Source organism: Triticum aestivum, chromosome 4A, assembly GCF_018294505.1.
Source record: "Triticum aestivum cultivar Chinese Spring chromosome 4A, IWGSC CS RefSeq v2.1, whole genome shotgun sequence".
Lineage (NCBI taxonomy): Eukaryota > Viridiplantae > Streptophyta > Magnoliopsida > Poales > Poaceae > Triticum > Triticum aestivum.
Window position 1 is genome coordinate 573,926,922 of NC_057803.1, and position 71,740 is coordinate 573,998,661.

The 71,740-nt window shown below is 45.4% G+C and overlaps 3 protein-coding genes and 1 long non-coding RNA gene across 5 annotated transcripts; 3 read left to right on the forward strand and 1 right to left on the reverse strand.

Annotated features, from left to right (window-relative positions):
- The first annotated feature begins 13,620 nt into the window (after window positions 1–13,620).
- Window positions 13,621–17,464, forward strand: LOC123087068 (protein NRT1/ PTR FAMILY 8.3). The gene is made up of 5 exons (XM_044508968.1): window positions 13,621–14,004; window positions 14,859–14,964; window positions 15,043–15,260; window positions 15,626–16,182; window positions 16,398–17,464. Exons 1-5 carry the CDS (start codon window positions 13,951–13,953, stop codon window positions 17,218–17,220), a joined length of 1,758 nt encoding a protein of 585 aa, XP_044364903.1. The 5' UTR covers window positions 13,621–13,950; the 3' UTR covers window positions 17,221–17,464.
- A 1,123-nt stretch (window positions 17,465–18,587) lies between these two features.
- Window positions 18,588–20,783, forward strand: LOC123083929 (probable protein kinase At2g41970). Its single transcript, XM_044505788.1, has 4 exons — window positions 18,588–18,757; window positions 19,156–19,937; window positions 20,055–20,141; window positions 20,376–20,783. The coding sequence occupies exons 1-4, from the start codon at window positions 18,676–18,678 to the stop codon at window positions 20,493–20,495; spliced, it is 1,071 nt and encodes a 356-aa protein (XP_044361723.1). The 5' UTR covers window positions 18,588–18,675; the 3' UTR covers window positions 20,496–20,783.
- Window positions 20,784–32,503: 11,720 nt separating this feature from the next.
- Window positions 32,504–40,159, forward strand: LOC100873141 (phytochrome A type 3). 2 transcript variants are annotated; one of them, XM_044508969.1, is made up of 6 exons: window positions 32,504–32,769; window positions 34,384–36,504; window positions 36,727–37,543; window positions 37,914–38,210; window positions 38,316–38,568; window positions 39,848–40,159. In XM_044508969.1, exons 2-5 carry the CDS (start codon window positions 34,443–34,445, stop codon window positions 38,530–38,532), a joined length of 3,393 nt encoding a protein of 1,130 aa, XP_044364904.1. In that variant the 5' UTR covers window positions 32,504–32,769; window positions 34,384–34,442; the 3' UTR covers window positions 38,533–38,568; window positions 39,848–40,159. The 2 variants fall into 2 exon arrangements, with proteins under 2 accessions (XP_044364904.1, XP_044364905.1); XM_044508970.1 differs by having other exon boundaries at window positions 32,528–32,769; window positions 34,387–36,504.
- Window positions 40,160–40,468: 309 nt separating this feature from the next.
- On the reverse strand, window positions 40,469–41,762 carry LOC123087070 (uncharacterized). Its single transcript, XR_006441222.1, has 3 exons — window positions 41,629–41,762; window positions 40,855–41,556; window positions 40,469–40,764 (listed from the first exon to the last, which is right to left on the reverse strand). It is a non-coding gene; the product is annotated as an uncharacterized lncRNA (long non-coding RNA).
- Window positions 41,763–71,740: the final 29,978 nt, after the last annotated feature.

A 71,740-nucleotide genomic window follows, 5' to 3' on the forward strand; every position in this document is an offset into this window, starting at 1 on the left:
GAGGAGGCGAACGAGTACGAGAGGAGGACGGAGGCAGCTCGCCTCCAAGCTGCAGCTCGTCAGGCAGTAGCTGTCGCATCTTAGTATGACCCCAACTACAACTTTGGATTTCCACTAGGCCAACCATGGCCATAGACCAACTTAGGCGAAAAGCCTAAGCTTGGGGGAGTACGTATTTCTCACCGACATTACATTCATGTTCACACACTCATGCCCGTTGTCGGTGCTCATACTTTTTCATTGTATCATCCATGTTAGTTTATTTTCTGTTTTAAGCTTTCTTCTTGTGTGTTTGATAAACCTTAATAAAACCAAAAAATTATTTGTAGCTTTGAGCTAGTTTACTTTCCATGCATGTAGTAGTAGTAATTAAAAGAAAACTCAAAAAGATTTCTCGTTCTTCTTTTGCTTGTTGGGAGCTTTCCCGTGTAAATAGTTTTATTTCTTTTCTTTTCTTTGGGAGTCGAGAGGAGAAGACCACGATGAAAATGTTGAGTGGCTCTCATATGCATTATTGTAGATCTAACAAAGAATCCATATTACCTTGTTTTCTCCCTTGAATTGAATGCTTGCAGATTCCAGCTTAGTCCAATGCACATGCACTATTATTATTGTCCACATCATTCGGTTGTGCAAGTGAAATATGATGAACTGATTGAGATGAGAGAAGCTGGTATGAACTCGACCTCTCTTGTTTTTGTAAATGTGATTAGTTCATCGTTCCTGATTCAGCCTATTATGAATGAAACATGTTTGCAATGATAATTAGAGATTATAGTTGCTTATGCCATGCTTAATTAGCTAGGAGTTTATAATGGTTTACCTTGCGTGCCAACATGCTATTAAAATGGTTGTGATGTGGTATGATGGGATGGTATCCTCCTTTGAACGATTCGAGTGGCTTGACTTGGCACATGTCATGCATGTAGTTGAAACAAAAACCAATATAGCCTTCACGATATTTATGTTCATGGTGAATTATATCCTACTCATGCTTGCATTCAGTGTTGATTAATTTTAATGCATGTTCATGACTGTTGTCGCTCTCTAGCTGGTCGCTTCCCAGTCTCTTCCTAGCCTTCACTTGTACTAAGCAGGAATACTGCTTGTGCATCCAACTCCATAAACCCCAAAAGTTATTCCATATGAGTCCACCATACCTAGCTATATGCGGTATCTACCTGCCGTTCCTAGTAAATTTGTATGTCCCAAACTCTAAACCTTCAAATAAAAACTTTGTTTTATGCTCGAATAGCTCACGTATCAACTAGGGATGTATGTATCTTTCATGCTAGGCGGGTTATTCTCAATAGGAGTGGACTCCGCTCCTCACTCACGAGAAAATGGCTGGTCACCGGGATGTCCAGTCCCATGCTCAAATCAAATCAAAATAATTGCAAACATAACTCCCCCAGGATTGTTGTTAGTTGGAGGCACCCGTTGTTTCAAACAAGCCATGGATTGATGTTTCTTGGTGGAGGGAGAGTATAAACTTTACCATTCTGTTTGGGAACCGCCTATAATGTGTGTAGCATGGAAGATATCGAGATCTTTCGGTTGTTATGTTGATAATGAAAGTATACCGCTCAAAATATTATTCATCTCTATTTCAAAACCGAGCTCTGGCACCTCTACAAATCCCTGCTTCCCTCTGCGAAGGGCCTATCTATTTACTTTTATGCTAAGTCATCATCCTCTTATTAAAAAGCACCAGTTGAAGAGCACCGCTGTCATTTGCATTCATTACTATTAATTTACATTGAGTATGACTTGATTGGATCTTTTTTACCATGAATTACAATTTCCACTCAGCACTTGATCTTTAAAGGTGCTCTGCATTTATGTTTTACGGTCTCAGAAAGGGCTAGCGAGATACCATCTTGTTATATCATATCATGATTGTTTTGAAAAAGTGTTGTCATCCGAGATTTATTATTATTGCTCGCTAGTTGATCATGCCATTGATATGAGTAAACATGAGACCTAAGTGTTATTGTGAATATGGTTAGTTCATAATCTTTGCTGAAAACTTGAATGCTGGCTTTACATATTTGCAACAACAAGAGCAAACAGAGTTTGTAAAAGTTTTTCTTTATCACTTTCAGTTTGTCAACTGAATTGCTTGAGGACAAGCAAAGGTTTAAGCTTGGGGGAGTTGATACGTCTCCAACGTATCTACTTTTCCAAATGCTTTTGCCCTTGTTTTGGACTCTAACTTGCATGATTTAAATGGAACTAACCCGGACTGGCGTTGTTTTCAGCAGAATTGCCATGGTGTTATTTTTGTGCAGAAATAAAAGTTCTTGGAATGAGCTGAAAATCAACGGAGAATATTTTTGGAATATATAAAAAATACCGGCGAAAGAATCAAGGCCAGGGGGCCCACACCCTATCCACGAGGAAGGGGGGCGCGCCCCCTGCCTCGTGGGCCCCCTGATGCTCCACCGACGTCCATCCTGACTCCATATATTCATGTTCAGGGAGAAAAAAATAAGAGAGAATGATTCATCGCATTTTATGATATGGAGCCGTCGCCAAGCCCTAAACTCTCTCGGAAGGGTTGATCTGGAGTCGGTTCGGGGCTCCGGAGAGGGGAATCCGTCGCCATCATCATCAACAACCTTCCTCCATCACCAATTTCATGATGCTCACCGCCGTGCGTGAGTAATTCCATCATAGGCTTGCTGGACGATGATGGGTTGGGTGATATTTATCATGTAATCGAGTTAGTTTTGTTAGGGTTTGATCCCTAGTATCCATTATGTTCTGAGATTGATGTTGCTATGACTTTGCTATGCTTAATGCTTGTCGTTAGGGCCCAAGTGCCATGATTTCAGATCTGAACCTATTGTGTTTTCATGAATATATGTGAGTTCTTGATCCTATCTTGCAAGTCTATAGTCACCTATTATGTGTTATGATCCATTAACCCAGAAGTGACAATAATCAGGATACTTACCGGTGATGACATGTTGGGTTTCGTAGTAATTTCAAAAAATTTCCTACGCACACGCAAGATCATGGTGATGCAAAGCAACGAGAGGGGAGAGTGTTGTCTACGTACCCTCGCAGACCGACTGCGGAAGCGTTGACACAACGTAGAGGAAGTAGTCGTACGTCTTCATGATCCAACCGATCAAGCACCGAAACTACGGCACCTCCGAGTTCGAGCACACGTTCAGCTCGATGACGATCCCCGGACTCCGATCCAGCAAAGTGTCGGGGAAGAGTTCCGTCAGCACGACGGCGTGGTGACGATCTTGATGCACTACAGCAGCAGGGCTTCGCCTAAACTCCGCTACAGTATTATCGAGGAATATGGTGGCTGGGGCACCGCACACGACTAAGGAATAGATCACGTGGATCAACTTGTGTGTTCTGGGGTGCCTCTGCATCAGTATATAAAGGACTAGAGGGGGGAGGCTGGCCGGCCAAGGTGTGGCGCGCCAGGAGAGTCCTACTCCCTCTGGGAGTAGGATTCCACCCCCCCATCCTAGTTGGAATAGGATTCGCGGAGGGGGAAAAGAGAGAGAGGGGGCCGGCCACCTCTCCTAGTCCTAATAGGACTAGGGGAAGGGGGAGGCGCGCAGCCCATGTAGGGCTGCCTCTTCTCTTTTCCACTAAGGCCCATCATGGCCCATTTAGCTCCCGGGGGGTTCCGGTAACCCTCTCGCTACTCCGGTAAAATCCCGATTTCACCCGGAACACTTCTGATGTCCAAATATAGGCTTCCAATATATCAATCTTTATGTCTCGACCATTTCGAGACTCCTCGTCATGTCCGTGATCACATCCGGGACTCCAAACAACCTTCGGTACATCAAAATGCATAAAATCATAATATAACTGTCATCGTAACCTTAAGCGTGCGGACCCTACGGGTTCGAGAACAATGTAGACATGACCGAGACACGTCTCCGGTCAATAACCAATAGCGGGACCTGGATGCCCATATTGGCTCCTAAATATTCTACGAAGATTTTTATCGGTCAAACCGCATAACAACATACGTTGTTCCCTTTGTCATCGGTATGTTACTTGCCCGAGATTCGATCGTCGGTATCCAATACCTAGTTCAATCTTGTTACCGGCAAGTCTCTTTACTCGTTCTGTAATACATCATCCCGCAACTAACTCATTAGTTGCAATGCTTGCAAGGCTTATGTGATGTGCATTACCGAGAGGGCCCAGAGATACCTCTCCGACAATCGGAGTGACAAAACCTAATCTCGAAATACGCCAACCCAACATGTACCTTTGGAGACACCTGTAGTACTCCTTTATAATCACCCAGTTATGTTGTGACATTTGGTAGTACCCAAAGTGTTCCTCCGGTAAACGGGAGTTGCATAATCTCATAGTTACAAGAACATGTATAAGTCATGAAGAAAGCAATAACAACATACTAAACGATCGGGTGCTAAGCTAATGGAATGGGTCATGTCAATCAGATCATTCTCTTAATGATGTGATCCCGTTAATCAAATAACAACTCATTGTTCATGGTTAGGAAACATAACCATCTTTGATTAACGAGCTAGTCAAGTAGAGGCATACTAGTGACACTTTGTTTATCTATGTATTCACACATGTATTATGTTTTCGGTTAATACAATTCTAGCATGAATAATAAACCTTTATCATGATTATAAGGAAATAAATAATTACTTTATTATTGCCTCTAGGGCATATTGTCTTCAGTCTCCCACTTGCACTAGAGTCAATAATCTAGATTACACCGTAATGATTCTAACACCCATGGAGCCTTGGTGCTGATCATGTTTTGCTCGTGGTAGAGGCTTAGTCAACGGGTCTGCAACATTCAGATCCGTATGTATCTTGCAAATCTCTATGTCCCCCACCTGGACTAGATCCCGGATGGAATTGAAGCGTCTCTTGATGTGCTTGGTCCTCTTGTGAAATCTGGATTCCTTTGCCAAGGCAATTGCACCAGTATTGTCACAAAAGATTTTCATTGGACCCGATGCACTAGGTATGACACCTAGATCGGATATGAAATCCTTCATCCAGACTCCTTCGTTCACTGCTTCCGAAGCAGCTATGTACTCCGCTCCACATGTAGATCCCGCTACGATGCTTTGTTTAGAACTGCACCAACTGACAGCTCCACCGTTTAATGTAAACACGTATCCGGTTTGCGATTTTAGAATCGTCCGGATCAGTGTCAAAGCTTGCATCAACGTAACCATTTACGACGAGCTCTTTGTCACCTTCATATACGAGAAACATATCCTTAGTCCTTTTCAGGTATTTCAGGATGTTCTTGACCGCTGTCCAGTGATCCACTCCTGGATTACTTTGGTACCTCCCTGCTAGACTTATAGCAAGGCACACATCAGGTCTGGTACACAGCATTGCATACATGATAGATCCTATAGCTGATGCATAGGGAACATCTTTCATATTCTCTCTATCTTCTGCAGTGGTCGGGCATTGAGTCTTACTCAATTTCACACCTTGTAACACAGGCAAGAATCCTTTCTTTGCTTGATTCATTTTGAACTTCTTCAAAATTTTGTCAAGGTATGTTGTTTGTGAAAGTCCAATTAAGCGTTTTGATCTATCTCTATAGATCTTTATGCCTAATATGTAAGCAGCTTCACCGAGGTCTTTCATTGAAAAACTCTTATTCAAGTATCCCTTTATGCTATCCAGAAATTCTATATCATTTCCAGTTAGTAATATGTCATCCACATATAATATCAAAAATGCTACAGAGCTCCCACTCACTTTCTTGTAAATACAGGCTTCTCCGAAAGTCTGTATAAAACCAAATGCTTTGATCACATTATCAAAACGTTTATTCCAACTCCGAGAGGCTTGCACCAGTCCATAAATGGATCGCTGGAGCTTGCACACTTTGTTAGCTCCTTTTGGATCGACAAAACCTTCTGGTTGCATCATATACAACTCTTCTTCCAGAAATCCATTCAGGAATGCAGTTTTGACATCCATTTGCCAAATTTCATAATCATAAAATGCGGCAATTGCTAACATGATTCGGACGGACTTAAGCATCGCTACGGGTGAGAAGGTCTCATCGTAGTCAATCCCTTGAACTTGCCAAAAACCTTTCGCGACAAGTCGAGCTTTGTAGACAGTAACATTACCATCAGTGTCAGTCTTCTTCTTGAAGATCCATTTATTCTCAATTGCTTGCCGATCATCGGGCAAGTCAACCAAAGTCCATACTTTGTTCTCATACATGGATCCCATCTTAGATTTCATGGCTTCAAGCCACTTTGCGGAATCTGGGCTCACCATCGCTTCTTCATAGTTCGTAGGTTCATCATGATCTAGTAGCATGATTTCCATAACAGGATTACCGTACCACTCTGGCGCGGATCTTACTCTGGTTGATCTACGAAGTTCAGTAGTATCTTGATCTGAAGTTTGATGACCATCATCATTAGCTTCCTCACTTATTGGTGTAGGTGTCGCAGAAACAGTTTTCTATGATGTACTACTTTCCAATAAAGGAGCAGGTACAGTTACCTCGTCAAGTTCTACTTTCCTCCCACTCACTTCTTTCGAGAGAAACTCCTTCTCTAGAAAGGATCCATTCTTAGCAACGAATGTCTTGCCTTCGGATCTGTGATAGAAGGTGTACCCAACAGTCTCCTTTGGGTATCCTATGAAGACACATTTCTCCGATTTGGGTTCGAGCTTATCAGGTTCAAGCTTTTTCACATAAGCATCGCAGCCCCAAATTTTAAGAAACGACAACTTTGGTTTCTTGCCAAACCACAGTTCATAAGGCGTCGTCTCAACGGATTTTGATGGTGCCCTATTTAACGTGAATGCGGCCGTCTCTAAGGCATAACCCCAAAACGATAGCGGTAAATCAGTAAGAGACATCATAGATTGCACCATATCTAGTAAAGTACAATTACGACGTTCGGACACACCATTACGCTGTGGTGTTCCGGGTGGCGTGAGTTGCGTAACTATTCCACAATTTTTCAAATGTACACCAAACTCGTAACTCAAATATTCTCCTCCACGATCAGATCGTAGAAACTTTATTTTCTTGTTACGATGATTTTCAACTTCACTCTGAAATTCTTTGAACTTTTCAAATGTTTCAGACTTATGTTTCATTAAGTAGATATACCCATATCTGCTTAAGTCATCTGTGAAGGTGAGAAAATAATGATATCCGCCACGAGCCTCAATATTCATCGGACCACATACATCGGTATGTATGATTTCCAACAAATCTGTTGCTCTCTCCATAGTACCGGAGAACGGTGTTTTAGTCATCTTGCCCATGAGGCACGGTTCGCAAGTACCAAGTGATTCATAATCAAGTGGTTCCAAAAGTCCATCAGTATGGAGTTTCTTCATGCGCTTTACACCGATATGACCTAAACGACAGTGCCACAAATAAGTTGCACTTTCATTATCAACTCTGCATCTTTTGGCTTCAACATTATGAATATGTGTATCACTACTATCGAGATTCATCAAAAATAGACCACTCTTCAAAGGTGCATGACCATAAAAGATATTACTCATATAAATAGAACAACCATTATTCTCTGATTTAAATGAATAACCGTCTCGCATCAAACAAGATCCAGATATAATGTTCATGCTCAACGCTGGCACCAAATAACAATTATTTAGGTCTAATATTAATCCCGAAGGTAGATGTAGAGGTAGCGTGCCGACCGCGATCACATCGACTTTGGAACCGTTTCCCACGCGCATCGTCACCTCGTCCTTTGCCAGTGCCCGCTTATTCCGTAGTCCCTGTTTCGAGTTGCAAATATTAGCAACAGAACCAGTATCAAATACCCAGGTGCTACTGCGAGCTCTAGTAAGGTACACATCAATAACATGTATATCACATATACCTTTGTTCACCTTGCCATCCTTCTTATCCGCCAAATACTTGGGGCAGTTCCGCTTCCAGTGACCAGTCTGCTTGCAGTAGAAGCACTCAGTTTCAGGCTTAGGTCCAGACTTGGGTTTCTTCTCCTGAGCAGCAACTTGCTTGCTGTTCTTCTTGAAGTTCCCCTTCTTCTTCCCTTTGCCCTTTTTCTTGAAACTAGTGGTCTTGTTAACCATCAACACTTGATGCTCCTTCTTGATTTCTACCTCCGCAGCTTTCAGCATTGCGAAGAGCTCGGGAATAGTCTTGTTCATCCCTTGCATATTATAGTTCATCACGAAGCTCTTGTAGCTTGGTGGCAGTGATTGGAGAATTCTGTCAATGACGCAATCATCTGGAAGATTAACTCCCAATTGAATCAAGTGATTATTATACCCAGACATTTTGAGTATATGCTCACTGACAGAACTGTTCTCCTCCATCTTGCAGCTATAGAACTTATTGGAGACTTCATATCTCTCAATCCGGGCATTTGCTTGAAATATTAACTTCAACTCCTGGAACATCTCATATGCTCCATGACGTTCAAAACGTCGTTGAAGTCCCGATTCTAAGCCGTAAAGCATGGCACACTGAACTATCGAGTAGTCATCAGCTTTGCTCTGCCAGACGTTCATAACATCTGGTGTTGCTCCAGCAGCAGGCCTGGCACCCAGCGGTGCTTCCAGGACGTAATTCTTCTGAGCAGCAATGAGGATAATCCTCAAGTTACGGACCCAGTCCGTATAATTGCTACCATCATCTTTCAACTTTGCTTTCTCAAGGAACGCATTAAAATTCAACGGAACAACAGCACGAGCCATCTATCTACAATCAACATAAACAAGCAAGATACTATCAGGTACTAAGTTCATGATAAGTTTAAGTTCAATTAATCAAATTACTTAAGAACTCCCACTTAGATAGACATCCCTCTAATCTTCTAAGTGATTACGTGATCCAAATCAACTAAACCATAACCGATCATCACGTGAGATGGAGTAGTTTTCAATGGTGAACATCGTTATGTTGATCATATCTACTATATGATTCATGCTCGACCTTTCGGTCTCCGTGTTCCAAGGCCATATCTGCATATGCTAGGCTCGTCAAGTTTAACCTGAGTATTCTGCGTGTGCAAAACTGGCTTGCACCCGTTGTAGATGGACGTAGAGCTTATCACACCCGATCATCACGTGGTGTCTGGGCACGACGAACTTTGGCAACGGTGCATACTCAGGGAGAACACTTCTTGATAATTTAGTGAGAGATCATCTTATAATGCTACCGTCAATCAAAGCAAGATAAGATGCATAAGGATAAACATCTCATGCAATCAATATAAGTGATATGATATGGACATCATCATCTTGTGTTTGTGATCTCCATCTCCGAAGCACCGTTATGATCACCATCGTCACCGGCGCGACACCTTGATCTCCATCGTAGCATCGTTGTCGTCTCGCCAATCTTATGCTTCCACGACTATCACTACCGTTTAGTAATAAAGTAAAGCATTACATCGCGATTGCATTGCATACAATAAAGCGACAACCATATGGCTCCTGCCAGTTGCCGATAACTCGGTTACAAAACATGATCATCTCATACAATAAAATTCAGCATCATGCCTTGACCATATCACATCACAACATGCCCTGCAAAAACAAGTTAGACGTCCTCTACTTTGTTGTTGCAAGTTTTACGTGGCTGCTACGGGCTTAAGCAAGAACCAATCTCACCTACGCATCAAAACCACAACGATAGTTTGTCAAATAGACTCCGTTTTAACCTTCGCAAGGACCGGGCGTAGCCACACTTGGTTCAACTAAAGTTGGAGAGACAGTCGCCCGCAAGCCACCTGTGTGCAAAGCACGTCGGGGGAACCGGTCTCGCGTAAGCGTACGCGTAATGTTGGTCCGGGTCGTCTCGTCCAACAATACCGCCGAACCAAGTATGACATGCTGGTAGGCAGTATGACTTATATCGCCCACAACTCACTTGTGTTCTACTCGTGCAAATAACATCAAACCATAAAACCTAGGCTCGGATGCCACTGTTGGGTTTCGTAGTAATTTCAAAAAAATTCCTACGCACACGCAAGATCATGGTGATGCAAAGCAACAAGAGGGGAGAGTGTTGTCTACGTACCCTCGCAGACCGACTGCGGAAGCGTTGACACAACATAGAGGAAGTAGTCGTACGTCTTCACGATCCAACCGATCAAGCACCGAAACTACGACACCTCCGAGTTCGAGCACACGTTCAGCTCGATGACGATCCCCGGACTCCGATCCAGCAAAGTGTCGGGGAAGAGTTCCGTCAGCACGATGGCGTGGTGACGATCTTGATGCACTACAGCAGCAGGGCTTCGCCTAAACTCCGCTACAGTATTATCGAGGAATATGGTGGCTGGGGCACCGCACACGGCTAAGGAATAGATCACGTGGATCAACTTGTGTGTTCTGGGATGCCTCTGCCTCAGTATATAAAGGACTAGAGGGGGGAGGCTGGCCGGCCAAGGTGTGGCGCGCCAGGAGAGTCCTACTCCCTCTGGGAGTAGGATTCCCCCCCCCCCCAATCCTAGTTGGAATAGGATTCGCGGAGGGGGAAAAGAGAGAGAGGGGGCCGGCCACCTCTCCTAGTCCTAATAGGACTAGGGGAAGGGGGAGGCGCACAGCCAATGTAGGGCTGCCTCTTCTCTTTTCCACTAAGGCCCATCATGGCCCATTTAGCTCCCGGGGGGTTCCGGTAACCCTCTCGGTACTCCGGTAAAATCCCGATTTCACCCGGAACACTTCCGATGTCCAAATATAGGCTTCCAATATATCAATCTTTATGTCTCGACCATTTCGAGACTCCTCGTCATGTCCGTGATCACATCCGGGACTCCGAACAACCTTCAGTACATCAAAATGCATAAACTCATAATATAACTGTCATCGTAACCTTAAGCGTGAGGACCCTACGGGTTCGAGAACAATGTAGACATGACCGAGACACGTCTCCGGTCAATAACCAATAGCGGGACCTGGATGCCCATATTGGCTCCTACATATTCTACGAAGATTTTTATCGGTCAGACCGCATAACAACATACGTTGTTCCCTTTGTCATCGGTATGTTACTTGCCCGAGATTCGATCGTCGGTATCCAATACCTAGTTCAATCTTGTTACCGGCAAGTCTCTTTACTCGTTCTGTAATACATCATCCCGCAACTAACTCATTAGTTGCAATGCTTGCAAGGCTTATGTGATGTGCATTACCGAGAGGGCCCAGAGATACCTCTCCGACAATCAGAGTGACAAAACCTAATCTCGAAATACGCCAACCCAACATGTACCTTTGGAGACACCTGTAGTACTCCTTTATAATCACCCAGTTACGTTGTGACGTTTGGTAGTACCCAAAGTGTTCCTCCGGTAAACGGGAGTTGCATAATCTCATAGTTACAGGAACATGTATAAGTCATGAAGAAAGCAATAGCAACATACTAAACGATCGGTTGCTAAGCTAATGGAATGGGTCATGTCAATCAGATCATTCTCTTAATGATGTGATCCCGTTAATCAAATAACAACTCATTGTTCATGGTTAGGAAACATAACCATCTTTGATTAACGAGCTAGTCAAGTAGAGGCATACTAGTGACACTTTGTTTGTCTATGTATTCACACATGTATTATGTTTCCGGTTAATACAATTCTAGCATGAATAATAAACCTTTATCATGATTATAAGGAAATAAATAATAACTTTATTATTGCCTCTAGGGCATATTTCCTTCATGACCGTAGTTTGAGGAGTTCATGTATTCACTAAGTGTTAATGCTTTGGTCCGGTACTCTATTAAAAGGAGGCATTAATATCCCTTAGTTTCCAATAGAACCCCGCTGCCACGGGAGGGTAGGACAAAAGATGTCATGCAAGTTCTTTTCCATAAGCATGTATGACTATATTCGGAATACATGCCTACATTACATTGATGAACTGGAACTAGTTCTGTGTCACCCTATGTTATAACTATTGCATGATTGATTGCATCCGACATAATCATCCATCACTGATCCAATGCCTACGAGCTTTTCATACATTGATCTTCGCTTATTTACTTTTTCGTTGCTACTATTACAATCACTATAAAACCAAAACTGCTACCGTTACTTTTGCCACCGTTACCACTACTATCATATTACCTTGCTACTAAATACTTTGCTGCAAATATTAAGTTATCCAGGTGTGGTTGAATTGACAACTCAGCTGCTAATACTTGAGAATATTCTTTGGCTCCCCTTGTGTCAAATCAATAAATTTGGGTTGAATACTCTATCCTCGAAAACTGTTGCGATCCCCTATAATTATGGGTTATCATCAGCCGCCGCCAGAGTTCGCCGTCATTGTCGTGCCACCGCCAAAAACCACCTTTAGGAGAAGTTTTTACAACAATTGTGAAAACACCCCACCTATCAACTTCCCCTAAATTTTACGGGCAGCATATAGCCCGTAAAATCACTTTTACGGTGAGTTTTTTTACCGGAGCTTCTTACAAGAGAGCCTGATTTATGTCGTGTGCTGATCAAAGTTGTGTGTCTTGTCTTTTTTTCGAGAAAACTTCCAATCTATTCATCAACTTTCAATGTAGTACAAAGAACACTAGAAGTAAAACTTACATCCAGGTCCGTAGACCACCTAACGACGACTACAAGCACTGGAGCGAGCCGAAGGCGCACCGCCGTCATCGCCCCTCCCTTGTCGGAGCCGGACAAATATTATTGTAGTAGACAGTCGGGAAGTCGTCGTGCTAAGGCCCCATAGGACCAGCGCACCAAAACAACAACCGCCGCCGACGAAGAGAAGCATAGACCGGAAGGATCCAACCTGCAGACACACAAACATAGACGAACGAAAACCGGATCTAGTCGGATCCACCGAAGACAAACGCCGACCGGATCCCACGAGATCCGTCGGAGACAAACCTCCACACGCCATTCGACGATGCTTGAAACATCACCGGGACGGGGGCTAGATGGAGAGGACCTTATTCCATCTTCAAGAAGCCGCCGCCGCCTCGTCTTCTTGAGCATGACACAAACCCTAACAAAACTCAGAAAAGCGTCTAAAAACGGAGCCCTCCCACCGGCAAGGGCCGGGATCCATCGTGCCTCCATGGTTCAAGGACCATAGGAGATGAGGCGGACCGGCGGCGCCGGCGAGAAGCAAGGAAACCCTAGATGGGCAGGAACGAAGGGTTATTGGCCTTAATTGTGGACGATCAATGCATCTGAAGCTGTGTGTCTTGTCATATGAGTGAGTTCTCTGGTAGCTAGAAAATGACACTAATAATAAAAACAAAAAATGCAAACAGTGATTACAAAAATACATGCTTAGTGTGTACTCCCTCCTTGTCTCATAATATAAGAATGTTTTTTACGCTATGTTTTTTACACTACACTGCATTTTTTACCCTACACTCTGTCTCATAACAGTAATACAAGCATAAAAAACATTCTTATATTATGAGTGGGAGGGAGTAGTTGCTTACACATAGGGTAAACTTTAGATACGAGGATCAGTAGTGAGAGCTTTGACATTGCCGTTCCAACCGACGGAGCATCGAAGTGGGACTCACAAATGCAACTACTCCTACTTTGGTGAATCTGATGAATCAAATAAGGTGATGGTAGTATATATCTTAATGAATCCTTAAACATAACCGAGACACGCAAGTGGCACTGATCCCTTCCTTCGTCCCCTTGCTTGCTTGCTTATCCTCTCTCGTGTGCTCCTCGTTCCAGTCGGTCGTCCTTCTCCCCAGGCCCCAAGAACTCCAACCACCACTCTGACTCCAGATTCCTTCTCCCTCCCCGAAGACTAGCCGGTGCCGGTGCTGGTGCCGTGCCCTTCACTGTTTCCGGTTGGACTTTGGACCCTACGTATCCAGATCTACAAGTTTCCCTCCCTCCATATATTCGGCTTCCGAGCAGAGTATCCCAGCCCCAACCCGCCGTTCTCTCCCGCGCGCCGATCGGACCGGAGGCTCGCCGTTCCACCATGGCAGAGGCCGGCGACCCCACCCTGGAGCAGGGGCTCCTCGCTAACCCGGAGGTGAGTGGTTGCTCTGTCCGGTTCCGCCGTCTCGTTTCTTTCTTGAGACGAGATGGGTTTGGTTGGTTGGTGCCTTCCGTTCCGTGCGATCAGAGGCCGCGTGCTTTGGTGGGATCCCTAGTCTAGTCTACTCTAGAAAGATCGTACCTTCGAGCCTTTGCACCTATGCGGATTTGGAGTTGATTTTATGTTCAGCAAAACATCAAAGAGTAGCCAGGGGCAGCCTCATAGGACACCGGCTGCGCTGAATTTGGATTGAGATATTCCCCTTTTATCTATGTATATCTATGACTTGGTATATTGATTATTGTGCCGTTCGGAGATTCCAATCGTGAGCTGAACTTGTTAGATTCTCGTTCTTTCAGTTTAGTTTCAATCGACACGCGATTTGTGGGTATTCAGCTGGACAGTATCGGATTTCTTGGCCAGGATTTCTGGTGATCAGTGTGTGTGTGTGCCTATAATTAAGTTTTCCTAAGCTGGTGGACATACTAGCCTATGATAACACCATAATGAAACATTTGCTTCAACTTGCATATATCAAAGTTATCAACCATTATGGATCCTGAAGCTGAGTATATATACTCTGAATTTTGTCTTGTTTGGTCTCTCGTAATCATTACTCCTGCATTGAAAGACAGCAACCCCCCCCCCCCCCCCCCCCCCCCAAAAAAAGCCAAATCTTTGAGGAAGCAAAAGACAGCAATGCTTTATTACTGTCCTAAATTGAAGTGACACGGGTCTATCTATCAATGTACATTCGGCTCCTACTTAGATTTAAATCACTATTCAGTCCTGACAAATTGACCATGAATTATGTGATAACACAGCACACTAAATACTCCTGATTTCAGGAATCGAACCAACTTACATACACTGGAGATGGATCTGTCGACTTTTCGGGAAACCCTGTCGTGAAGGAGAAAACTGGCAGATGGAAGGCATGCCCATTCATCTTAGGTAATTTTTTGCAGCAGTCAGTACATTCTTTTGTTTACTGTATGTATGCGTGAAATAATTATTGTAACCAACCTGTAGGTAATGAATGCTGTGAGCGGTTGGCCTATTATGGCATCTCGACAAACCTTGTGACTTACTTGACAAAAAAACTACATGATGGTAACTCCTCTGCTGCTAGAAATGTGACTACATGGCAGGGAACTTGCTATTTGACTCCCCTTATTGGAGCTATCCTGGCTGATGCATACTGGGGGAGGTATTGGACGATCGCAACGTTCTCCACAATATACTTCATTGTAAGTCATCTCTACTGAAATTTTGTCCTAATAAGTCATGTGTAAGTGTTTATAGATTCCTCAAATTTATAGGGCTTGCACTGTATGAGCTATGAGAGCTCACCCTCCCCGACAGGGTTAGAACAGTAGCATAGTACTTTGGTATGGTGTATGTCCTATGAAATTAGTTATGCTTGTGATGCGTCGTTTTTACAATAGATGTCTTGATACTCTCTTAAACCCGGTATGCATTACTGTGAAAGGTTCATGTCAGTAGTATGCCTATAGTTCTTGTATACCAGCTGTTAGTTCATATCTGACTGCTAAACTCAATTCTGTGCTAACCTGGTTGGTATCTTGTCTTGACAATCATGTTGTAATTGTAGGGGATGTCAGTACTGACTCTTTCAGCATCAGTTCCTATGCTCATGCCTCCATCTTGTGAAGGAGCCATTTGCCCAGAAGCCAGTCCTTTGCAGTATACCGTATTTTTTCTTGGTCTTTACCTAATTGCGCTCGGCACTGGTGGAATCAAGCCATGTGTCTCATCTTTTGGAGCGGATCAATTTGATGACACAGATCCAGCTGAGCGAATCCAGAAGGGGTCTTTCTTCAATTGGTTCTATTTTTCAATAAACATTGGTGCCCTTATATCAAGCAGTTTTCTGGTTTGGGTGCAAGACAATTTAGGATGGGGATTAGGCTTTGGCATTCCGACCGTATTCATGGGTCTTGCCATCATAAGCTTCTTTGCCGGCACCTCACTTTATAGATTCCAAAAGCCAGGTGGCAGTCCTATCACACGAGTATGCCAGGTAGTTGCTGCCACTTTGCGCAAGTGGAACGCACCTGTTCCAGAGGACAGCTCTCTCTTGTACGAGCTAGCAGATGGGGTTTCAGCAATCGAAGGGAGTCGGCAATTGGAGCACACTGATGAACTCAGGTGAGCATAGCAGTACAGCGAAGCACCACAACTCCAGTCAGTTTATTGACCTGTAAAGATCTAGGGCAAATAAATATTTGAACTTTATTAGTTGCTGATTCTTATTTACATATAGTTTTGATATATTCCAACTTCAAAAACTAGATACACTAGCCTTTTGCTTTCGTGAATCTGTTCACTTTATTTTTCCAAATCCTAACTAGCATTTATTCCAGATGTCTGGACAAGGCGGCTACAATTACTGATCTTGATGTGAAAGAAGATAGCTTCAACAACCCATGGCGGGTGTGCACCGTCACCCAGGTGGAGGAACTGAAGATATTGGTAAGGATGTTCCCTGTCTGGGCAACAACAATTGTGTTTTCGGCCGTCTATGCTCAGATGTCCACCATGTTTGTGGAACAAGGGATGGTGCTTGATCCAACAATCGGCTCATTCAAGATCCCTCCAGCATCTCTATCCACCTTCGACGTGGTCAGTGTCATTATATGGGTTCCTATCTATGACAGCATCCTGGTCCCAATAGCCAGGAGGTTCACCGGCAAGGAGAGGGGCTTTTCAGAGCTCCAGCGGATGGGCATCGGCCTGGTAATCTCCATCCTCGCAATGTCAGCAGCCGCGGTCCTCGAGATAAAGAGGCTGGCCATCGCCAGGGAGGCGCACCTGGTGGACCAGAACGTCCCGGTTCCGCTGAGCATCCTGTGGCAAATCCCTCAGTACTTCCTGGTCGGCGCCTCGGAGGTGTTCACCTTCATCGGGGCGCTCGAGTTCTTCTACGACCAGTCGCCGGACGCCATGCGGAGCCTCTGCAGTGCGCTGCAGCTCATCACCACCGCGCTCGGGAACTACCTCAGCGCCTTCATCCTCACGATGGTCGCCTACTTCACGACCAGGGGAGGGAGGCCCGGGTGGATCCCTGACAACCTCAACGAGGGGCGCCTTGATTACTTCTTCTGGCTGCTCGCGGGGCTCAGCTTTCTCAACTTTTTGGTGTACGTGCTGTGCGCCAACAGGTTCAAGAGCAAGAAAGCGGCTTGAGCTTCTTTGATGGTCGGAGAAGTTGGACGGCGTCGGAGCAGCAGTCCTGTACACGTACACTTGAAAATCTGTATATATGCTTCTCAGTACATGATCCCTCTGTTGACGCACGTGTTTATTTTTTTTAACAAGCTGTAATTATCTCTGTATTTGAATCCAAAATGGGTCATGCATTTTCTTTTCCTGTATATATTGTACATTCACTTGAAGTTTCAATGTCGGCCACCTCTAGTTTCCTTGTTTAGCATTTGGTTTTTGCGTTGTCTATTAAGATGTGCAAGTGATATGGCGTTGAATGCTTGGAAGAGGATGTCCTCCCCTTTGCCGGGAGAGTCGGTCTTTTCTTTGCTGGTCGTATTTTGAGGTAATTTGGTTACATGTCAAAACTTCAACTCTCCTTATTTACTGATGAAACGAGAAGAGGAAGCAGGAGAATCAAAAGCAAGAAAGCAGCTTGAGTTTTGTTGGTGAGAATAGTTCGCTGGCAGGTTGTACTGAAGCTGAAGGCCAAGGCTCTTCGATGGCGTTCTCATGTACTCCCTCCGTTCCATCATACCTGCGACAAGTAATTCAGAACGGAGGGAGTACATGTGCACTTCAAAATCTGTGTATATTTCTCAGTAAATTTTTTTGATGTGACTATTATTCGAGCAATTCTCTTCTTCTTTCTTGTTTGAACGGACAACACTTGTCTTCCTCTTAATTACTAGTGATCGAGGCAAATCTTTTGCCTCTATTAGAAAAACATGAATTGGAGGACATGCATGCATGGGCACTTTCTCGCAGGCCTGTCCTGCCGTTGGCTGGTCAACAACCTGTGATAGTAGAGAAATAAAATGTAAGGGCAGGGTCAAGGGCGGGCGAGACGTGAGGAGTTGCACGGGAGCACGTCGGGAGCGAGCTGCGGCACAGACGTGGGAGGTCAGTTTGTTTGACCACAGTTTTCTTCTGAGCTCTGGACCTTAGCTGATTTGGCAGTCCCAAACTCTGTCCAAAATAAATCATGTTGTTCGACAGATAAACTAAACAATCTCTTGGATTGGAGACCAGTGTGTTTGCCGGGTCAGGCGGTCAGGGTGCACGAGCGAACGGCACGCTCATCCGTTGCCGTACATGACATGAAACAGGGCCGACAGTGGCAGGCATGTACGTTGTTGGTTGGCTCGACACGGAGAGAAAACGAACGTGTGCAACATCAACTGCGCAGGCCGCACGTAGCCCAGGCCCAGCGAATGATTTGCAATCGGCCGCGCATTGTCAAGCCAACCACCACCACCACCACCCCGGCCCCTGCCCTGCCCTGCCATATAGGAGTAGGACGAGGACCGCCTCAACTCAATCTTGTGTCTATAGTTGACATAGCTAGATCAACATCCAGACCGGCCGGCAGCTAGCCTCGGAGCTGTTTTTGCTTGAGTTCGCCGCCGTGTGCGTGCGTTTCTTGGGTTGAGGAGGATGTGGTGCTGCGCCGGCGAGAGGGAGGAGTACCACGGCCCGCCGCCCGGCAGCCTTGCCATGCCGCCCCCGCGAGCACCAGGTTCTTACATAACACTATCCGTTAGGTTCCACAAGCATTTGCGCTTCCTTGTCCTAAAATGCAACCGTTTAGACCTCCTTTGGTTCAAAGGGTTTTCATAGGAATTTTGGAGGAATAGAATCATTAGAATTTCTTCGTGTGTTGGTTGCTTGATTCGCTGGATTAAATTCTGTAGGATTTTTTTCTAAGGGTTTCTTGGTACTATTTCTTATAGAATTTCTAACGTCTGCTCAAACCACTCTGAAAGAATCCTTTGTTTTTTCTGTGATGCAATCAATCAAATAATCTAAAATCCTGTAGGATTGAGATGGCCATGACATTTCAGCCCTATATTTTTTTTCTATTCCGATGCATGTTTTGAGAATCATGCGAATCAAAGATGCCATGCATTGTTGCAGCGCAAGCGAGAGGGCCGAACGCGCCGAGGAACGGCGTGGGGCCAGCCAAGGTGCTGCCGATCGACGTCCCGGCGGTGACACTGGCGGAGCTCAACCGCCTCACGGGCAACTTCGGCGCCCGGTCGCTGGTCGGGGAGGGGTCCTACGGCCGCGTGTACCGCGCCAAGCTAGCCACGGGGGAGACCGTGGCCGTCAAGATGTTCGACAACGGCGGCTCCGGGCAGTCGGAGGCCGAGTTCTGCGCGCAGCTGTCGGTGGTGTCGAGGCTCAAGTGCGGCCACTTCACGCAGCTGCTGGGCTACTGCCTGGAGCTCAACAACCGGATCGTGCTCTACGAGTTCGCCACCAACGGCTCGCTCTACGACATCCTGCACGGGAAGAAGGGCGTGCAGGGCGCCGAGCCCGGGCCGGCGCTCACGTGGGGCCAGCGCGCCCGGGTGGCCCTCGGCGCCGCCAGGGGCCTCGAGTACCTGCACGAGAAGGTGCAGCCGTCCGTGATCCACCGCGACGTCCGCTCCAGCAACGTGCTCGTGTTCGACGGCCACGAGGGCAAGATCGCCGACTTCAACCTCACCAACCAGTCCGCCGACACCGCCGCGCGCCTCCACTCCACCAAGGTGCTCGGTACGTTTGGGTACCACGCGCCCGAGTACGCCATGACGGGCCAGCTCACGCACAAGAGCGACGTCTACAGTTTTGGGGTCGTCCTCCTCGAGCTCCTCACCGGCAGGAAGCCCGTCGACCACACCATGCCCAAAGGCCAGCAGAGCCTCGTCACCTGGGTACGTACATATTTCTTCCTTGTTTGCTTGTACTCCCTTCGAAAAAAATATATAAGAGCGTTTAGACCAGTCAAGAATGCATGTGTGACGATCGACATTGATCCTGCTGCATTGCAGGCCACGCCGAGACTGAGCGAGGACAAGGTCATGCAGTGCATCGATCCCAAGCTCAACAACGACTACCCGCCAAAAGCAGTGGCCAAGGTGCGTAATCCAGCTCAAGAAATTCCTCCCTAATAGCACGCTAGTACGCTATAGCATCCTCAGAAATGTCTCGCTAAGTAAATCAGTATATAATTCCTCGCTAATAGCATACTATAGTTGCTATTAGCACGATATTGCACGCTAATAGCATATTTTAAGGATCACGCTATTTTTTCATAACACACTATTTGTTTCCATTGGTTTTAACTGATGAATCTCTTCGCTTGTGTTCAGCTCGCGGCGGTGGCGGCCTTGTGCGTGCAGTATGAAGCCGACTTCAGGCCCAACATGACCATTGTCGTCAAGGCTCTCCAGCCACTTGTCGGTGCCCGTCCGGGAGGAGGAGATCACTAGCTTAGAGAGAGATCCATGTCATGCATGTCAAGGCCTTCGCCCTCTCCCGCAGCTAGCCCTCTCCTGCAGCTAGATTTCTTTTGGTGGAAGCCGCATTCATATGTTTAAATCGTACTAGAATGCTCATTTTTTTCTGAATTTATTCAGTATACAATCATGTGGGTGCATTGCATGTATGCACGTGAGTGTTTACGTCACTGTTGCGTTTCTCCAAAAAATAGATAGGGTCTTGAGCCTCTCGAAATGGGCAACAAAACTTGGCAAAACCAGACAGGGTTTTCTAGGGAAGGTGGTATAGCAGTGGCAAATCTACTAGATGGGCTTTAACAGGCCCAAGGATCAGCCTGGCCGACTGTTGCTACTTGCCCGTCATCAAGCCCACACAACCACTGCTCGCATGAGGTAGTTCCTTTATTACATAGAGGCAGAGACCAGACTCGCACAGTGCACTGAGTCGCCCGCCATGTTCGCATAATTAAAACAATGTTTCGTATCATTCAATGAATGCATGCGTCATTTCAAACAAATTGTATGTGATATGTTTGAGAAATGTTTATACGATATAAAAAAATATCCGCGCGTAGTATAAAAATTGTTATGCACCACTAAAAAATGTATGTAATATTTGGTATAAATATTCACGCGTTTCGAAAAAAATATTGACATTTAAAAAATGTTTATATAATGTACAAAAATGTTCACGTAGTTTAAGAAATGTTTAATGCCAATAAAATGTTCAAAATGTATTGAAAATCTATTAAAAAAATCAAGGCATGTATTTTGAAATCATTGGGGAGGCAGTCTTCATCGACCTTACTGCCTCTATAATGATGTGTGTGTGTAGTTCCCACAGGACCTACGGATTCGTAGCAATAGCTACTAATTAACTATAGTGTTTAATTTGTGCATGTGAAAGGAGACATGTGATTGGGATGGAGAAGCTAGCGCAGACTGCATGCAAACTTTGTGTGCTAAAGCTGGTCATAGTGGGGAGTAACTTAGACTAGTGTCATATGCATGACACTAGTCTAAGTTACTATCTTCATAGTGCAAAGTAATATAGTATTAATGTCATATGTGGCCTCATTTAATAGCTTGTAGACTCATGTTGTCTTGAAAAGCGCTATGTTACAGTAACATATTATGTTACTACTTCTCATTAACTACTTGCCATATAAGCAAAAAAAAAATTAGATGCGCTATGTTACTATTTAAGTTACCCTACTATGATTAGCCTAATGCACGCGGGCTGCACATGTAGCGCCAGATGTCCTCTCTCTTCACCTTTCTCTTTCTTCCACCTAGGATTTTAATGGCATGGCATCTGCTATAGCCTGCTCACTAGATCTTGTACTACACTTGCTCTTAAACAATGGATGGCAGGCTTTACTTTGGACTCACACACTTACACAATTGATAGACATGGACTACATGCATGACTAGACTGAGACGAAGGCTAGCACTAGAAGTAGTACACCAGGGGTATTAACTGTGCGTGCTAGAGGACGAGCTACTAGGGTTGTAGTATCTAACTCGGTGGCCTAAACTGCAATGGTGCATGCGTGCATGTGGTGCTGTCGGCTCTGCGTCTTGCTCATAGGCCGATCGGCAAGAACACAGTAAAATTATACAGCCTACCGTCAAATACCTTAGCGGTAAGGTATTTTTGACATCAAACGAACGTGACAGCGTAGTTAAATCCTATCATCACAGACCCAGGCGGTAGGTCGTGCTACCCTACCGCCGAGACCAATGACGACAGTAAAAGGGTCAAATCTCGAAATTTTTACGAATCAAGGTCAAATCTGGCTGAACTTTACGAAAAAGGTCAAAACAGCAAGATCGGCCGATGCCGGGCGTAGCTTTGGGATATTTCTGGAGGACTCATATTTCTATGATCAGAAATCTGCTGACTGACATCGATGCCGGGCGTAGCTTTGGGATATTTCTGGAGGACTCATATTTCTGGAAGACATGGGTTTTAACTATTCGTTGTTGCCTCGGTTGAATAGAGATGGTGATGCTAGTTGCATCGTCCATCGTGACTCGATCATGGCAGCGCCCTCTCAGAGTTTCGTTTCGGGCATCGATGCATGGAAACAGTAGATTGGACATGCCAGTGGAATGTCTTTCTCCCATCACTCTCTCAGTCCGCTGCCTAACGTGAGTTTATTTACAGTCAGAGGCGGCATCAATCCTGGAGCAGGAAACTCATCTGAAACGTGCCCAGCGGCCTCTGGAAGCCCAATAAACAACGCATCAATCCGACGTCAGGGGCGACTTATTATATTATAAACATGCACCCGCCGAGAGGCCTCTGGAAGCCAAATAAACAACGCACGCAAGCTGGCCATGAACATTGCCATAGCAGTGGCGTACATGTTGGAAGAGAAGACCGTGGTGTAGAGGGAGTCAGGGACAGGAGTCGCTGACTGACAGCGGGGCCCATGCGCAGAAGGCGCCATATGTCAGTGAGGCACGAGCCCGGGCGTCGACATGGGTGTCGTTGGCCAGCAGGCAGCAGCCACGCAGGTGCAGCTCCCATGGCGATGGATAAAGCATTGAAGGTTCTAGCCCGCATATGGGGAGGCCCGCCGTGGCCACGTGCGGGTCACGTGCCCCTGTCCGCAAGTGGCAACCCCGACCCGACGCCCTGCCGAGAGACGCCACGCGACTCGGCCAGACCCAGAAAAGAAACAAGGAAAGATCTCGAAAGAAAAGGGAAAGGCGATCGCTGCTGCCCGGTCCAGGCCGTTGCCGTGGGCGCGCCCGCGGGTGGGACGGCACGGCGCTGGCGCTGGCGGCGTTGCCGAGCCGTTGCCGCCGCGTGGCGTGACAGCGCGCGCAACGCACGCACGCGTGCTCGCCGCGCTTGCTTTGCGGCCCCGAGCGCTCGGCCTCCGCTCCGGCGGGTTCGTTTCGTCGTCGGCGTCACCGCGCCTACGGTTATGCGCCGCGTGAGAGCATCTGTAGATCGATATATCGAACACTATATGTCCTGCACAGTGACCGATTAATCATAAAATCGCCGCGCGCGCGCACTCATTTAAAGACATTATAATTGTGCACTCTAGGAGGCTTCTCACGCCCTCACCATTCTGAACCGTCTAATCCATCCCCTGTATGTTTTGTGGCCGTTGGATCAATTTCTCAGCGAAACACTTCCTGCAGCTGGGCTGGATGTTATATGGGCCGCTGCTCCTGGAACAAAATCGGCATTCTCTCATTAATCGGGACCTTTTGGGGTGCGGGGTATGCCAGAAAAATGACTTGCGGGCCTAGCATCGAACAAAGCCCACCGAGCAGCTCAACAGTTGGATCACACTTCGGTTTGCTTAAAAGAATAGAAGAAGAAAAACATCGAGTCCAAAGAGAGATGGCGATCGAGCAAACGGCAGATGGCCTTCCTGATCGGCTGGCCAAGGCGGGCCGAAGCAATGTCGGGGAGGCGATGATGCGGGAGTCAGCGACCAACGTGGATCTCCTCGTACATCTCGACAACTGAAACGGTAGAAACATGCGAAACGGGACGGCGGAAATCAGATCGATGTTCGATCTGCCGGCATTAAAGGAAGCATTGAAGCATCAATTCCTGGAAGCTTTCATAGCGGTTGATGTGCACTACTCGCAACGTTGATTAGTAGAGGTACGTTATTGCTTTGGCAGCCTATACCTGCTTTAGTTCGTGTGCCTGTAAATATCTGCTCCGTCGCCTCATGCTCTCCTGTTGTTCCGGGAGCAGAACCAAACAGCTCCTCCATCATCTGTGTGCCCTTCTCACTATGGGTTCTCATCATTATCTCAAGCTTCATTTTGTGCAGATCCGTCCATGTTGATCTGGCACCCTTCTGTCTTCTCCCTTGGTTGAGATTTCTCTCCATGCCCTTTCTAATAATCTCTCTCAGGAGTATTACCATTTGGGCCTGCCAAGTGTTTGATACTTGTTTTGCGCGACTGATTCTGATTTTTGGGACTTCACAGTTTCATAGGATATATATGTGACCGTTTTATATCTGAAAAACTCCAGGTTACACATCCCCCCCTACCGCTTTCAATCTCTTCAGTTTCAGGTTGATGTGAGTTGAGTTTATTTAGTTTTGGTAGCAATTGGTGGATGGGTTAACAAGCACTACAACTACTAGGAGTATTTTCTATTCACATGCACTTATATTTTTTTTACAGTGTTGGTTATTTGATGAATCATGCGGTTATTCAGGACTTACGGAAGGGAAATATTGAGTGCGCGGGCGAACATATAAAGCAGGTGGGAATTCTCTTATTATATTGACATTTATTACACCTAAAATAGCTTCTGATTGATTCAAGTAGAGTTGAAAATTCCATGAAATGTTACTCCAACTATATGCTTTTTTTAGGAATATTGAGACACAGGTCAAAAGACATATTTTGATCTTTAAAAAAGACATATTATGGTCGTACTAATCTATTTGCATCCCATTCATCTACATGTCAGCTATACACATGGTTTCCTTTTGCCATATAAAATATATTTTCACACTACTAATATGTGCTAATCTTATATGAAAATTTTGGCCTCATGGTGCCTTGTCCCATCCTGTGTCCAGTATGCGACCTGTGATAGTTATCATTTTTCTTTATTTTCTGAGTTTCTGATTATATTGTCCATCTTGCTCATGATATTACGTGCTCTAACTGTGAGCTTTTCTTTTTGTATGTGGTGCAAGGTGTTCAACTGCCCATCGGTAGCCACTTTGGACATTATTTCTTTTGTGCAAGTCGACCCTTCTCCATGATGATATATTTTGGATGGCCTCTTCACGTATCATATATTGCTGCCAATTTACGACTTCCTGCAAATATCGTTCAGTTGGATTGCTCTTAAATAAGTGAAAGATCTTATTGCTATAGGCTCCTTGTATGGTACATTTCAGTGCTATTTTATTACCTATCTAATTAAATTCATTCTTTAGGAATCTTCGTCCATGGATGTAATAATGCCTCAAGAATCAAGCAGAGTTTATTTTTTGCTGTTGAAGATGGATGTCCACTGGGTATAAATTAGTGGAGATTTCATCGATGCACCATGCTTAAAATCAACATTGAAAGGTTGTCAAATTACATGTACATATTTGTTTTCTCCTGGTGATTGTCATCTTATTGACGGTTTATTTTATTAATACTAGATTGTTGTGTATGTTTTCATAACAACCCAATTTTATTGACCACCTATGAACTGACTGATGGCACAAATCCAGCCAAAGTCAATCAAACTCATGTCTCCTCTCCCAACAAATAGTTGAATATAAATAGGTAATAAATTAGGATTGTGTACATTGCAAAAACTCCCCTTCAAATACATTTATTAAGTACCCATCAAGAGTCTACATTAAGGAACGACCAGTAAGTCTAAACTCGAATTAACTTCCAAGTCCACTAGACACAAGACAAATGCGAGCTCTCCTCTACTACCACATTACTTTCTTGCAAAAAATTGCTCTTCGATAACTGAGTAATGTTACGGTCGAGTTTTTGCAAAAGTTTCATTCGTCTTGCGTCCATGTGTCTGTATATTTACAAATATTATATTATTTAACTGACAAAATAGACGGGCGCAGTAACGCGCGCCATCAATGATCTAGTATACCTCATATTCAGTATCCTAAGAGCAACTTCAACGGGGCGACCCGGAAGGACACATGCTTTTGTCCGCTTTTGGTCTGTTTAGATCGACCAAGCAAACATGCGCGTCCGCATTTTAAAATGGGTCGGCTTGACCGCCCAACGGAGAGGCCGACCCAAATATGCCGCCGTGAAGAAAAAAAATAAGTTGCATGAAATCAACATAATTAAACATAAAGTGGCCGGTCAAACGCCGGTCAAAGTCCACCTAAATCTAATAAACATTAAATAAAACATTAAAAAAAGTCTGCGCCCGCCTGCTGCCGCCTGGCACACTGCCCTAGACGTCATCGGCCTTACTCTTGCCCTTGCCGTCGATGCCGCCATCGTCAGTGAGGTCGATGAAGACCGGAGCAGGGCCAGCCCACCCGAACGCCGCCTGGTACGCTGTCAGGGCAGCCTCCTCCGGCGTCTGCTGGGCCGGCGGCATTGCGGCAAGCCGCGCGCGCTCCTCCTCCTCCTCGAGCCGGAGCGCCTCCGCGTCGCGTTGGAGCATGGCGTCGTAGCGCATCTGCTCCTCGCCGTCGGCCTGCTCCTGGCAGAGCCAGTGCTCCTTCCATCGCTCGAGGTGGGCCGCCTCCTTCTCCGGCGTCGCGACAAAGTGGACGGGAGGCGCGCTCACCCACTCGCGGTACTGACCTGTCCACGAGTAAGCCTCCTCCGGCCAAGTGGGTGGAGGCGGGGAGCGCTTACGCGTCGGCTCCGGCTCCGGTTTGGGATGGACGGGCGGCGACGGTGGCGGCACGAAGAGCGGGGTGTGGACAGAGTCCTCCGCTGCCGACAGGGCAAGGGCTTGCTCCAGCCCATCCCAGTGCGTGTCCTCCTCGAGGCGGCTAGCCTCCAGCGCGTGCTGCAGGGCCTCCTCGAGGGCGGCTTGGTACTCCGCCTCCGCCTCCATGTCCTCCGGCTCTACCTGCGGGGGCGGCAATGGGAACGACGACGGGACGGCGTCGACACCCGAGCGCCATTGCTCCTCGTGTTCGAGGGCGAACCACGCCTCCCAGTTGGGGGAGTCGGCAGCGTACTCTGGCAGCCGACGCTGGTCCGGCATGAGCTGCGCGCGGCGCCTGCACCTCGTCGTCATGCGCCTGTTGGGTACGAGGAACCACCGGCACCGGGATCCGTTGCGGATCCAGATGCCAACGGTGCGGCAGCGTGACATCGGGGTACGGCAATGGCTTCCTGTACACGGCCACCACGCTTGGTGCACCGGGATGTGCAGGCGCCGGCAACCAGGGCGGAAACGCATCGCTACTGGAGGAGGAGGAAGGGGAGCACGGGAGGACGAGGCGCCGGGGGTGCCCTTGCCCTTGCCACTGCTGCTGCCGAAGAGGCCCATGGCTAGGGTTTTCGGTCGCCGGCGAGGAAGCAAAGGGAGTGGTGGGGGGCAGATGTGGACGGGAGAAGTGGATGAGGCCGACCCCACCGCACGCGTGGTTAAAAAAGGACGCTTCCATTGGCTGACGCGTGGGCCCGCTGTCGGTGGTCGTCATAAATAAGACGACCGGTGGCGGTTGGGTGGCCGCCAGGTGGGGATTGCTACCTCTTGAGCACTGCGTTGGTTTTTCCTTAAAGAGGAAATGGTGATGCAACAAAGTAGCGTAAGTATTTCCCTCAGTTTTTGAGAACAAGGTATCAATCCAGTAGGAGGCTACGCGCGAGTCCCTCGCACCTACACAAAACAAATAAATCCTCGCAACCAACGCGATAAGGGGTTGTCAATCCCTACACGGTCACTTACGAGAGTGAGATCTGATAATATGATAATATAATATTTTTGATATTTTTATGATAAAGATGCAAAGTAAAATAAAATGAAATGAAAATAACTAAGTGTTGGAAGATTAATATAATGGAAGATAGACCCGAGGGCCATAGGTTTCACTAGTGGCTTCTCTCGAGAGCATAAGTATTTTACGGTGGGTGAACAAATTACTGTTGAGCATTTGACAGAATTGAGCATAGTTATGAGAATATCTAGGTATGATCATGTATTTAGGCATCACGTCCGAGACAAGTAGACCGACTCCTGCCTGCATCTACTATTATTACTCCACACATCGACCGCTATCCAGCATGCATCTAGAGTATTAAGTTCAAATTGTTAGTTTGAAATGAAATTATGGTGAAGTGAAATTAAGAGTGAAGTGAAATTATGGTGCACTCGTGTGGTCTATGCGGGTCATGGTGGGTTGGGCTAACATGGCAAATGTGTTTGGGCCTCCTTATATCTATCATAAATTTAGGCTGGATTTAAGGGGTGTCGGTAAGGTCTGACGTCCACCACCAGTTTAAGAAGCCCGATTGACTCACTTTTCATGACGAAACACTAATCAAATCGTTAGTTTGAAATGATCGGATGTAGGTTTTAGGGAAATGCCTGGCTGGATGCCACGATGGTTTCGCGCGGATGGCTGCTTCTGGCAAAGGCGTGACAACGCCGTCTTTCTCGTGACCACCGTCATTGGGGAAGTCTCTTGGACGATTAGTATGTGTGTCTATGGCGATCACCATGAATTTTAAGAAAGCATGTGTGATTTTTGTGTGGGTGCATTATACTTGTAATAGTTGAGAAAATTAATACTTAACCGTCAGATATAAAGAGAAAACAAATAAAATCTTACATTTTTTTTAGAAAATCCTACGTAAGCTTAAACGGCTTTGGAAAGGCATTCAACAATGCACTAAATATTAGCCAGCAAGACGAAACAACTCATCCGTTTGGATACTGATTAGAGCGAGTCATGCCCTGAGCTTGACAAGGAGATATGATGTCTCGTCGTTCCAGGTTGCTATGTGGGGTGCTGACTTTTACAAAAAATGACTTTTTAATACAATACAATCACATATACATGTATGTATAATCATTTACATCTGTACTATATTGAAAATAAAAGCAATCGCAGAGTGCTCACACACACGTACATACAACTATCCGTACGAACGCATGCACCAAAACCCTATCTATGTGAGAACCTCCGAGATATTAAGTAGGTACCGCCAAAAAGACTAAAATAAATCAAGAAAAGTGCGACACCAGTGCTAAATTTAGGACCTGAACCCTGGTGAATTGGTTTCACCACAAGGAAGCTAACCATCTGAGCCACGCTCAATTCGCAACACCGACTCTTTTTTATGTATCTATCCTCTATGAGGTATCTTTGTGAAGACCATCTCTGAGCCAGTTGGTCAGAAAAGAGCTCACTTTGCCTAATAACAAGAAGGAGCTAGAAAGAACGGGGAGAGGGCATTTGGAGTGCTTCAAGCCCGTTTTGCTGTTGCTCGCGCACTTGCTAAACAAGGGAATGTGAGACCTTGTGTGAGGTGATAACATGTTGTATGGTCATGCACAACATGATCATGTAGGATGAGGGAGAAGACGTCGTTGAAGGTCTAGAATTTGAGTACATTGGTGATCCTATCCCACTTTCACATCAGAATTCAGACACATTTGATCAATTTGTTCAAATGCGTCAATAAATTCAGTATTGAGCAACTCATGAGCAGCTCAAGAAAGGTTTGACTTAGCATTTATGGAAGGTTAAATGGGACAACTATAACATATGTCCGAGTTGAATTCAAGTTTGGACTATTTTATCTCAAAACTTAACCAGATTATTTTGACTCCGCAGGCAATTTGCGTCGGCGCGGGCAGAATGTACGACTGCTTTCGACACCGCCGCCCTATCCCTAGCCCGCCACTCCCTATGGCGGGAAACGCACGCCTCCGGATCCATCGCACTGTTGGCATGGGCACGAGCACCCACTGATACCCCTGAGGAGCGGAGAGTGAAGTGAAATTAGAGTTCACTCGGGACGGATATTTTGTGTGTGGTCTATGCGGGTCATGGTTGGTCGTGCTAACATAGCAAATGCGCCCGGGCCTCCCCATATCCATCTTAAATTTGGGTTGGGTTTAAGGGGTGCCGGTAAGCTCGGTCGTCCACGGCCAGTTTAAGAAGCCCGGTCAACGCACTTTTCATGGCGAAGCACTAATAGAACCGTTAGTCTGAAATGATGGGTTGTAGATGCTCTGAAGTTTTAGGGGAACGCCTGGCTGGATGCCACAACGGTTTCGCGCGGATGGCTGCCTCTGGCAAAGGCGTGATAGCCCCGTCTTTCCCATGACCACCATCGTCATTAGGGAAGTCTCTTGGACGGTTAGCATGTGTGTCCATCGTGATCACCGTGAATTTTGAGAAAGCAGGTGTGATTTTTGTGTGGGTGCATTATACTTGTACATAATTGAGAAAAACAATGCTCAATTGTCAGATATAAAGAGAAAACAAACGAGATCTTACGTTTTTTTTAGAAAAACCTATGTAAGCTTAAACAGCTTTGGAAAGGCATTCAACAATGCACTAAATAGTAGGCAGCAAGACGAAGCGACTCAACCGTTTGGATGCTGATTAGAGCGAGCCATACCCCAAGCTTGACAATGAGATATGATGTCTCGTCGTTCCAAGTTGCTATGTGGGGTGCTGATTTTTACAAAATAAAATAAAATTAATACAATACAATCGCTGATACGCGTATGTATGATCGTTTACATCTATACTATTAAAATTAAAAGCAATTGGAGATGCTCAGACACACGCACATATATCTATCCGTGTGAACGCATGCACCAAAACACTATCTCTATGAGCACCTTCTAGATATTGAGTAGGTGCCGCCAGAAAGACTAAAATAAATGAAGAAATAAAATGCGAGTATCAATGCTAAATTTAGGACTTAAACCCTGGTGAATTGGTTTCACCACAAGGAAGCTAACCATCTGAGTCACACTCAATTCGCATCTGAGTCGCACTCAATTCATAACACTGACTCTTTTTGAGGTACAAACTTTGTAGGTTTTCGTCACTAACTACTACAAGAACATAAAAGTTAAATTCTGTAAAGTATCTATAAATCACATATGGTTTCTATTCAATGGTAATTTCTTAGCCGTGGTCTTTTAGTAGAATAATAAACACGCTTATCACAAAAAATGAATAATAACGATAGTATTCCAAAAGCTCATTGAGGTATTCATCACGCTCCTCCCTAAGTGCGTTGATGTGACTTTCCTCTTAGACTGAAGGTCAAGCTCCTTTTTGTGTAGCTACACCGTGAATAGGCATGAGTACATCATGAGCTACTATCTGGTTGATAATATCTATCCTCTATGAGGTACCTTTGTGAAGACCATCTTTAAGTCAGTTGGTCAGAAAAGAGCTCACTTTGCCCAATAACAAGAAGGAGCTAGAAAGAATGTGGAGAGAGCATTTGGAGTGCTTCAAGCCCATTTTGCTGTTGTTTGTGGATTTGCTAAACAAGGGAATCCGAGACCTTGTTGAAGGTGATGACATGTTGTATGGTCATGCACAACCTGGTCATGGAGGATGAAGGTGAAGATGTCGTTGAAGGTCTGGAATTTGAGTACATCAGTGATCCTATCCAACTTCTACATCAACATCTGAACACATTTGATCAGTTTGTTCATATGCGTCAATAAATTCAGTATCGAGCAACTCATGAGCAGCTCAAATTAATTGAGCATTTGTGAATGGTTAAAGGGGACAACTGAAACATATGTGTGAGTTGAATTCAAGTTTGAACTATTTTATCTCAAAACTTGATCGAATTGTTTTAAAATTAGAACTACTACCTCATTTGAATATTTTCACTCATCAAATATTTGATATGCTATTATTTTAAGTGTTGCTGACTTAAGGAAAAAAACAAAGACGAACGTTTAGGGGAAAGGGTTGATGGCGGGCGGCACCATCTCTCTGTCTGTGGACGAGTCCGGACTAGACAAATAATGTGTCTGTTTCGGGGACCCGGAGTTTGATGGCGTGTTCGGGGTGTTGCCCCGGCCTGATTCTTTCAACAGTAATTGTTTCATCCTTGAAGGTCCGTAAAGGTGCATATCGGTGACGGAGCCGCTTCGAGCTCGGGTGTGAAGGTGATCTGTCGTTTTTTTTTCTTTGGTGGTTATTGTGGTCGTTTGAGAGACAGGTGACAGGCGTTGGTGTCAAGTTTAGAGGATCTTTCGGTCTTGATTATAATTTTACTTTTTGGTTGTTGTTTCTTTATGCAAAGACTAGCGTCTTTCAGTTTTGACATGTCAGTTTGTACGTGACTTATAATATGATTTGTGTGATATAAATGAGATGAACAAAATACAATGATACTCAAGTCATTTGCGCATTCGCGAAAAGGAAGTGTGTGTGGGGAGGGCGGAATAGCAGAACGGTTTTAAAAAGGAAGAAAAATCACAGATCGAGCAGCTCGTTGAGGAAAGGGCAACGATATCGTGCAGTTCCACAACGGGTTAACCCCCGATGGGAAGCAGGTGAAGTTATTAGGTTAATCAAGTCGACATGGAAAGGCTGCGGCCAATTAAGCGTCGACAGCTCCCATCGCCCTCCCATCCGCGCCGGTCATGGGCGCGGCGCGGCGCGGAGCAAGGGTCGGCGCGCCACGCCACGCCGCCACTTCCAGTATTTATTTGCTTCGCGTCCACCACCCACGGGCCTCACTCCCTGCTCACTCCACTACTCCCCTCCTCCCCTCCACCACGGCCCCGTTACCTCACCTCTCCATTGCCGCCGGCGCCGGGCAGCAGGTACCCTCTCCTCTCCTCTCCTCTCCTTCCTCCTTCCGCCTGCGTGTATGTATGCTTGGAGGCTTGGAGCTTTGATGTATCATAGTGATGCCGGAAAGGTTTTCTTCCCTGTTGACTTTGGATGTGTGATGGTGATACCAGTTCAGAAGGTATTTTCCTCCCCCCTTTGATCCTGGGAAGCTAGAGGGCGACGTTCCTGCTCTGTTCCCGGTGGTCAGGGCCTAGCATCATACTACTACACAGCATGAATTCGTGGCGAAGGCTGAGAGAGTGACGTTCCTGTTCTGTAGTATGTAAGTGTGGGGATTCAGAATCAGAATCCCCTTTCTGGTTGACTAGTGAAAGCAGAGCATCTCTCTGCTCGGCTGATTTGGGAGCGATAGAGGTGTTATGGTGCTGGCGTTCGTCCCATTTACAGACTTCCCATGTGCCATGTCAGTGTCGCCGGAATGACAGAATCGCCGAGCGGTTCATTGATCCCGGAGATCGCTTTGCTGAGACGGAGGCCCCTTGTAATCTGCTTTGCTTGGTTGTTTGCGGTGATAGATATCTCGATGATAGTAGCGTGCTGATTTTTTGTTGTTCGATTCGATTCATCATTTAGCTTCTTCCTGTTCTCTTGTAGCTGTAGGTTAGTTGCCTTTTCTGAAACCTTTTAAGCTTTCAGTCTTGCACTATGATGTACTAGCTAGAAAACCAGGAGCTTTGGTACGCGAAAACTCAAAATCCACACCTCTACGAGGAATACATATGAAATAGAACCATGATCCGGGAAGGCATATTTACTGGAAGTACCTGTAAGTGTTGGCCGTGCCTTGCTAGAGTTTTTTCCTTCCCAATTTTGGCATGGGGGTATTCTGTATTTGTTGAAATAATACAAGTACACTCTTCGCAAGAAAAGGAAAAGAGAAATAATACAAGTTTTTTCTTTCGAAAAGGGGATAACCCCGGCCTCCTCTGCATCAATCAAGAGAAATAATACAAGTACACAACAGAAAGGCCAGAACTAACCTTCCCAATACTATGGCCACATTCTTTTTCTCCAGATAAGATAATTGACTCCTGTATAAGAAATTGTTCCAACTGTTATTCTACTCCCTCTATAAACTTTTATAAGAAATTTTAGGCCACTAAAGTAGTGGCCTAAAACATCTTATAAAAGTTTACAGAGGGAGTACTTTTTATTAAGCCATATATTTTGTTTGGAAAAAGGACCATCTGGTTACAGTAATGTTGAGAAGAGTGAACCCGACCCAGCTAAAATCACAGCCGACTGATCGCTTTGAAAATATTCAAGTGATGAATAGGATAAGTTGCACCATTGAAGATATACAAATTTGACTTCCCTATGGTTAGCATGGGAAGTCTCTTTACAAGCTTTTTGGGTTTGCAGGAGATTTTGTACTTTATGGATCTTTATTCTTCTAGTCTCTGTCAAATTTGTTCACGCTTCTTAAACCAGGAAAAGAAACACATCTTTAGTAGCACCAAGCAAATATATTTAGCCATTATGATCGTCTCTGTGTTTTTTTTTTGCAAGCCGTTAATGGTTTACCATACTTTTATATTTTACTACTAATTAGTGTTTGCCGCTTCTCATTTATCTATGTCCAGCAGGAGTGACACACAGGAGACACCGCTGCTGAGAGCGGTTCAAGTACTCGAGGCAGCAGATGTCTTCCTCAAGGGCTGCTTCCAGTTCGTCCAGCAGGAACCGCCAGAGCACCCAGGAAAGGGTGTTGGCACAAACAACCCTTGATGCTGAACTCAATGCTGAGTTTGAAGAATCTAGTGACTCCTTCGACTACTCCAAGCTGGTCGAAGCCCAGCGGGACACTCCAACTGTGCTGCAGGAAGGGCGGTCAGAGAAGGTCATAGCCTACTTGCAGCACATTCAGAGAGGGAAGATGATCCAGTCGTTTGGTTGCTTGTTGGCCCTTGATGAGAAGAGCTTCAATGTCATCGCGTTCAGTGAGAACGCGCCAGAAATGCTTACAACTGTCAGCCATGCAGTGCCCAGTGTCGACGATCCCCCAAGGCTTGACATCGGCACAAATGTACGGTCTCTGTTCACTGACCAGGGTGCCGCGGCTCTGCACAAGGCACTAGGGTTTGCTGATGTTTCTTTGCTGAATCCTATCCTGGTTCAGTGCAAGACCTCAGGCAAGCCTTTCTATGCCATTGTTCACCGAGCAACCGGATGTTTGGTGGTAGACTTTGAGCCTGTAAACCCCACAGAATTTCCTGCCACTGCTGCTGGGGCCTTGCAGTCTTACAAGCTTGCTGCCAAGGCAATCTCCAAGATCCAGGCACTGCCAGGTGGAAGCATGGAGCTGCTATGCAATACTGTGGTCAAGGAAGTCTTTGACCTTACAGGGTATGATAGGGTTATGGCTTACAAGTTTCATGAAGATAACCATGGCGAGGTCTTCGCCGAGATCACAAAGCCTGGCCTTGAGCCTTATCTGGGCCTGCACTATCCAGCCACTGATATCCCTCAAGCAGCCAGGTTTCTTTTCATGAAGAACAAAGTGCGGCTGATCTGCGATGTCCGCGCAAGACCCATAAAGGTCATTGAAGATGAGGCACTCCCCTTTGATATTAGCTTGTGTGGTTCAGCACTCAGGGCAGCACACAGCTGTCACCTTCAGTATATGGAGAACATGAACTCAATTGCATCCCTTGTCATGGCTGTTGTGGTTAATGAGAATGAAGAGGATGACGAGGTCGGGTCTGAACAACCAGCACAGCAGCAGAAGAAGAAGATACTATGGGGCCTTATTGTTTGCCACCATGAGAGCCCTAGATATGTCCCTTTTCCGCTGCGCTATGCTTGTGAGTTCTTAGCACAGGTGTTTGCTGTCCATGTCAACAAGGAGTTTGAAGTACAGAAACAGTTACGTGAAAAAAGCATACTGAGGATGCAAACAATTCTCTCTGACATGCTGTTCAAGGAAGCCTCTCCCCTGACTATAGTATCAGGGGCACCCAATATCATGGACCTAATCAAATGTGACGGTGCTGCTCTTTTGTATGGGGGCAAAGTATGGCGTCTGGGTACTGCACCAACCGAGTCTCAGATACGCGATCTTGCCTTGTGGCTGTCGGAAGTTCACATGGACTCCACTGGCCTGAGTACTGAGAGCCTCCATGATGCTGGCTACCCAGGAGCCTCTGCTCTTGGTGATACGGTTTGTGGGATGGCAGTGGCTAAGATCAATTCCAGTGATATTCTTTTTTGGTTCAGGTCACCTACAGCTAAAGAAATCAGATGGGGAGGTGCAAAGAATGATCCATCGGACATGGATGACAGCAGAAGGATGCACCCCAGGTTGTCTTTCAAGGCATTCCTTGAAGTTGTCAAGATGAAGAGCTTGGCTTGGACTGATTCTGAGATGGATGCTATTCATTCATTGCAACTTATACTTCGAGGGGCGGTGGATGGTGTCGTCAAGCCAACCGGAAAAGCTAGTTTAGATGAACAGATTGGTGATCTAAAGCTTGATGGGCTTGCTGAATTGCAGGCAGTGACCAGTGAAATGGTTCGTCTAATGGAAACAGCAACTGTTCCAATCTTGGCAGTAGATGGCAATGGATTGGTCAATGGGTGGAATCAGAAAGCGGCAGAATTGACTGGGCTAAGAGTTGATGATGCTATAGGAAGGCACATACTTACCCTTGTGGAGGAATCTTCTGTATCAGTTGTCCAGAGGATGCTGTATCTAGCTTTGCAGGGTGAGTAAATTTATTATATTTCTTTTCTCTATCTATTTACCTCCACGCCTACTTTACCTTCCTCCTTAGTCAGAAACTTTGTGTTATCTTCATTTGTTGATAATTTGTGTGTTGAACCTAGCTAACTGGTTATTGCGTCAACTGCTTACACAATTTGCGATTGATAACTTAGTAATATTGATCGTTCATGGGTCTCTAATAAATATTCCGCTAATCAAACAGGCAAAGAAGAGAAAGAAGTTCGATTTGAGGTAAAGACTCATGGTCCAAAGAGAGATGATGGCCCTGTTATCTTGGTTGTGAATGCTTGTGCCAGCCGGGACCTTCATGATGATGTTGTTGGGGTGTGCTTTGTAGCCCAAGATATGACTGTCCATAAGTTGGTGATGGACAAGTTTACTCGGGTTGAGGGAGACTACATGGCGATCATTCACAACCCAAACCCACTCATTCCTCCTATATTTGGTGCTGATGAATCTGGATGGTGTTGTGAGTGGAATGCTGCAATGACCAAGCTGACTGGGTGGCACAGAGAGGAAGTGCTCGATAAGATGCTTCTCGGTGAAGTGTTTGACAGTAGAAATGCCTCCTGCCTTTTGAAGAACAAAGATGCATTTGTAAGCCTTTGTGTTGTTATCAACAGCGCGTTAGCCGGCGAAGAAACGGAAAAGGCTCCATTTGGCTTCTTCGACCGAAGCGGGAAGTACACTGAGTGTCTTCTGTCAGTGAACAGAAGGCAAAATGAGGGTGGTCTCATCACTGGGGTATTCTGTTTTATTCATATTCCTAGTCATGAGCTGCAACAAGCACTGCAGGTGCAGCAAGCCTCGGAGCAGAAGTCACTAAAAAGGCTGAAAGCTTTCTCCTACATGAGACATGCAATCAACAACCCTCTCTCAGGCATGCTTTACTCCAGAAAAGCACTAAAGAACACAGATTTGAATGAAGAACAGATGAGGCAGATCCATGTTGCAGATAATTGTCATCACCAGCTAAACAAGATACTTGCCGACTTGGATCAACATAACATCATGGAAAAGTATTCTTCTTGCCAAATCTTCTGAATTGTTCTATTACGTTCTCATGTTTACTTATGGCTGTACCTGTTTTTTGTCAGTTTGCGGACCTCGTACGTTGATGTCGTTGTTCGTTGTTCTAATTTCACCTGCTTTCATGCCTACTTATGTGATTAAAATGGAACAACAAACAAACATGGTTACATTTACACAACTTGTTGAACTAACTGCTGTTATTATATTTCTACTGCTTCCGGAAAATTTAGCCAGTATATATGGTTTCACTTACTGCTCAAGCTTACTTTTATATTTCAGAGGTATTATCTGCATAATAGTTCACTGTTATCATCTTCTAAAAATAACTTAATTGCTTTCTGTCATTTGTGGTCACAGATCTAGTTGCTTGGATTTGGAGATGGCTGAATTTGTGTTGCAAGATGTGGTGGTGGCTGCTGTAAGCCAAGTACTGATAGCCTGCCAGGGAAAAGGCATCAGAGTCTCTTGCAACCTGCCAGAGAGATTTATGAAGCAACTAGTGTATGGAGATGGTGTTCGACTCCAGCAGATCCTTTCTGACTTCCTATCTATTTCAGTGAAGTTCTCTCCTGTTGGAAGTTCTGTCGAGATTTCAGCCAAGGCGACAAAGAACAGCATCGGAGAGAATCTTCACCTTATTGACCTTGAACTTAGGTACATCGGTCGTGCAATATGCCTGTTAATTTCTGAAAAGGAAGTTTCGAAGTCTTCTTGTGGGAATGCTTAGTGATGGTTATTTTTGTCTCTGTGTGTTTTCAGGATCAAGCACCAGGGATTAGGAGTCCCTGCAGAGCTAATGGCGCAGATGTTTGAGGAGGACGAGCCGCAGCAGTCAGAGGAGGGCTTGGGCCTCCTGGTCTCCAGAAACCTGTTGAGGCTCATGAATGGCGATGTTCGTCACCTAAGGGAAGCTGGTGTGTCAATCTTCATCCTCACCGCCGAACTTGCTTGTGCTCCAACGGCCATGGAGCACTGATGAAGAAGCCAGTGCAAAGCGTATGATCATCAGATGGTATGTGAAACAACTCTAACGCAGTACACTTGTGCAGTGTGTTTCTTTTGTCACAACTGCTGGCTTTGCATCTTTCCTTGCTTTCTTAATTCATACTCCATCAAAAGGGTACCTGTGAAGATCATTGTTTCCTAAACACATTGGCTGGGGGCTACAACGCTGAATGAGGGGGTATGGATAGCAGGGGCGGAGCCAGGATTCGGACATGAGGGGGGCGAGAAAGATAATATATTCAAGAGAGCCAATACATGAATTTCGTTTCAAAAGTAGCATTGATAGTTTGATACAAAAGCATTGGCAACTAATATTTAACAGTACAAAATTCTACATCTCTATTAGTTTAAATTTAACTCAAAGAGTACATCAGGTGGATTTTTATTTTGGGTATCTGAATATTTGAGCTGGAAGCCTTCCTCTTAAAAATAAATCTACTTTCGTTATATTCCTCCTCTTCATACTTCAACCTTTGAAACTTTGAACAGAGAGCGCGATTTCAATTCTAAATTGTAATCTTACCACATCTAATAGGTTGATCAACCTAATTTTATATGTAGTTGAACTAGTTCACTGTATGTGTCTCTGATCTTAAAAAACTACTGGGAGTTTGTTGTATTACGATAATACCAGTAGCCTACCTTAAGTTGTGCCAAAATCGGTTGATGAAGGAGCCATGATTCAATCGCTGGATTAGAAGCACAGAATGAATTTGCACGGCTCCAGCATGGGCGCACGAAGCCACGAAAAACATTAGGAACGAAACTGACTCTCGATGGACGGCTGCACGTACGCTATTTTCCTGATGCGTGGGTAACTAGCGATTCTGTGTGTTGGGCCCTTGGGCTGGAGTATTGGGTCGTTTAACTCTAAATAAAATAGTACGTCAGCTATGTCTACATACGATATATTTATGCTGCCAGTATACGAATACCTAGCGAACATTCACAGGGGGGGCGAGACGATGGGGGGTGTCTGATCCCTGCTCGCACCCCCCTGTCTTCGCCTCTGATGGATAGGATATTTTTCACCTAGCAGCTCATTCCAACAGGTGGCAGAAACTTTTATCGTTGAAAATTAAAAAGTTTTCTCTGGATCCCACGTACTATTTTTTCGTACAGTCCTTGCTTTAAACTTTTAATTCAGAGGAGGACAAACATGGCTGATTCAGTTTCTGCACTAGACCTTGTTCCATGTATGACCTTGTCTTTAAAAGAATTTTGGTTTTAAGAACAGCTGATGGGATTGTGGCCTTTTGCTGAAAGAATTTTGTTTTCCCTTCCAGCTTCATTTCGAAAGAACCATGATCGAGCGATGGTGACGTCTTTGCGGGGAAGATGCGACGCGGTTGCAGCAGGCTGTGGTAGAGTGTCAAGTGAATGCAGAAAGAAAGAAGCAAAGGTTGGCTTGTAGGATAAAGAAAGGTTGTGTGGCACCGTTCGGTTGTGTACTTGTGCTGTGTTATTATGTACTTCTCGTCCGCCCTACTACTATGTATGTGTAATGTTCAACTTTGATGCTTCATTACAAGTGTTTTATGGCCATGTTATGTACTTGTGTAAACTTGGCTACAAGATTATTCAAGTTCTGTTATCTACTTGTGCTGTGTTATTATAGTGTTGGTCTTTTTATGGCTTTGCTATTTGCCGGCGTGATCCTTGTGTTGTGTGTGTGTTAGTGTTGGCTGTGTGCATTTTAGTTATGCACAGGTCGGATGTATGCTCAGTGTATTTTTCTATCCCTTTGATGCTTCATTATTTATAACTTGCCGTTTTCCAAAGAAGAAAGAAGATATGGGGACTCGATGCATACCAGAAAAAGGTTCTTTCCTCTGTCTGAGAATAGAAAAAATTCAGTAAGCTCGATGGCTCGCTGCGTTTCAGGAGATGCTGATCTCGGTTATAAATTTTGGTATCCCTCCGATCCAAATTAATTGACACAACTTCGGTACAACAACTAAAAGGAGTACAAGAATCTGCTAGAAAAAATGACCTCGGTTGTGTATGTACTTTAGTCTGAGGTGCTTGTATTTTTTCCTAACAATATTCTTATGATTCTCCAGAGACTGTATCACAGAAAGAAGTGGTGCAAAAGTAGAATCTCTCAAAAGAAATTTATATTAGCCTTTTTGTGGCTTCGCTGGCAGTCGGTAAACCATCAGTGTCCTTTTTCTCTCCCTGGAATCTCTTTAGTACAGGAGACCTGTTGGCATTCAATGAAGGAAGCAAGATCAAGATCAGTTTTGCACTCTCTGCTAACTGTATTGCATACATAATGTTCTTTCGGCTGAACCTTTTCATTCTTCTGCGAAGCAAAATTTGCTGGTGGTGTTGTTGTAAGCTGATCACTTTGTTGCATCAGTGAGCACCAAAGCAGAGGAGGGGGGCTGCCCAGCTAAATTTGCAACCCATTTTATCAAGGGTGCGAAATTCAGCATGTTGCAAGTTTTTAGCATCGAGAACAACTTCAACATGTTGCCGACCAAGCGGTGACATTGGCTAAATGATAAAGAAACAATGAAATGGAACACACATCTTTGTAGATTGTGGTGCATCACTCATAAAGATTTCTTTCACAGGTAGTGTGCTCGAACTTAGGGTCGTGGTACATCCCATATCCTTAATTCTCAACCGTCTAAAATACTCACATTCCTATAAGTATGGCAGTCTCACAAACCATGCATTGATTAAATCATTAGATCAACCAACAAAACTCTCCAATGTATTTTTTTTCATTTTTTAAATTTTTTGCAGTGACAACTAAATTAAATTGCAGAAAAAAATTAGAGAGGTAAGGATTACCTATTTACTGCCTTTTGTGAAGGAGTGGGACAGTAGCTTCATGGTGAGATCAGCCCACAACTTAACTAGCAGCTAGGCCACGCCGGAACCTTGGCACAACCCAACCAAGGACGGAGAAATCTAAGGGATTCTAGATCTCGTCGGCGGGGCACGGACGATGCTGGCTCCCGTGGCTTGCCGCAGGAGGTACTCCCTGCAAGTATGAGAGAAGGGATGAGCGGGCGTCGTCTAGCTGCACCTGATTGTCATTGATGCGCAGCCCGACCTCAAGAACCAGGCCTAGGGTATGCGGCTGCGACCGGCGGGGGATGGGCCGGTGGAAGAAGCGGCGGCTGCTCCCCTTTCTCTCTCTTTGCCGCCTCTCCCTGAGAACGAAAAAGGAAGGACCGAGAGATTTTCTGGTGAATAGCGGACCCCTCTAGATATTTACATTACCTTCATCAGCTGTAAACCCCGAAAGCAGTAAAAAAAACATTTGCCTCTGTTCCCTTCTTTTATTTGGTGATCTACTAGTAAAAGGGTCCGTGCGTTGCAACGGATACAAAAATAAATAAATGTAGTGATCATGTTAATGTGGATCATATTCTAGAGGAGAAGTACTGGTATGACCTAGGTCTTTGGAGGGAGATTGGTAGGAAGGTTTTCTTGATGAGAGCGTATGTTTTTTCAAGAATGACACTTCGTACTTTTGAGTACTTCCACTATTCTATTGCTACTTTCGAAGTTGTTTGAGTGATAAATTAATTGCCAGATTTGCAAGCAATCCAAGATTCAAAAACATGATCAAGAATAACTTGATTAATGATGGAACCATGTATGACTGTTATGATACATTAATCCACAAATACAAATACAATGGCATAAATGATCCTAAATGATCAGATATGGATTACTTAATGATGATTTTGCAAAGATAGCGGTAAGATAACACATAACATGTGAGTGCGTTTCTGCTCGCTACTCGGTTTACGTTGTTGTAAGCCGAGAACCCGCGTTTTTGCACTTGGCGTACACGGTGATACTCCGGGTACATGTAATTTTTTTATAGTGATACCGATGCAGCAATTAAAAATATTCGTGATTTTAAAAAAATGTTTGCATATTCCAAAAACATTCCTAATTTTGAAACAAAAATGTTGGGAAATAAAAAAATGTGTATTAGAAATTTTAATGAAATTGAATAGAATTCCTCAATTCAAAAAATGTTCATGAATTGAAAACTATCCTAAAAATTTGAAAACTGTTCATGACATATAAAATAGTTTATTGATTCATAAAACGTTTGCACACTCAAAAAATGATCATGCATTTTTGAAAAATGTTCCTTCCTTGAATCGGAAAAATATTCGTGAATTCCAAAAATTGTTTCACCAAAAAATTTCCAAAAAAAATCGGTGATTCTATAAATGTTCGCTATTAAACTAAAATATATTAAAAAATGTTCACAGTTTAAAATTGAAATAATATAAAATGTTCATGATTTAAGAAATGTTTGAAAATATGTATAAATGTTCGCGAATTTGAAAAATGTTCATGATTTCAGTTATGTGCAAGAGTTTAAAAAATTGTTCATGATTTTTCATTTTTTTATAATTTCAGGAAAATGAGAGAGCCAGTGTATCTTGGTGATGCAGCAAAATGTGGTCATGGCAATTGAAGATTATGATATTTTTTATTTCTCCCGTTGCAACACACGGACTGTTTTGCTAGTATCACTTATAGGTGGCATTGGGGGTAATATTTTATAATTTTGGGGGCAATTTTCGTGACATACCGCAAAAAACAATAGCCCCTTCATTATTATAGAAAAATGGTTCGTGCGTTATAACAGGATAAAAATTATGCCAAAAGATGCACCGTGCGTTGGTTCCAGAGAATTCTCTCACAGCCTTTTATTCCCAGGCGAAGGTAGTATTTTTGAGAATTGATCAAACTGCAATGGTAATAAACAGGCCCGTGGTTGCAACGGTAGAAAAAATTGATACATGTTCAGTTTTTTGAGAGTTGTATATGCTAGTGCATGTTAATCTAAGGGCGCTATCAATTATTACTGCATGCACATCAAAATGTAAATGGAAAACGATTATGGCCGGACGACCGGCTGAAGCTTGCGCCGGTCGCCCCGGCTCTGCTCGCCCACACACCTATCCCACATAGCCACGTGCCCTGTCCCACGCGCTAATTTTTATCTTTTTTGCACCAACCGTTTTGTGGCCATAAAAATCGTATCTCCAGAAACGTCGCTATCTCTTCTCTTTCTTCTACCTTGCGCACCACCATGAGCCTTCTCCTGCGAGCTTCTTCTTCTCCCTTCCTCCCCCTGCAATAAAACCACATGAGGCTGTTACAAGGACACGTCGTTGGTCGTCGATTTCATGGCCACGCTCGCCAGCAATTTCCTATCTGTCTTAGCCGGCGAGCCCCTCGATATTGCTACAACCAGGGCCTCGTCGCCGTCGTGGAGTGTGCTACAACCATGGCAAGCGGTGTTGCGATTGGCGTCGTGCACTACTACGACCTCGATATCGCAGTGCTACAACCAGTGTGCGCCCGTGCTGGAACCGGCTATCTGGTGTGCTGGAATTGGCGGCAAAAAGATGATACAAGTCGATGAGATTATGTGCGGGGAACAGGTCGCCGGAGCTGCATCCAATGACACAAATTGCTACATCCGGCATCAAGTTTTGCTGGAACCATAGAAATTAGCCATCAACGCCATAATCAAGTGGACGACACTGGCGGGCTTCTTTTTTGCTGGAACCGTCACACCTATTTGCTACAACCCGCAGACTTTTCTGCTACGTTGAGTAATCGAGTGAGGTATTGGTACAGCCGAACATGGAAACGGACATGAAAAAAAGCTTCAACCGGCCTAGTAGAAGTTCCAACCAATGGAGAAAAAAAGCTTCAACAGGCATGACGGAAAAGCTTCAACCCCATGGAAAAGTTGGAAGCAGCTACAAAAAAAGCTTCAACGGACTATGAAAAAAGCTTCAACCTAGAGCCAGCAATGGCTATGATGGCGAGGCTGCGACAGGTTGATGGCGAGGCTGCTACCAAACGACGGCGGGGTGTGACCATGGAGCAACGCCATGTTGCAACCAATGGTGACGAGGGCCGCAAAACGCCCACGAGATGCAGCTTCAACGGCGACGGCGGGGTTGCGAGCACGTCGACGACGAGACGAGCGAGAAGCGGCGTCCTCTTCACGGGAGGTGCAGTGGGGCGGCCGGCGGCGAGGACGACGACCGGCGACAAGGACAGGAACCAGTGACGAGGACGGCGACCAGCGACGACGAGGACGGCGACCAGCGACCGGGGGCGAGCACGGCGACCAACGGCAACGTGGACGGCGACCGGCGACCGGGGGCGAGGACGGCGAGCTGGTGATGCTTCAGGGTCAGCCCTCGAAGAGTCCATGGCGGGGTGTCCAGCACGAATAGCTGTTTTGAATTGGACACGATTTTCTGTTGAGAAAAAAAAATGATTCAGAGGCTGATCTGACGGTGGGCAAAAGACAAATTGACGTTCCAGATACGACCGGCCCAACAGTTGGGCCGGCGCACCGGCGCAGATCACTGCCCAATGTAAATCCGGTGCCAGCGAGTTAATCTGTCGATTCTGCTCTGGTTTGGCCAGTATGTCCCCTCCCTCCTTGTTGTGGAGTGCACCGGATCCGATTTATAATCCTCCCTCCTTGTTATTTGCGGTCGACGCGTGTGAAGTCTAGTGGCTTCGTGTGACATGCCGAGCACTGCTCAGCGACGCGTGTATCTCCATCTCGTTTTCAGTTTACTTACCATTGCACATACAACGCAGTCCAAGCCTCCCAGATCCCATGCGCCCGAGCACCTCCATGGCCGAACTCCTCCTCGCGCGCCCTCGTCCACGAAGCAGTCAGCCTCCCAGGCGCCCCTCGCCAACAGCCTTCACGCGAGCGCTCTCGCAGGAGCTCAAACCCGAGTCGAGCCAGTCACCCCTGCCGCCCGCCGGCGATCTGCAACAACAAGACCCCTGCCGGTGAGCCGCTCCTCCGCGGTTCTCCCTCTCCTTCTACCCTTGGTCTCCTCCCTCTCCTCACCCTCTCTCTCGAACAGGAAGCATCAGTTCCCTCGCAGCGGCGCAGTTTGTCCTTCAGTGCTCCCCTTGCAGCCTCCCCAGACTTGGTCTTCGCTTGGTGTTGGCGGACAGTCGAGCAGGAGCATCTCCCGCACTGGCCTCGACCGCCTCTTGTAATCTCCCTCGCATCTCCCGCACTGTCCTCGACCGCCTCTTCGAGCCTCATGGCGTCGACCAGATTGGCAGGTCTCCTCTCCCATTAATTGTGGACGCTCTCCCTTGCAAGCCACACCATATGCATCAGAAAACGATGCGGGACTATTAATTTTACCGGATTATTAGGCCACGACGCGGAGGATCGAGGTTGGTCTGAGGCCCAAGCGGCAATGCGCATGGTGCTCATGTGCTTTCTGTATCCTATTGGAGGCTGTTGTGGTGCTGTGTGCTTGCTCTGTATCTCCATTGTTGTTCTATTATTCTATATCGGCAACAGTTCCAAGCCAAACACATCGGCCGTCCACTCCTCGTGCACCACCGACTACACCAACCGCAGCAGCAGGTCTAGTGTGCCGCCGTCGCCCTCCTGCAAGGACGTGTGCGTTAACCACTTGCCTGTGAGGAGCTCCAGCAGGAGCACGCCCAAGGAGTAGATGTCCGCCTTCAGCGTGGGCCGCCGAGTGTCCACCATCTCTGAGCCACGGTAGCCGTCGGCGCCGTCGCGGGCGAACGATGGCGCCTAGATGGGGTGGAGTGCGGCGCCGCCCCCCACCTTCTCGTCCACCGCCGCGCCGGGAAGGGTGCAGATAAGGTACAAAATATGGAAGGGAAGAAGCATCGCGGGTTGAATATATGGAATGACAGGGGGTTTATGCAAAAACGTGATATGCACTTAAAAAGGGATTGCGGGTTCAATTATCAGGAAACAAAAGGACTTTTATGCAAAAGCGCCGATGACGTACTTGGTTTATTATTAGGGAAAGATTCCCTTTTTAGTTTTGGCAACCGTACTTTGAGCATCTCCGATAGATGATGTATATTTTGGTGCTCCAAATCAATGATAGTCCAAATTTGAAGCACCAAAAATGCTTTTTACATGTTCGAAAAAGGCTCAACTCCAACAGATGGTCCAAAACGGATATGTAAATAAAAAAGCAACTCCAACAGATGGTCCAAAACAAAGATTAAAACGACCAACTATAACTTCATCTCAACATAGTTCAAACATGAATTTCAACATAGTTTCATACATAAATTCAACTACTACTTATTCGAACTACTAGATGAAACTACTACTCGTCGTCGGAGCTGCGGAACTCCTCCCAGAACTCGTCCTTGGTCGGGCAATCACACCCCTCGTCCTCCTCCTCGGAGTCACCCCAGTCCTCATCCGACGACTCGATAGGGATCACAGTCGAGGGCCGGCCTCGTCCTCCTTCTTCACCCCCTTCTTTTTTGCCTCGAGCTTCCAGTAGTGCTCCAACTCGGCCTGGACATACTGCGGATGCTCTTGCGCAAACCGAGACATCGCCGCCTCGTCGCTCTCGCCGGGAGCGACGACAACCGCCGGTCTCTTATACGTCTTCTTCGCCGACATCTCCTCCATTCGGATGCCCTACGGCACGAGCCAATCCACCACCGCCTAGGTCTCGACCTCCGGGAAGTTGAGGTCCGTCTTTGGCCGTCCAGCACGCCACACTGCCATGTCGTAGGCACGCGCGGCCTCATCGGCGGCGGGACACGTGCCGAGCCACCAACGCCGCCGGCGTCGGAGAACTCCACTCCGAAGTTCCCGGAGGGCTTCGCCCTCACGCCGAAGAAACCGGACTTGCCCTTCGGCGTCTTCTTCGGCGCCATCGGGGAGTGGGCGGCGGCCAAGCAGGGCGGGGGCGTGCGGTGCGGGGCGGAGACGGACAGAGCGGGGCGGCGGACGGAGCGGGGCCGGGCAGAGGATGGACCGAAGGTGGAGGCTGCCGGAGAGGAGGCGGACAGGGTCGGGACGGGGCGGAGGCGGACGCGATGGGGCGGAGGCGGACGCGATGGGGCGGCGCGGCGGCAGGCGGCGGCCCAGGCGGGGTGGAATCGACGGCGGGGGTTGGATCTACGGCGGGACGGCGTCAGGGCGGGTCGCGGGCAGGTGGGGGTCGCGGGCAGGCGGGCGCGAGGCGGAAGGGGAATGAACTGGTGGTTGGTCATTTGGCGGGCGGCTACGGCTTATATCAGTTGTATCTCTGATGTAAATTTGCATCACGGAGTTTTTACATCTCCGGAAGGCGGTGATCCAATTCTTTTTTACATATATAGACCGTCTGTTGGAGCAGCACCTTTTGCTCTCGGAGCTTTAAAAGTTGGTTATTTTTACATATGGACCGTCTATTGGAGATGCTCTCAGAGAAACTCCAACCGCGTGACCCATTTCGTTCGTCCATATCCGTTTAGGTCGAAGCAGACAAAAATGTCGGTCCAACGCGTCGATCCAAACCCAAAACACACCCGCTGTGTGTCCGCGGGCCTGAAATGCGTCGACGCGGACATGAAGCGGACGCGCCGCGTGTCCCCTCGGTGTCCGCCACGACCCCACATGTTGGTCGGTCAACCATCGAACGCAGTCATATTTACAACGGTCACCTACCACGGGCCCATGCGTCAGCCAGTGGAAGCGTCGGGAGGCCGTCCTTTTTTAATCCACACGTGCACGGGGGGATGGGGCTCATCCGCTTCCACTATAGGTCCACATCTAGCCCCACGCGTGCTCCCTCGCTGGCGACAACCAAACCCTAGACATGGGTTTCTTCAGCGGCTCTGGCAAGAGCAAGGGGATGTTCACACCCGACGTTTCCTCCTCCCACGCGCTTCCTCCGCTGCCGCCGTCAATGCCTGCCCGCCCCGCCAAGCAGCGCTTGCATATTCTGGTGCACCAGGCGCAGTGGCACTGGTTGTACAGTGATAACCCACAGGTATAGGGGGATCAATTGTAGCCTCTTTCGATAAGTAAGAGTGTCGAACCCAACGAGGAGCTAAAGGTAGAACAAATATTCCCTCAAGTTCTATCAACCACTGATACAACTCCATGCATGCTTTAAGTTCGCTTTACCTAGAACAGGCATGAAACTAGAAGTACTTTGTAGGTGTTGAAGGCTAGGTTTGCAAGATAATAAAGAGCACGTAAATAAAATCTAGGGGTTGTTTAGATAAAGAAACAACTAAGTTAGTTTTAGTAGAGAGCTTTTTGTCACAAGAAAGTTATTTGTCCCCAGGTAATCGATAACTAGACTGGTAATGAGTATTGTAATTTTATATGAGGGAGAGACATAAGCTAACATACTTTCTCTTCTTGGATCATATGCACTTACGATTGGAACTCTAGCAAACATCCGCAACTACTAAAGATCATTAAGATAGAACCCAACCGTAGCATTAAAGTATCAAGTCCTCTTTATTCCCATACGCAAACAATCTACTTACTCGGGTCTGTGTTTCTGTCACTCACGCCACCCACCATAAGAAAATCATGAACATATTGCAAACCCTACAACGGGGATCCCTCACGCTTGCGCGACACGGAGATCACCATAGGATAGCTGTTGGGGAATGCAGTAATTTGAAAAAAAAATCCTACGCACACGCAAGACCATGGTGATGCATAGCAACGAGAGGGGAGAGTATTGTCCACGTACCCTCATAGACCGAAAGCGGAAGCGTTATGACAACACGGTTGATGTAGTCGTACGTCTTCACGATCGACCGATCCTAGTACCGAACGTATGGCACCTCCGCGATCTGCACATGTTCAGCTCGGTTACGTCCCATGAACTCACGATCCAGCAGAGTGTCGAGGGAGAGCTTCGTCAGCACGACGGCGTGATGACGGTGATGATGAAGCTACCGGCGCAGGGCTTCGCCTAAGCACTACGACGATATGACCGAGGTGGACTATGATGGAGGGGGCACCGCACACGGCTGGAAACAATCAACTTGTGTGTTCTAGGGTGCCCCCTGCCCCCGTATATAAAGAAGCAAGGGGGAGGCCGGCCGACCTTGGGGGCGCCAAGGAGGGGGAGGAGTCCTCCTCCTAGCACTACAAAAAAAAGACACTTCCGTGATGATACGTGTTTGTCAGAGTAGGTCACGTTTTCTATCATGCATGTACATCCATAACAATTTTATGACAGAATCAAGATAGTCATACTTGTCCTGTCGTAGAAGTGTTCCCTGACATTACCAAAATTATCATCACGGAAGTGTCCACTTCCATGACGATAAATCACGCGTCATGGAAGTGCTTTCATCAAGGGTGACCGACACGTGGCATCCACCATAACGGAACGCCGTTAAGCTATCAGGTCCGTTTTGGATCCGATAACCCGCTAACAGCCCAGACCAATGAGGATTTTCCACGTGTAAAATTCTCATTGGCCGGAGGAAACACATGTTGGCTAACCACTGGGAGAGATGTCATCCTGAAAGTGCTAGTTATCGACTAGAGAGGGGGGGGGGGGTGAATAGGCAATTTTTATGAAAGTCTTCAAAACACGGGGGCTTTGAAGACAAACGGTAGAAAAGAACCTATTGATATGCAGCGGAAGGTAGACTACACTAGACAAGCCATAGTCAAGTAAGCAATGAAGTGAAAGCACGAGGACTATCAGCAGCTAGGTAGTATGGATCAGGATGGACGACAGTATGAAGCCAACCAACAACAATCTTCACACAATGAAGTCAATCAGATCATGCAAGCAGGCAATGACTTCACGAAGACAAACTGTAAGTAAACAAAGGTAAAGGATAGAACTAGTTGCTTGGTGAGGACAAGGATTTGTTGGACCAGTTCTAGTTGTTGTGACAACTGTACGTCTGGTTAGGGAGGCTGAGATTCAACTCAGAAGACCGCATCTTCACCTTATTCCCCTTGAGCTAAGGACACACAGTCCTCGCCCAATCACTCTGGTAAGTCTTCAAGGTAGACTTCCAAACCTTCACAGACTTCATTCACCAGCGATCCACAATGACTCTTGGATGCTCAGAACGCGACGCCTAACCGGCTGGAGGATTCACAGTCCTCAAGTGTAACAAGTCTTCAGATTACGCAGACAGAAAGACTTCAGTGATGCCTAACACTCTTTGGCTCTGGGTGTTCAGGGATTTGTCCTCGCAAGGATTTCTCTCTCAAAAGCTTTAGAGGTGGGTTGCTCTCAAACGACAAAAGTCGTGCACTAACTCTGAGCAGCCACCAATTTATCGTGTAGGGGGTGGGCTATTTATAGCCAGGAGGCTACCCGACCTGATTTGTCCGAAATGACCCTGGGTCACTAAGGAACTGATAAAAGAAATATGCCCTAGAGGCAATAATAAAGTTATTATTTATTTCCTTATATCATGATAAATGTTTATTATTCATGCTAGAATTGTATTAAATAGGAAACATAATACATGTGTGAATACATAGACAAACAGTATGTCACTAGTATGCCTCTACTTGACTAGCTCATTGATCAGAGATGGTTAAGTTTCCTAACCATAGACAAAGTGTTGTCATTTGATTAATGAGATCGCATCATTAGGAGAATGATGTGATTGACTTGACCCATTCCGTTAGCTTAGCACATGATCGCTTAGTATTCTGCTATTGCTTTCTTCATGACTTATACATGTTCCTATGACTATGAGATTATGCAACTCCCATTTACCGGAGGAACACTTTGTGTGCTACCAAACATCACAACGTAACTGGGTGATTATAAAGGTGCTCTACAGGTGTCTCCGAAGGTACTTGTTGGGTTGGCGTATTTTGAGATTAGGATTTGTCACTCCGATTGTTGGAGAGGTATATCTGGGCCCTCTCGGTAATGCACATCACTTAAGCCTTGCAAGCATTGCAACTAATGAGTTAGTTACGGGATGATGTATTACAGAACGAGTAAAGAGACTTGCCGATAACGAGATTGAACTAGGTATTGCGATACCGACGATCGAATCTCGGGCAAGTAACATACTGATGACAAAGGGAACAACGTATGTTGTTATGCGGTTTAACCGATAAATATCTTCGTAGAATATGTGGGAGCCAATATGAACATCCAGGTTTCGCTATTGGTTATTGACCAGAGACATGTCTCGGTCATGTCTACATAGTTCTCAAACCCGTAGGGTCCGCACACTTAACGTTTCGATGACGGTTATATTATGAGTTTATATGTTTTGATGTACTGAAGGTTGTTCGGAGTCCCGGATGTGATCTTGAACATGACGAGGAGTCTCGAAATGGTCGAGACATGAAGATTGATATATTGGAAGCCTATGTTTGGATATCGGAAGTGTCCCGGGTGAAATCTGGATTTTACCGGAGTACCGAGAGGTTACCGGAACCCCCCGGGGGCTTAATGGGCCTACATGGGCCTTAGTGGAAATAGAGGGCAACAAGGGGAGTGTGGGGCGCGCCCCTCAAGGCCCAAACCGAATTGGTTTAGGGAAGGGGGGCGTCCCCCTCTTTCCTTCTCCCCCTCTCCCTTTCCTTCCCCCTCTCCTACTCGTCCTACTCCTAGTAGGAGTAGGACTCCCCCTTTGGCGCGCCTCTCCCTGGCCGGCCGCCTCCTCCGCTTGCTCCTTTATATACGGGGGCAGGGGCACCCCATAGACACAACAATTGATCGTTTGATCTTTTAGCCGTGTGCGGTGCCCCCCTCCACCATAGTCCACCTTGATAATACTGTAGCGGTGCTTAGGCGAAGCCCTGCATCGGTGGAACATCATCATCATCACCACACCATCGTGCTGACGAAACTCTCCCTCAACACTCGGCTGGATCGGAGTTCGAGGGACGTCATCGGGCCGAACGTGTGCTGAACTCGGAGGTGCCGTACGTTCGGTACTTGATCGGTCGGATCGTGAAGACGTACGACTACATCAACCGCGTTGTGCTAACGCTTCCGCTTTCGGTCTACGAGGGTACGTGGACAACACTCTCCCCTCTCGTTGCTATGCATCACCATGATCTTGCGTGTGCATAGGAAATTTTTGAAATTACTACGTTTCCCAACAGTGGCATCCGAGCCAGGTTTTATGCGTAGATGTCATATGCACGAGTAGAACACAAGTGAGTTGTGGGCGATATAAGTCATACTGCTTACCAGCATGTCATACTTTGGTTCAGCGGTATTGTTGGATGAAGCGGCCCGGACCGACATTACGCGTACGCTTACGCGAGACTGGTTCTACCAACGTGCTTTGCACACAGGTGGCTGGCGGGTGTCAGTTTCGCCAACTTTAGTTGAACCGAGTGTGGCTACGCCCGGTCCTTGAGAAGGTTAAAACAACACCAACTTGACAAACTATCGTTGTGGTTTTGATGCGTAGGTAAGAACGGTTCTTGCTAAGCCCGTAGCAGCCACGTAAAATTTGCAACAACAAAGTAGAGGACGTCTAACTTGTTTTTGCAGGGCATGTTGTGATGTGATATGGTCAAGACATGATGCTAAATTTTATTGTATGAGATGATCATGTTTTGTAACCAAGTTATCGGCAACTGGCAGGAGCCATATGGTTGTCGCTTTATTGTATGCAATGCAATTACCCTGTAATGCTTTACTTTATCACTAAGCGGTAGCGATAGTCGTGGAATGTAACGCCCTCGATGCGGCTATATCTCCCACTTGTCGAAGCACGACTTAGAGGCATAACCGCATTGAAAGCAATGTCGCAAGTGAGGTAATCTTCACAACAACCATGTAAATAAATAAAGGAAAAGGTACATAGTTGGCTTACACTCGCCACGTCACACAAATACATAAATAAGTCATTACATTCATCCAATACACTCAAGGTCCGACTACGGAACCAAAATGAAGATAAACCCCAAATGCAACATAGTCCCCGATCGCCCCAACTGGTCACCACTACTAATCATCTGGGAAAGACACGTAGTATCGACGAAAGTCTTCATCGAACTCCCACTTGAGCTCAATCACATCACCTGGAGCGGTATCATCGGTCCCTGCATCTGGTTTTGGAACTAATCCGTGAGTCACGAGGACTCAGCAATCTCGCACCCTCGCGATCAAGACTATTTAAGCTTATAGGAAGGGTAAAAGTATGATGTGGAGCTGCAGCAAGCGACTAGCATATATGGTGGCTAACATACGCAAATGAGAGCGAGAAGAGAAGGCAAAGGCACGGTCAAACAACTATGATCAAGAAGTGATCCTAGAACAACCTACGTCAAGCATTACTCCAACACCGTGTTCACTTCCCGGACTCCGCCGAGAAGAGACCATCATGGTTATACACGCGGTTGGTGCATTTTAATTAGGTTTAGTTTCAGGTTATCTACAACCGGACATTAACAAATTTCCATCTGCCCATAACCGTGGGCACGGCTTTCGAAAGTTCAAATCCCTGCAGGGGTGTCCCAACTTAGCCCATCACAAGCTCTCACGGTCAACGAAGGATATTCCTTCTCCCAAGACAATCTGATCAGACTCAGCATATCGGTTACAAGACATCTCGACAATGGTAAAACAAGTCCAGCAACACCACCCGAATGTGCCGACAAATCCCGATAGGAGCTGCACATATCTCGTTCTCAGGGCACACCGGATTGTCCAAACGTCCGGTAGGCCAGCCCAGAGTTGCCCCTGGTGGCCACCGGCGGCTGACAAGGTGGACCAACACTCAGAGGAGCACTGGCCCGGGGGTTTAAATAAAGATGACCCTTGAGTCCGCGAACCCAAGGGAAAAAAGGCTAGGTGGCGAATGGTAAAACCAATGTTGGGCATTGTTGGAGTTTTATTCAAGGCAAACTGTCAACGGATTCCCATTATAACCCAACCGTGTAAGGAACGCAAAATTCGGGAACATAACACCGATATGACGGAAACTAGGGCGACAAGAGTGGAACAAAACACCAGGCATAAGGCCGAGCCTTCCACCCTTAACCAAGTATATAGGTGCATTAAGATAAACAAGATAATATTATGATATCCCAACAATAAACATGTTCCAACAAGGAGCTATCTCCAATCTTTACCTGCAACTAGCAACGCTATAAGAGGGGCTGAGCAAAGCGGTAACATAGCCAAACAACGGTTTGCTAGGAAAAGGTGGGTTAGAGGTTTGACATGGAAATATGGGAGGCACAATAAGCAAGTGGTAGGTATCGTAGCATAGGCACAGCAAAAGAGCGAGCATCTAGCAAGCAAAGATAGAAGTGATTTCGAGGGTATGGTCATCTTGCCTGCAAAGTTCTCAAAGTTGCCTTGATCCTCGTAAGCGTACTCAACGGGCTCCTCGTTCATGTACTCGTCTCCCGGCTCTACCCAAGCAAGAACTACAAACAAAAAGGAACATAATCAACCACGTGCAATGCTCAAGCAACATGATGCAAACATGGTATGATATGCGGGATGCGATATGTGATGCATATGCATGATTTGGAAAGGAATGATTGAACCTGGCCTCAACTTGGAAATACAAGGGTGCCACTAGAAAGGTGAGGTGATTTCGGTCGAAATCGATATAAAGATCACCGAAATCGGATGCACGGTTTGGAAATGGCAAGCAAAACAAATATGGCACCGGTCTGCGATAATCAGCACGAGACCATCTAAATGCATCAAGAACAACATGCTACTGCACCCAAACATAGCAACAAAATACATGGCAGGAATCCACTCATAATGCTTGACAAAAGATGAACACTGAGCTACGGCTAATTCACTCAATAGCAAGCTCAAACAAGCATGGCAAAAATGCAAAAGATAATAGGCTTCAGACTTAGTGAAATTAACAGCATGTCAGTAATTTATCATCAGGAAGCAATGTTTAGAGCACAAAAACTATATGCTACAGGAACATATCATGGCAAAGCAAGGCACGGAATGAAATTACTCAAAGCATATAACAAAATTCCCTTAGTGACCATGAGCCAAAAGGGATAAGAAAATACAATTGCAAGCATGTGAACATAGCAATTAACGAAAACAGATTCAGACTTGGTGAAAAACTGGAGCATGCAAAACAGATAACGAGTAGGCAGGTTTACGATCTCGATGCACTCACTACGAGGCATTGCATGACAAACTAAGCATACACCCAGCAAATAGACATGGCAAGAACAACAACATAGCATGCATGGATCAACAACAACAAGCTCGGCAAAATCGCTAAACATGTTAACAATCTGCCAGGAACATTTTATAGCAAAAGTAGAGCTCGATTTACTCAATTTAGGATGCTCCATAATTGCAAACAAAGACATGGATGGATAGAGCACAACATTATCTACAAAACATCCTTATTGATCATGCTCAAAAGAGGCACGGATCACTAGGAAACAACATGAACATATGGCATAAAAACAATGACAGGGCGAGGACTTTGTGAAATTCTAAGTCCCTGAAATCAGCGTCATTGAGTAAGCTAGTTTGCATGCTTGTGCTAGTCACCACAAAGATCACACAAATACATGGCATACACCCCTGTAAAGATGACATGGCATATTCCAAAACACATGTAGAGCTCAGGATCATAGCATGCACACATTAAACATGGCAAATATGACAAAAGTGCATTTGCTGAAACAGATCTGAAACTATCATCACATAGCCCTCTTCCAACAGCATTTCAGGCATCAAGACGAGCTCAAATGGAAATGATGCAATGAGATGAAATGATGTACTCGTCGAGACGAACATTTTGATATGCTACACGCACGAATCGGAGCTACGGATGCAGAGTTATGAGCTGATGAAAAATGCAAAAAATATCTGAGACGGAGGAAAAATTAGGTCAACCTCCGAATTCCAGATCTGGATCCGGGCACGATTTTCGAGGTTCGCCGGAGTACTGTTCAACGCGGTGGGAGGAGCTCGTCGCGGTCAGAGGAGGACGCTGGAGAGGAGGGGTCGCCGGGGCCGGAGTGCGGCGAGGTTGCTGGAGCGACGAGCGGCGGCGCGGCGCCGGGCGAAGATGCGGCGGCTCTGGCCGGTCACCGGCGCGGGCAGCGCGCGGCAGCTCTCGGGCGGCGCGGCGAGGAAGGATGGGCGGCGGAAGCAGAGGTAGGTGGCGGCGGGGCGAGGTGGGCCGTGGGGGCCGGCCATGGGCTCGCCGGGCCGCGCGGTGGAAGGAGGCGGCGGAGCCACGTGTCGCTCGCTCACTGGATCGGGGTGGTGTCCGGCGCGCAGGCGGACATCTCCGGCGGCGGCGCGAGCGGATTTTTAGGGTTAGGGTGGTTTTGGATCCAGAATTTTCGGGGAGTGGCCTATATATAGAGGTAGAGGGAGCTAGGAAGCTCCAAATGAGGTGCGGTTTGCGGCCACGCGATCATGATCGAACGATCTAGATGATGGAGAGGGTTTAGGTGGGTTTTGGGCCAATTTGGAAGGGGTGTTGGGCTGCAACACACACACGAGGCCTTTCCGGTCCCTCGGTTAACCGTTGGAGTATCAAACGAAGTCCAAATGGCATGAAACTTGACAGGCGGTCTACCGGTAGTAAACCAAGGCCGCATGACAAGTCTTGGTCCAATTAGAAAATGTTTAACACTCGCACATGAAAAGAGGTAGAAAGGGACACCGGAGGACATAGGAGTGCCGAAATGCAAAACGGACAATGGGAAAATGCTAGGATACATGAGACGAACGCGTATGCATATGAAATGCACATGATGACATGATATGAGATGCATGACAAAGACAAAACACACGGAGACAAAAACCCGACAACGAGGAAATAACATAACTTAGTGCCGGAAACGGCAAGAGCTGGAATACAAATAAGGTAAATTACATCCGGGGTGTTACAACACTCCACCACTACGAAAGGATCTCGTCCCGAGATCTAGGACTGGAAAAACTTCGGGTACTCAGTGAAGGAAATATGCCCTAGAGGGAATAATAAAGTTATTATTTATTTCCTTATATCATGATAAATGTTTATTATTCATGCTAGAATTGTATTAACCAGAAACATAATACATGTGTGAATACATAGACAAACAGAGTGTCACTAGTATGCCTCTACTTGACTAGCTCGTTAATCGAAGATGGTTATGTTTCCTAACCATAAACAAAAGAGTTGTTATTTGATTAACGGGATCACATCATTAGGAGAATGATGTGATTGACATGACCCATTCCATTAGCTTAGCACCCGATCATTTAGTATGTTGCTATTGCTTTCTTCTTGACTTATACATGTTCCTGTGACTATGAGATTATGCAACTCCCGTTTGCCGGAGGAACACTTTGTGTGCTACCAAACGTCACAAGTAACTGGGTGATTATAAAGGTGCTCTACAGGTGTCTCCACAGGTACATGTTGGGTTGGCGTATTTCGAGATTAGGATTTGTCACTCCGATTGATATATTGGAAGCCTATATTTGGAAATCGGAAGTGTTCCGGGTGAAATCGGGATTTTACCGGAGTACCGGGATGTTACCGGAACCCCCCAGGAGGTATATGGGACTTAGTGGGCTTTAGTGGAAGAGAGGAGAGGTGGCCAGGGCTGGGCCGCGCCCCCTCCCCCTAGTCCGAATAGGACAAGGAGAGGGGGGCGGCGCCCCCCCTTCCTTCTCTCTCTCCTCTTTCCCCCTTCCCGAATCCTATTCCAACTAGGGAAGAGGGGAATCCTACTCCCAGTGGGAGTAGGACTCCTCCTAGCGCGCCCTCCTCCTGGCCGGCCGCACCCCCCCTTTGATCCTTTATATACGGGGGCAAGGGGCACCCCTAGACACACAAGTTGATCCGTGTGATCATATTCTTAACCGTGTGCGGTGCCCCCTTCCACCATAGTACTCGATAATATTGTAGCGGTGCTTAGGCGAAGCCCTGCGATGGTAGTACATCAAGATCGTCACCATGCCGTCGTGCTGACGGAACTCTTCCCCGACACTTTGCTGGATCGGACTCCGGGGATCGTCATCGAGCTGAACGTATGCTAGAACTCGGAGGTGCCGTAGTTTCGGTGCTTGATCGGTCAGGCCGTGAAGACGTACGACTACATCAACCGCGTTGTGCTAACGCTTCCGCTGTCGGTCTACAAGGGTACGTAGATCACACTCTCCCCTCTCGTTGCTATGCATCACCATGATCTTGCGTGTGCGTAGGAATTTTTTTGAAATTACCTCGTTCCCCAGTAGTGGCATCCGAGCCTAGGTTTTATGTGTTGATGTTATACGCACGAGTAGAACACAAGTGAGTTGTGGGCGATATAAGTCATACTGCTTACCAGCATGTCATACTTTGGTTCGGCGGTATTGTTGGATGAAGCGGCCCGGACCGACATTAGGCGTACGCTTACGCGAGACTGGTTCTCCAGACGTGCTTTGCACAAAGGTGGCTAGCGGGTGACAGTTTCTCCAACTTTAGTTGAACCGAGTGTGGCTACGCCCGGTCCTTGTGAAGGTTAAAACAGCACCAACTTGACAAACTATCGTTGTGGTTTTGATGCGTAGGTAAGATTGGTTCTTGCTTAAGCCCGTAGCAGCCACGTAAAACTTGCAACAACAAAGTAGAGGACGTCTAACTTGTTTTTGCAGGGCATGTTGTGATGTGATATGGTCAAGACATGATGCTAAATTTTATTGTATGAGATGATCATGTTTTGTAGCCGAGTTATCGGCAACTTGCAGGAGCCATATGGTTGTCGCTTTATTGTATGCAATGCAATCATGCTGTAATGCTTTACTTTATCACTAAGCGGTAGCGATAGTCGTGGAAGCATAAGATTGGCGAGACGACAACGATGCTACAATGGAGATCAAGGTGTCGCGCCGGTGACGATGGTGATCATGACGGTGCTTTGAAGATGGAGATCACAAGCACAAGATGATGGTGGCCATATCATATCACTTATATTGATTGCATGTGATGTTTATCTTTATGCATCTTATCTTGCTTTGATTGACGGTAGCATTATAAGATGATCTCTCACTAATTATCAAGAAGTGTTCTCCCTGAGTATGCACCGTTGCGAAAGTTCTTCGTGCTGAGACACCACGTGATGATCGGGTGTGATAGGCTCTACGTTCAAATACAACAGGTGCAAAACAGTTGCACACGCAGAATACTCAGGTTATACTTGACGAGCCAAGCATATACAGATATGGCCTCGGAACACGGAGACCGAAAGGTCGAGCGTGAATCATATAGCAGATATGATCAACATAGCGATGTTCACCAATGAAACTACTCCATCTCACGTGATGATCGGACATGGTTTAGTTGATTTGGATCACGTAATCACTTAGAGGATTAGAGGGATGTCTATCTAAGTGGGAGTTCTTAAGTAATATGATTAATTGAACTTAAATTTATCATGAACTTAGTCCTGGTAGTATTTTGCAAATTATGTTGTAGATCAATAGCTCGCGTTGTTGCTTCCCTGTGTTTATTTTGATATGTTCCTAGAGAAAATTGTGTTGAAAGATGTTAGTAGCAATGATGCGGATTGGATCCGTGATCTGAGGTTTATCCTCATTGCTGCACAGAAGAATTATGTCCTTGATGCACCGCTAGGTGACGGACCTATTGCAGGAGCAGATGCGGACGTTATGAACGTTTGGCTAGCTCAATATGATGACTACTTGATAGTTTAGTGCACCATGCTTAATGGCTTAGAATTGGGACTTCAAAGACGTTTTGAACGTCATGGAGCATATGAGATGTTCCAGGAGTTGAAGTTAATATTTCAAGCAAATACCCGAGTTGAGAGATATGAAGTCTCCAACAAGTCCTATAGCTAAAAGATGGAGGAGAATTGCTCAACTAGTGAGCATGTGCTCAGATTGTCTGAGTACTACAATCGCTTGAATCAAGTGGGAGTTAATCTTCCAGATAAGATAGTGATTGACATAATTCTCTAGTCACCATCACCAAGTTAGTAGAACTTCGTGATGAACTATGATATGCAAGGGATAACGGAAACGATTCCCAAGCTCTTCGTAATGCGGAAATTGACGAAGGTAGAAATCGAGAAAAACATCAAGTGTTGATGGTAGACAAGACCACTAGTTTCAAGAAAAGGGCAGAGGGAAGAAGGGGAACTTCAAGAAGAACAGCAAGCAAGTTTCTGCTCAAGTGAAGAAGCCCAAGTCTGGTCCTAAGCCTGAGACTAAGTGTTTCTACTGCAAAGGGACTGGTCACTGGAAGCGGAACTACCCCAAGTGATTGGCAGATAAGAAGGATGGCAAAGTGAACATAAGTATATTTGATATACATGTTATTGATGTGTACTTTACTAGTGTTTATAGCAACCCCTCAGTATTTGATACTAGTTCAGTTGCTAAGATTAGTAACTCGAAGCGGGAGTTGCAGAATAAACAGAGACTAGTTAAGGGTGAAGTGACGATGTGTGTTGGAAGTGATTCCAAGATTGATATGATCATCATCGCACACTCCCTATACTTTCGGGATTAGTGTTGAACCTGAATAAGTGTTATTTGGTGTTTGCGTTGAGCATGAATATGATTTGATCATGTTTATTGTAATACGGTTATTCATTTAAGTAAGAGAATAAATTGTTGTTCTGTTTACATGAATAAAACCTTATATGGTTACACACCCAATGAAAATAGTTCGTTGGATCTCGATCGTAGTGATACACATAATCATAATATTGAAATCAAAAGATGCAAAGTTAATAATGATAGTGCAACTTATTTGTGGCACTACCATTTAGGTCATATTGGTGTAAAGCGCATGAAGAAACTCCATGCTAATGGGTTTTTGGAATCACTTGATTATGAATTAGTTGATGCTTGCGAACCATACCTCATGGGCAAGATGACTAAAACGCCGTTCTCCGGAACTATGGAGTGAGCAACTGACTTATTGAAAATAATACATACTGATGTATGAGATCCGATGAGTGTTAAGGCTCGTGGCGGGTATCATTATTTTCTGACCTTCACAGATGATTTGAGAAGATATGGGTATATCTACTTAATGAAACACAAGTCTGAAATATTTGAAAAGTTCAAAGAATTTCAGAGTGAAGTGGAGAATCATCGTAGCAAGAAAATAAAAGTTTCTACGATATGATCGCAGAGGTAAAATATTTGAGTTACGAGTCTGGCCATCAGTTAAAACAATGTGAAATAGTTTCACTACTCACGCCACCTGGAACACCACAACATAATGGTGTGTTCGAACATCATAACCGTACTTTATTAGATATGGTGCGATCTATGATGTCTCTTACCGATCTACCACTATCATTTTGGGGTTATGCATTAAAGACAACTGCATTCACGTTTAAAAGGGCACCATCTAAGTCCGTTGAGACGACACAATCTGAACTGTGGTTTGGCAAGAAACCAAAGTTGTCGTTTCTTAAAGTTTGGGATTGTGATGCTTATATGAAAAGGTTTCATCCTGATAAGCTCAAACCTAAATCGGAGAAATATGTCATCATAGGATACCCAAAGGAGACTATTGGGTACACCTTCTATCACAGATCCGAAGGCAAGACATTCGTTGCTAAGAATGGATCCTTTCTAGAGAAGGAGTTTCTCTTGAAAGAAGTGAGTGGGAGGAAAGTAGAACTTGATAAGGTAATTGTACCTTCTCCCTTATTGAAAAGTAGTTCATCACAAGAAATTTGTTCCTGTGACTACTACACCAATTAGTGAGGAAGACTAATGATGATGATCATGTAACTTCAGATCAAGTTAATACCGAATCTCGTAGGTAAACCAGAGTGAGATCCGCACCAAAGTGGTACGGTAATCCTGTTCTGGAAGTCATGTTACTAGACCATGATGAACTTGCGAACTATGAGGAAGCGATGATGAGCCTAGATTCCGCGAAATGGCTTGAGGCCATGAAATCTGAGATGAGATCCATGTATGAGAACAAAGTATGGACTTTGATTGACTTGCCCAATGATCGGCGAGCCATTGAGATTAAATGGATCTTCAAGAGGAAGACGGACGTTGATAGTAGTGTTACTATCTACAAAGCTAGAATTGTCGCAAAAAGGTTTTCGACAAGTTCAAGGTGTTGACTATGATGAGAGTTTCTCACTCGTATCTATACTTAAGTCTGTCCGAATCATGTTAGCAATTGCCGCATTTTATGAAATCCAGCAAATGGATGTCAAAACTGCATTCCTGAATGGATTTCTGGAAGAAGTGTTGTATATGATGCAGCCGGAAGGTTTTATCGATCCAAAAGGAGCTAACAAAGTGTGCAAGCTCTAGCGATCCATTTATGGACTGGTGCAAGCCTCTCGGAGTTGGAATAAACACTTTGATAGTATGATCAAAGCATATAGTTTTATACAGACTTGCGGTGAAGCCTGTATTTACAAGAAAGTGAGTGGGAGCACTATAGCATTTCTGATAAGTATATGTGAATGACATATTGTTGATCGGAAATAATGTCGAATTATTCGGAAAGCATAAAGGAGTGTTTTAAAAAAAATTCAAAGAAAGACCTCGGTGAAGCTGCTTACATATTAAGCATCAAAATCTATAGAGATAGATCAAGATGCTTGATAAGTTTTTTCAATGAGTACATACCTTGACAATATTTTGAAGTAGTTCAAAAATGGAACAGTCAAAGAAAGAGTTCTTGGCTGTGTTACAAGGTATGAAATTGAGTAAGACTCAAAGCCCGACCACGGCAGAAGATAGAAAGAGAATGAAAGTCATTCCCTATGCCTCAGCCATAGGTTCTATAAAGTATGCCATGATGTGTACCAGATCTATTGTATACCCTACACTGTGTTAAGCAAGGGAGTACAGTAGTGATCTAAGAGTAGATCACTGGACATTGGTCAAAATTATCCTTAGTGGAATAAGGAAATATTTCTCGATTATGGAGGTGACAAAAGGTTCGTCGTAAAAAGTTACGTCGACGCAAGTTTTGACACAGATCTGGATGACTCTAAGTCTCGATCTAGATACATATTGAAAGTGGGAGCAATTAGCTAGAGTAGCTCCGTGCAGAGCATTGTAGACATAGAATTCGCAAAATACTTACGGATCTGTATGTGACAGACCCGTTGACTAAAATTATCTCACAAGCAAAACATGATCACACCTTAGTACTCTTTGCAGGGGCGGAGCCAGAAATTTTCGCCAATGGGTTCATTCACTAACTAGTTGTGATTTTTTTTAATGAACTTAGTACTATTTTGTGACAAATTGCAAAGAGATTATATCAGTCAAAGAAAGCACAATGAATATGATATCACTTATCACACATATTTGTCACTTCAAAAAAATAAGAGTGCATAACATACCGACCGGATGAAATTATAAAATCACTTGCTTACATATTATAGATAAAAGTAGTACCAAAATAAACTTCATATTTTAGAGCCAACTTCTCATCTTTTTGAAAACAGTGAAGAAAATAACAAGTTAGTTTGGCAAGTTTAAAATAAAAGTGATATCATGTGAAAGAATCATGTAAAGTCACTCACATTTAGAGCTTCCCTTTTCGATCTTTTATCGCCTTAAAAAGATCAAACACAACATCATTACTAATGGGAGAAAACATCTCTTTCTCCACATAGCAAATTAGACAATCACTCATGAACTGATCACCAATTTTGTTGCGCAACTTTTTCTTGACAACATTCATAGCTGAAAAGCATCTCTCCACGGATGCTGTTGCAACTGGTAATATCAATACTAACTTTAGAAGATGATAGACCAAGGGAAAAGTAACATGTTTATTTGTCTGCACCATTAACTTTGCAAGATCAGCAATCCCGTCCAAATTAGCAAACCTTTCATCCGCTCGCACATTATCAATGTAAGTGCGCAGTTCAGGACCAAGATCATCCATTTTTTTGAATCAAAATCATCTGGATAAAACTCAGCTAGCTTCACTAAGCTATCCAAGTTAAAAGCAACAAATCCATCATTTGGGTTGAAAGAAGCCATGTGACCAAGTAATGCAGAATTTACCTCATTGAAACGGTCATCAAACTCTTGAAGTTGCCAGTCAATAACAAAATTAAGACACTCTACTCGGTAATGCTGGAGGTTTGTCTTATTAGTTTTTTGTCTTGGTTTGTGTCGATTGATATATTGCTCCTGCATGTCCGCCTTCTCAATGTGATGTTCTTCACAAAATGAATATGTCTTCTGTATCAGTGAGTCCCATCCATTCTCCCTTAGTTCTTGTAGCTCATTCCTTGTGGACTTGACACATGACATGGCATTTAGGATGTCTTGATCCTTCTTTTGTAAAGAATGTGACAAAGTATTTGCATTTCCTAATATATGCAGCATCATGTGCAAATAAAACACAAAATCAAAGGTCTCAAAATATGCTACAAGACCACGCGCCTGACTTTTCTTTTCATTTTTACCTTCTTTCTCCACATATTTTAGAACAGACATGACTGCAGGGAACAACTTCACTAGACTTGAGAGAGTTCTGTAGTGTGAGCCCCAACGAGTGTCACCAGCTCTCTGAAGAGTTTGATCTTGATTTAACCCTCTGCCAGTGCTAATCTGCCCACTACCTATGGCTTTTATTACATCCTCTCGATGTTTCTCTCTAATCATGTCCTTTCTTTTGCAAGAAGCTCCAACCACATTAAATAAAATGGAGATCATGTAGAAAAAATCTAAAATATCTTCGTGCTTCTTTGCTACAACTACAATAACCAACTGGAGTTGGTGAGCAAAACAATGCACATAATAGGCTGATTTATTCTCTTGCAAAATCTTTGCTTTCAAGCCATTGAACTCGCTGCGCATATTGCTAGCCCCGTCATAACATTGTCCTCTGACTTGTTTTATGCTTAAACCAAGATCGGTGAATAATTTTTGAAGTGCGGCCTGAAGACATATTGCCGATGTTTCTTGCACATGTACTACTCCAACTAATCGTTCAATGATAAATCCACGCTTGCTAAGATATCTCAAAACAACTGCCATTTGCTCTTTGTCAGACACATCAGCAGCTTCGTCAATCAACAAACTAAACACATCACCTCCAATTTCTTCAATAATAGAATTCAAAGTTATCCGTGCAAAACAATAAGGGCATCATTAGAGATTAGTGTAACTTGTAAGACAACAAAAAATAGTAGGAAATATAATTTAACGATGATGTTACCTTGGCAAAATAGTTGGCAATTTCCTTCTGAATATCTCCACATACCCACTTGCAAATTTGTGGAGCATTCTCAAGAACTACTTTTCGTATATCATCATTTTGATTTGCCAAAGTTTTTACCAACTCTCGAAAGTTTCCCTTATTTTTTGACTCTTCTGTTTCGTCATGGCCTCGGAAAGCTAAGCCTTGATGCAACAAGTATCTAACAGAATCAATTGAAGCATTAAGCCGAATTCGATTTTGCTTTTTTGTAAGATCAGTTTGCTTATCAAGAGCTACCCGAATTGATTGATCTTGATTCATCAAAGCATCACACCGTTTTACTGCTACATTATGAAAGCTGTTAACATTACCTTTACCCTCGTGGGTATCCAGCCTACTTTTCTTGTTCCAACCGTTCCAACCATTAATTCCAAATGCATCACTCCCAGCTTGTCCCTCATTATTATCTCTGAAAAGATAACAACATAAACAAAAGGCCTTATGCACCTTATCACTATACTCAAGCCAACGACCATACTTTAAACCCGTCTGGATTAAATCTTCGTTGTGTATCTCCAATGTCCCTGTGTGGATAAACAAAAGTAGACGGCGGCCTGTAAGGTCCCCTTGTTAAATATCGTCGCCTAATCTCATCTTGTTTCTTAGGATTTCTTGTGTACTTCGAAATTCTCTTCCGATCAGCCGGACGTAGGGCAATTCATCTAAATTAATCTCTTTGTGGATAGAAGGCTTTGGGAGACTACTTGCAGCGACATTTGATGCAGTTTGCTTACATCTGATGGGTGACCTCGATGTCCCCCCATCATTATCTGGGTCAGGTGATCGACTTCTCTTCTTGGAAAAATATCTTTCCATAGCCTGCATCAATGAAAGTCCATGAAAATAAGAATTAGAAAATTAGGGCAAAAAGCTTCCGTACTAGGCTATTAGATTTAGATTGGGTAGAACGTACGGAGGGAAGAGATGTGGAGGTGATATTACTGCCTTGAATTGGACTGCAGTTGAGCGGAGCGCTTCATGTTGGAAATATGCCCTAGAGGCAATAATAAAAGTATCATTATATTTCATTGTTCATGATAATTGTCTTTTATTCATGCTATAACTGTATTATCCGGAAATCATAATACACGTGTGAATACATAGACCTCAATATGTCCCTAGTGAGCCTCTAGTTGACTAGCTCGTTGTGATCAACAGATAGTCATGATTTCCTGGCTATGGACATTGGATGTCGTTGATAACGGGATCACATCATTAGGAGAATGATGTGATGGACAAGACCCAATCCTAAGCATAGCACAAAGGTCGTTTAGTTCGTTTGCTAGAGCTTTGCCAATGTCAAGTATCTCTTCCTTAGACCATGAGATCGTGTAACTCCCGGATACCGTAGGGGTGCCTTGGGTGTATCAAACATCACAACGTAACTGGGTGACTATAAAGGTGCATTACAGGTATCTCCGAAAGTAGCTGTTGGGTTGACACGGATCGAGACTGGGATTTGTCACTCCGTATGACGGAGAGGTATCTCTGGGCCCACTCGGTAATGCATCATCATAATGAGCTCAAGGTGACCAAAGTGTTGGCCACGAGATCATGCATTACGGTACGAGTAAAGTGACTTGCCGGTAACGAGACTGAACAAGGTATTGGGATACTGACGATCGAGTCTCGGGCAAGTAACGTACCGATTGACAAAGGGAATTGTATACAGGGTTTGATCGAATCCTCGACATCGTGGTTCATCCGATGACAACATCGAGAAGCATGTGGGAGCCAACATGGGTATCCAGATCCCGCTGTTGGTTATTGACCGGAGAACGTCTCGGTCATGTCTACATGTCTCCCGAACCCGTAGGGTCTACACACTTAAGGTTCGATGACGCTAGGGTTATAAAGGAAGTTTGTATGTGGTTACCGAATGTTGTTCGGAGTCCCGGATGAGATCCCGGACGTCACGAGGAGTTCCGGAATGGTCCGGAGGTAAAGATTTATATATGGGAAGTCCTATTTTGGCCACCGGAAAATGTTCGGGATTTTTCGGTATTGTACCGGGAAGGTTCTAGAAGGTTCCGGAGTGGGGCCCACCTGCATGGGGGGACCCACATGAACGTGAGTAGTGGGGGAAAGGCCCCACACCCCTGGTCAAGGCGCACCAAGATCCCCCCTTAGAAGGAATAAGATCATATCCCGAAGGGATAAGATCAATATCCCTAAAAAGGGGGGATAACAATCGGTGGGGAAGGAAATGATGGGATTTCTTTCCTCCCACCTTGGCCAACGCCCCAATGGACTTGGAGGGCAAGAAACCAGCCCCTCCACCCCTATATATAGTGGGGAGGCGCATGGGAGCTGAACACAAGCCAAGGCGCAGCCCCTCCCCTCCCCAACACCTCTCCTCCTCCGTATATGCTTGGCGAAGCCCTGTCGGAGTACTGCTGCACCAACTACACCATGCCGTCGTGCTGCCGTTGGAGCAATCTTCCTCAACCTCTCCTTCCCCCTTGCTGGATCAAGAAGGAGGAGACGTCTCCCGTCCCGTACGTGTGTTGAACGCGGAGGTGCTGTCCGTTCAGCACTTGGACATCGGTGATCCGAATCACGTTCGAGTACGACTCCATCATCACCATCCCCTTGGCTAGCTTCCGCTCGTGATCTACAAGTGGTATGTAGATGCAAACTCTCTCCCTTGACTCGTTGCTTAGATGAACTCATAGATGGATCTTGGTGAAACCGTAGGAAAAATTTTAATTTTCTGCAACGTTCCCCAACAGTGGTATCAGAGCCAGGTTTATGCGTAGTTCTCTTTGCACGAGTAGAACACAATTTTATTGTGGGCGTGGATTTTGTCATCTTACTTGCCTCTACTAGTCTTTTCTTGCTTCGGCGGTATTGTGGGATGAAGCGGCCCGGACCAACCTTACACGTACGCTTACGTGAGACCGGTTCCACCGACTGACATGCACTAGTTGCATAAGGTGGCTGGCGGGTGTCTGTCTCTCCCACTTTAGTTGGAGCGGATTCGATGAAAAGGGCCCTTATGAAGAGTAAATAGAAGTTGACAAAATCACGTTGTGGTTATTCGTAGGTAAGAAAACGTTCTTGCTAGAACCCAATTGCAGCCACGTAAAAGATGCAACAACAATTAGAGGACGTCTAACTTGTTTTTGCAGCGATTGATCATGTGATGTGATATGGCCAGAAGTTGTGATGAATGATGAATTGTGATGTATGAGATCATGTTCTTTGTAATAGGATTCACGACTTGCATGTCGATGAGTATGACAACCGGCAGGAGCCATAGGAGTTGTCTTTATTTTTTGTATGACCTGCGTGTCATTGAAGAACGCCATGTAACTCACTTTACTTTATCGCTAAACGCGTTAGCCATAGAAGTAGAAGTAGTCGTTGGCGTGACAACTTCATGAAGACACGATGATGGAGATCATGGTGTCAAGCCGGTGACAAGATGATCATGGAGCCCCGAAGATGAAGATCAATGGAGCTATATGATATTGGCCATATCATGTCACAACTATATAATTGCATGTGATGTTTATTATGTTTATGCATCTTGTTTACTTAGGACAACGGTAGTAAATAAGATGATCCCTTACAAAAATTTCAAGAAGTGTTCTCCCCTAACTGTGCACCGTTGCTACAGTTCGTCGCTTCTAAGCACCACGTGATGATCGGGTGTGATGGATTCTTACGTTCACATACAACGGGTGTAAGATAGTTTTACACAGCGAAAACACTTAGGGTTAACTTGACGAGCCTAGCATGTACAGACATGGCCTCGGAACACGGAGACCGAAAGGTCGAACACGAGTCGTATGGAAGATACGATCAACATGAGAATGTTCACCGACGATGACTAGTCCGTCTCACGTGATGATCGGACACGGCCTAGTCGACTCGGATCGTGTAACACTTAGATGACTAAAGGGATGTCTAATCTGAGTGGGAGTTCATAATTTGATTAGAACTTAATTATCATGAACTTAGTCTAAAACCTTTGCAAATATGTCTTGTAGATCAAATGGCCAACGCTCATGTCAACATGAACTTCAACGCGTTCCTAGAGAAAACCAAGCTGAAAGATGATGGCAGCAACTATACGGACTGGGTCCGGAACCTGAGGATCATCCTCATAGCTGCCAGGAAACAATATGTCCTAGAAGGACCGCTAGGTGACGCTCCCGTCCCAGAGAACCAAGACATTATGAATGCTTGGCAAACTCGCGCTGATGATTACTCCCTCGTTCAGTGCGGCATGCTTTACAACTTAGAACCGGGGCTCCAAAAGCGTTTTGAGCATCATGGAGCATATGAGATGTTCGAAGAGCTGAAACTAGTTTTCCAAGCTCATGCCCGGGTCGAGAGATATGATGTCTCCGACAAGTTCTACAGTTGTAAGATGGAGGAAAACAGTTCTGTCAGTGAGCACATCCTGAAGATGTCTGGGTTGCACAACCGTATGACCCAGCTGAACATTAACCTCCCAGATGAGGCGGTCATTGACAGAATCCTCCAGTCGCTCCCACCAAGCTACAAGAGCTTTGTGATGAACTACAACATGCAGGGGATGGAAAAGACCATTCCTGAAGTGTTCTCGATGCTGAAGTCAGCAGAGGCTGAAATCAAGAAAGAACATCAAGTGTTGATGGTCAATAAGACCACTAAGTTCAAGAAGGGCAAGGGTAAGAAGAACTTCAAGAAGGACGGCAAGGAGGTTGCCGCGCCTGGTAAGCCAGTTACCGGGAAGAAGTCAAAGAATGGACCTAAGCCTGAGACTGAGTGCTTTTATTGCAAGGGGAAGGGTCACTGGAAGCGGAACTGCCCCAAATACTTAGCAGATAAGAGGGCCGGCAAAACAAAAGGTATATTTGATATACATGTAATTGATGTGTACCTTACCAGTACTCGTAGTAACTCCTGGGTATTTGATACCGGTGCCGTTGCTCATATTTGTAACTCACAGCAGGAGCTGCGGAATAAACGGAGACTGGCGAAGGACGAGGTGACGATGCGTGTCGGGAATGGTTCCAGAGTCGATGTGATCGCCGTCGGCACGCTGCCTCTACATTTACCTACGGGATTACTTTTGAACCTTAATAATTGTTATTTAGTGCCAAGTTTGAGCATGAACATTGTATTTGGATCTCGTTTAATACGAGATGGCTACTCATTTAAGTCTGAGAATAATGGTTGTTCGATTTATATGAGAGATATGTTTTATGGTCATGCTCCGATGGTCAATGGTTTATTCTTAATGAATCTCGAGCGTAATATTACACATGTTCATAGTGTAGATGCCAAAAGATGTAAAGTTGATAACGATAGTCCCACATACTTGTGGCACTGCCGCCTTGGTCACATTGGTGTCAAGCGCATGAAGAAGCTCCATGCCGATGGACTTTTAGAGTCTCTTGATTATGAATCGTTTGACACGTGCGAACCATGCCTCATGGGCAAGATGACCAAGACTCCGTTCTCCGGAAAAATGGAGCGAGCAACCAACTTATTGGAAATCATACATACCGATGTGTGCGGTCCAATGAGCGTTGAGGCTCACGGAGGATATCGTTATGTTCTCACTCTCACTGATGACTTAAGTAGATATGGGTATGTCTACTTAATGAAACACAAGTCTGAGACCTTTGAAAAGTTCAAGGAATTTCAGAATGAGGTGGAGAATCAACGTGACCGAAAGATAAAGTGCCTACGATCAGATCGTGGAGGAGAATATTTAAGTCACGAATTTGGCACACACTTAAGGAAATGTGGAATCGTTTCACAACTCACGCCGCCTGGAACACCTCAGCGAAACGGTGTGTCCGAACGTCGTAATCGCACTCTATTGGATATGGTGCGGTCTATGATGTCTCTTACTGATTTACCGCTATCATTTTGGGGATACGCTCTAGAGACAGCTACATTCACTTTAAATAGGGCACCATCTAAATCCGTTGAGACGACACCGTATGAATTATGGTTTGGGAAGAAACCTAAGCTGTCGTTTCTAAAAGTTTGGGGATGCGATGCTTATGTCAAGAAACTTCAACCTGAAAAGCTCGAACCCAAGTCAGAAAAATGCGTCTTCATAGGATACCCTAAGGAAACTGTCGGGTATACCTTCTACTTAAGATCCGAGGGCAAAAAATCTTTGTTGCCAAGAACGGATGCTTTCTGGAAAAAAGAGTTTCTCTCGAAAGAACTAAGTGGGAGGAAAGTAGAACTCG

What these genes read in the sequence shown, in the direction of transcription:
- LOC123087068 (XM_044508968.1), top strand. Translation starts at nt 13,951, where the DNA reads ATGGCAGAGGCCGGCGACCCCACCCTGGAGCAGGGGCTCCTCGCTAAC. An exon ending in GGCTCCTCGCTAACCCGGAG is followed by an intron (nt 14,005 to 14,858) that starts GTGAGTGGTTGC and finishes TCCTGATTTCAG; the next exon opens with GAATCGAACCAACTTACATA. An exon ending in GAGCACACTGATGAACTCAG is followed by an intron (nt 16,183 to 16,397) that starts GTGAGCATAGCA and finishes CATTTATTCCAG; the next exon opens with ATGTCTGGACAAGGCGGCTA.
- LOC123083929 (XM_044505788.1), top strand. Translation starts at nt 18,676, where the DNA reads ATGTGGTGCTGCGCCGGCGAGAGGGAGGAGTACCACGGCCCGCCGCCC. An exon ending in GCCGCCCCCGCGAGCACCAG is followed by an intron (nt 18,758 to 19,155) that starts GTTCTTACATAA and finishes GCATTGTTGCAG; the next exon opens with CGCAAGCGAGAGGGCCGAAC. An exon ending in CGCCAAAAGCAGTGGCCAAG is followed by an intron (nt 20,142 to 20,375) that starts GTGCGTAATCCA and finishes GCTTGTGTTCAG; the next exon opens with CTCGCGGCGGTGGCGGCCTT.
- LOC100873141 (XM_044508969.1), top strand. Translation starts at nt 34,443, where the DNA reads ATGTCTTCCTCAAGGGCTGCTTCCAGTTCGTCCAGCAGGAACCGCCAG. An exon ending in GCTGTATCTAGCTTTGCAGG is followed by an intron (nt 36,505 to 36,726) that starts GTGAGTAAATTT and finishes CTAATCAAACAG; the next exon opens with GCAAAGAAGAGAAAGAAGTT. An exon ending in CAACATAACATCATGGAAAA is followed by an intron (nt 37,544 to 37,913) that starts GTATTCTTCTTG and finishes TTGTGGTCACAG; the next exon opens with ATCTAGTTGCTTGGATTTGG.